The sequence below is a fragment of the Bidens hawaiensis genome, unplaced genomic scaffold (genome assembly GCF_021521415.1).
Source record: "Bidens hawaiensis isolate Kalapana, Puna unplaced genomic scaffold, B.hawaiensis_p1.1 tig00039060_1, whole genome shotgun sequence".
NCBI classification, from domain to species: Eukaryota; Viridiplantae; Streptophyta; class Magnoliopsida; order Asterales; family Asteraceae; genus Bidens; species Bidens hawaiensis.
The window spans coordinates 61,812-133,900 of record NW_027496868.1 but is presented as its reverse complement, the minus strand read 5'-3'; the positions used below and the strand labels follow the sequence as shown (position 1 = coordinate 133,900).

Here is a 72,089-nt window from a genome sequence, read left to right as displayed (position 1 = left end):
CTAGGAGGAAGTTGGGATGATCATATTCCTTTGATGGAATTCTCGTATAATAATAATTATCACACGAGTATTCAGGCCGCACCATTCGAAGCATTGTATGGACGAAGATGTAGAACGCCTGTATGCCTGGACCAGAAATAATCCAAGAAACAACATATATAATATTACAAATCCGTGAACGACTTAAAACGGCAAGAGATCGACAAAAGAATTATGCAGATTTTCGTCACAAGCCGTTAGAATTTCAAGTAGGAGACAAAGTTTATTGAAAATATCACCGTGGAAAGGTGTTGTATGATTCAGCAAGAAAGGAAAGTTAAGTCCTTGTTTTGTTGGACCATTTGATGTATTAGAACGAATCGGAACTGTAGCTTATCGCTTACGTTTGCCAGAAGAGATGAAAGGAATACATGATATATTTCATTTTCTAACTTACGCAAGTGTTTGGCTGATGAAACTTTAGCTATGCCTTTAAAGAATGTCGAAATCAATGAAAATCTAAAATTTGTAGAACAACCTCTACAAGTTGAAGATTTTCAAGTTAAGAAACTTAAACGACGAGAGCTAAAGTTAGTCAAAATAAGATGGAATTCCCGAAGAGGACCAGAATTTACTTGGGAAATAGAATCGGAAATGAGAAAGAAATATCCACATCTGTTCTAGCAAATCTCGAGGATGAGATTCATTTCAATGTGGGGAGGATGTAACATCCTCAAAGTTTTGGTCTAAATTTGACAAATTTATAAAGATAAAGGACCAAAAATATTCATGAATAAGTAATGAGAAAAATAAGATAAAGAGATGAAAGAATTTTTATGTTAAGGAAATAAGTGAAGAAACTTCATCCCACATAGAAAGAAGGAAAGAAATTGAAGCACTTTATAAGGAAGGGAATTTCCATGGTAATGTTCTTATGTGGCTAACCACTCTCACTAGTCCTAGCGGAGAATGCGAAGCACCTGACGCGCATGGGCACAGGCTCGGGCAATGTGGCGCATTGATGGCGCACTTTGCACTTCGCACATTCGTATCGCTGCAAGCCGCTTGAGATCCGCATTAGTATTTTCGAAATGTGGAAGATAGATCGACACATGACAAGCTACCAAAGACCAGAGACTAAAAATGAAAATTTTGAGATTTAAGTTCCTTCGCGCGACGCGAAGGAAATGAGTAAGAAAAATCAGCGCTACGCGAAGTAGCCATGAAGTAACCTTGTCAGATGCTGACACGTGTCACCACGTGGCAGATCAAGTAGTCAACTCATCAAACCTATCTTTGTCCTTCGTGCGACACGAACGGCTATAGAATCAACTTCGCGCTACGCGAAAGAACAAAATAATAAAGGCGCCTAAGTTTGTCCTTCGCGCTACGCGAACGGCTAAATTGAAATTCTTCGCGCGGCGCGAAGAAGCACAATTCAGCCTATAAATTAGGTGGTATTAGAGTGGGAAACACATCATCACCACACACTCACTTTACATTGAAATACGTGCCGTGATCCCGACGTTCCGACGCGTTCGTTGTCTAGAAGTACGTGCAAGTAAAAGTGCTGCCCACGTTAAGTTTAAGCATTTCGTATAGACAATCCCTATAAGGTAGGGGTTATGCTCGATTATTTTATTATATATGGCTTAGACCCTAGTCGGGGGTATAGTCTGTACCTTAATTAGATAAATAAGTGAAATGTAGCTTTCATAAGATAAGATTATAGATGAAATATTGTTCTTTATTTTATATAAAGATATTTCTTATGAAAGAAGAAATTTGATATACACGTTTCTTCATGAAGAAGAAACATAGCATATAAATGTTAAACATATGTTTTATAAAAGAAATGAATATCAAGATAAATGTTATGCAAATAAACTAAAGGTCTAAAGCTAGACTATCTCTTGTTCCATTCATCGTTTGGGTAAGTTGTCTTATATTTTTTTGTGTATTTTCATCCACTTAACAAAATCCCTCAATCAAATCCAGTGATTGAGGGAGTTTCGGTGGTCAATTGCTTTATGACCCGTTTAAGGGCATATTGGTCAATAACTTTGACCAATCGATTTTTAACACTTCTGGTCGGAACCGACTTTCGGTCCAGAAGACTTTTTTTTTTTTGAGATTTCAAGTCTATTGACCAAAACCCGACTTCCGACTCGCTGTTCGGATTCTGGTCAATACCAGCTCGCTTATTTACTGAAAACCTCATAACCGGAGTTCTATACATTCGTTTGGATTGATTCCAGCGACTATGTTGTCAGTTTTGACTCTATTTTATTTATATAAGTCTCAGGCCTGGTTGGATCAGAAAACTTGTCATGTTAACTTTGCTCATTTATTCTATCTCTCGGTTTATTTGCTTAATCGTCAAGGTGAGATACCATTCCCCGTTTTATTTTACTGTTTTTAAACGTTTTGGGGACATATGCGTACTAATACTTCCTTTTATATTACATACATACACAAAACTAGCAAACGAATGATTGTGTATATTCAGGCAAATGTTATTTGTTACTTGCTTATGTGCTTACATTCTATCATATTCGGAGAAGTCCATCATAATCACATTATAGTATGATCATATACCGTCTTAGTAGCCAAAGCCCGTTCGCATGGCGATGGTTAACCGAAAATCACATTTATATGCTATTCTTAGTAGCCAAAGCCCGTTCGCATGGCGATGGTCAACCGACAATCACATTTGTATGCTAGTCATAGTCCAATGCCTAATTTAACGGTTAACTGAAACATTATTTGCTTACGGTTTAATTGATTATTACCAACAGTATTTTGTTTGTGCGGTTATTATTTATCATTTAATACATATTATTATTAGTGTCAAAACTGATGATCGTCTCACTCAACATGTGTTGTTGACAAATCTCTGTTTATTTTCTATGCATATGCAGGTTATCAATTGATTTGAAGCTAAGGTGAAAAACACATAGAAAGACCTTAGATAATAAAATAAAGAATAGTTATATTTTACTTTGTTTTGGTAATTTGTTAAACTTTGTGTACTTGTGAGCTGTGAACCATGGTTCGCACCCAGGCATTTCCGTCTTAGGTTGGGGTGTGACACTAATACCGGAATCTTACACAACATCTGTTTTAGTCATAGGAAAAACAACATTATTAAAATTACCAGTATCGGGAATCCTAATTGGGGATCCCGGGATAATACCGAATTCCCGAGTGGGAGTAGCCCTGGTGGCCTGGATGGGATCACTCGTTCTGACTACGGATTGCATGGGAATGAAGTCATCATAACGATTTCCTTGGGATCCTGACACATCAAAGTCCAGGTTCCTAGGCCGCAATGGAGTGAAGGATTCCTTCGCTGGCTTTCTCCACTGTGTCGGATATCTCGGAGCTCCCACATGACAGAGTTGTTGGTTTGCTTCTAAGTTTCCATGTGCTCCTTCATCTACATTAAGACATCAAAAATATAATCGTTAGACATAAGGATGGGCCTCGCATCAAAAAAAGATCTTTGGACTGGCACGCCGACAGAAGGCCTTGTTGGAGGAGGAAGCATGCGGCTTGATCCTCCGGCTCCTGAGGTGTTAATGCCGACGTTGGTCGTTTTCCTCTGGATAGCAAGTGGAGGAGGAATTGGTTGAGCGGCTCCGAAAACTACGGACAACATGGATGGAGATGCAGCTTTTGATTGAGAGGCCATTTTTCAGTATAGCTTTGTAAGGTAATGGTTTAGGATGAAAGTGAATATGGATTTAAGAATGAAAAACACCACTTGCCCCACGGTGGGCGCCAAAATATTTTAGTAAAAAATTACAGAGACAATAATTGAACAAATTCGTTAAGTGAGGTAGAGTGTTCTTCAACAATGAGGCAAGTAATTGCAGTAAATGTAAATGTGAACACAACGATATAGGGAGGAAAAAACCTTAGATCCCGGTAAGGATCCTCGGAAAACAACCTCGGGAGGGAAAAATTATCCCCTGCCTCAATTTATAAATATGAAAAGGTGATTACAACTCGAGAGCAAGTGATGATCGAAGCTACCAATTACAGAGAGTGTTTTGAGTGTGTGAGATATGTGTTTTCTATCGATCAATCAAGCCTCATTATATAGTACAAGCAAATAACATATTGTCCTACAAATTCGGAAACCCTAACTCAAGTGACCGTTAGGCAGACGCATTCTCACGTGCTCATCAAGTAGAACTCCGAACTTTCAGGTGGAATTAGTCATGTAGCCATTGTAGACTGCTATAGTTTTGAGTAACCTGCACGCATAACATAAGTATAATACACAGAGTCGGTTAGTTCAAGATCCTGGTATCAGCTAGGAATCCTAACTGCCAGAATACTCATCATCGGGATCATGCTCGAGATAAAATAACCCTAACACACTACTAGACATAGCTTAACCACACAAATGAAGAGCGTGCAATTGATTCAAATTTCATTACAGCTATCATTGATTAGTTTTGCTAACTTTTTATGTTTTGTTTATTTCGCTCATAGCTCGCTTGATGTTTCATATCAGATTATATTAGCTTAGAGTAGGATGTGATTGGACGAAATATATTGACTTTATTTCAGTGGTCTTGAATAAAATTATGTTAGGAATTTAGGATGCGTGGACACATATTAAACGTGTTATAAATTGGGTGATTAACTGATTATATTAACCGACTGAAGGCCCTAAAATATAAAGTATTGCTGAAGACCCAACTTGAGCAGTTTAGGTTCATTGTTTAGATGCCAGTTGCTTAAAATCAACGACAAAGAAAAGGTTGGTTTAAATTACTTTAATTAAAATTTTTGTAATCATTACAAAATAAATAAATATAATACAAACAAAACTAAACCAATAAGCTAGTTATAAAAAGAACATATATAAACTTTACACGATTAGTACAACACGTTTTATTATTTAAGCCAATTACAAGTCCATCACCATAAGTGCCTTTATCAAATTAAACCTCCCCCAAATCGAAGTTTGCGGCCGGTTTTTTATAATTTAAAATTGGCTAATTATTTTTAATTCTTGTGCGATCGTATTTTATATTTTTTTTAACGACTACTTTTTTTTCACTCGTAATTCACAGCTTAACCACCTTATCACCCCCATTAAAATGGAAATTACTAGTATTTATAATTTAATTTTAATTAATTATTTTAAATGCATTTGCGATTGGTTATGAACGAATCTAAACGATCTTTAATTTTTCAACCGTTTTACGATCGAATCACTCATAAAGACTAAATTTGACACATTTTATATCCGGCCACAAATATTGTTCGTTACTTAGTCTATGCTATGAAGTATGAACTACACTTCTTTTTCTTACACAAACTAAAATTATTGATTGTGGTAATACTAGTGTTGTCAGTGAACCAAATACAACGAAAGATTTATGAATACTAAACAAAGAAGTAACACCGATGAAGTTTTTTAATGACAATGTCATCTACAGGAATAATTCATGTTCCATCCTCACATTTCTCTAAGGGGGTGTTTGGTACAGAGAAGGAATTGTAGAGAAATGGAATAGAGAAATGGAATTGCAGAGAAAGGAAATTGGTCTGGAGAATGAGAATTGACTGTTCTGTTTGGTAGTACAGAGATTTCAGTAGAGAAATATAGCTGAGAATCATTTCTCTTGTTTGGTACACAGAAAATAAACAGAGAATTATATCAACTTTATCATTAGCACAAGTATTTTTTTCATAACAAATATTTATTAAAAAATAAAAAAACATATAAAAAGATGCATAAATTCCAACCAAAATATGCATTGATCAAACCAATTCACATACAAAACATAGTTTTTAAGCAAAAAACATTAACCATAGTTAAAACCAATTCACATACAAAACATACTTCAACCATACACAACATACTTCATAACAAATCTCTTTCCATCTCTTCACCGCCACCTTGTCTAAGTAATCTTAAACAAAGACATAAAAGTTATAGTCTTACATATAAAGCCAATGTTTTTTAGAACACAAGTCAACTTAGAACAATGCCAAATGTAGTTATTGCAGGACGCAAACAAACCAACCATTAAGGCTATGGCAGATTTGTTCAGTATACGTCACTTTGCTATTATCAACTTTCTTTCCCCGGTGACACTGCAAAGAAAACATAACAAAAATGTCAGTCGGATTGTGGTTCACGGCCGAACGTTTAATGTTTCTAAGAGCAACTAGAAGTAAAGATCTACGTGTTCATTCAGTAGGGATGACAATCTTCACAGGTTTACTTTTAACAGTTTGGGTTGGATTGCAGTCTAGAAAACATGATGTTTTAAAACTTTTTATTAAAATAATAGTACGGTGCGATATGGCTAACCTGAAAAGCTCCGGGCACCCAAAAGCAACTTAGAGATGCATAGTTTCTCCATTCGAACCGACATCCGTAGGAGTTTCAGCGGAATTATTTTGAGTATTTTTTCCTTTGAAAAAGTTTAAGTTAGTTCCATCATTATTTCTTTTTAAAGTTGGATCCAACCGTTCAAATATTCTAGCAACTCCAGCCATTCCTGCACTCATTTCTCTCTGAACTCCTTTGCTTAATTCTTTAACTGAACTGTTTTTAGCGAGATCAAAAGAACACAGGCATATCAATAATATTATTCTATTATAAACATCTTTAATAATTTCAATTTGCCTAATTAATATCCCATTTCTGCTTCATGTAATTAAAAAAACAATGAATTAATGATAATCACAGAAAGCCCTAAATTAGTATCCAATAATGAGCATAATCAGTAATAGCAGTCGATACATCAAACAATAACCACAAATTAAAGAGATCAGCCATCAAATTAGAAGAATATGAAAACAAAAACCTAATTCATAAGCTAATCAAACACATAATCATATGCTAGACGAAAGATAATAAATAGAAAGATGTTGAATTAGATCCCAAATAGTACCGGACCGACGATTAGGGTTTTGAACGAAGGACGCACGAGGGTTCAGAAATAGTACCCGACCGACGATCACGGGGCTTTACATCAGAAACCCTAACCAGGCCACCACACCACCGTCACCTAGGGTTCAGAAATTGAACCCGACAACAGTAGGCAGCTGGTGATAGAAGGAGGAAGCTGGTGATAGAAGTTGAATCATACCTTGTTTTGGGTTGTGGTGCTCTGAAGGAGGAAGCTGGTGATAGAAGTGAAAAGGAAGAGAATGGAAGTGAGAAATGAAACCCTAGAGAAATGATTTCTCCGCTTTTTTTAGAGAAAAGAAATCAGGGAAATGGAAATGGTTTATTTCCATTTCTCACCTCTTTCTTTCGTAAACAAACAAGAGAATTGTTTCCATTTCCATTTCTCACCCCCCAATTCTCTGTACCAAACACCCCCTAAGTTCTTTATACGTAAATACTTTTCCGTGGGTCATCTCTTGTTGGTACATTTAAACAATTCCTTTTGGTTTAAGCGTACCACCTTAACCTCATCCAAACTTCGAAGATGTATTATTAGCATATTAACATGTGTAACTACATACTATTTAAGGATTTTCTAACACATGCCCTAAAAAATATTAATTAGATAAATATTTTTGTTGAAACTACAATTTCATATTAATTGCATTTATGTCATAACTACCATATTTAACTTTTTATTGTTTCTTCTAAATCTTTCCTCCATTGATAACTACTAAAAAATTTTCATTAACTCTAAAATTACTATTTCATCTCTTTTAATTTCCCACCATCTTTTATAAGTATTCATTATTAAAAAAACACTTTTTATTACCTTTCTATTTGTTTTTTTAAGATCAAATAATATAAAGCATTACTATTATTCTGCAAATAGATGGACGTGCTCTTTTGGATTTGAATGAGCTTCCTATCGAAGAAGATACTATTGAAGAACAAAGTGGAAACAAGAAAACATTTTGTGAGGAACCATCGTTGGTTAATGTATTCTTTATGAAGAAAAGGCCGTTGATTTTTTTATCAAAATTATGCAAGAACGATTGGGTTTTCCGTTCGAAAAGAGAGGTTTGTGAACAAGAAGGGAGATAGGAAAAAACGTGATTTTGTTTTGTCATCGTGAATGAAAACCGGAGCCTAAAAAAGACTACACCAAAAAAAATCAAGAAACATAAGCTATGCAAAATTGAATGCAAGGCCCACATGCGTATAACATTGAGAAGAATAACAAAATTTTTCCAGAAGAATGGCAAGCCATTATAAATGTTAAAAATGCATATTCTTTTGTTATCATATAATAATGAAATTACTTCTTTTTTTGGTTTTTAAACTTTTATATTTTAATATTAAAAAAGTTAATGATAGTTTGGGTGTAAAACAAAACGTCATTTTCTTATTTGAATATTCTTTACATATAAATGAATAAAAATTTAATAATTTTAGAGGGAATTAGAAAAATTTTATTTAGTAATCAACAATGTAGGAAATATTTTGAAGGAAACAATATAATATTAAATATGATAGTTGCTAAAACATGAATGTAATTAATATAAGAAAAATTGTAAATAAATAATCCCACCTTTTGTGTATTGGCCGATAATAATCTCACCTTTAAAAATCACTAGCAATGGTTCCACCTTTTAACTATTTTTGTCTCACTGGTCCTCCGTTAAAAAATACTTAACGTTGTTATGTTTTTTCCCTAATTTCAAACCGATGTTTTAGGTCTTTTGATCGGAAGAACGATAAGAGTCGATTGATGTAAAACTTATTTCGAAACGGTGATTCAAATGACTTGATTTTTGTTAATTGGAAATTCAAGCACCCCGAATTGAAACATTGTTTCATCGTTTGGATCCCCATTTCGAGATAAATTTTACATTGGTCGACTCGTATCGTTCTTCCGATCAAAAGCCCTAAAACATCGGTTTGAAACTAGGGAAAAAGCATAACGTCGTTAAGTATTTTTTAATGGATGACCAGTGAGACAAATAAAAATAGTTAAAAGGTGGGACCATTGTTAGTGATTTTTAAATGTGCGATATTATCGGCCAATACATAAAAGGTGTGATTATTTATTTCCAATCTATATATATATATATATATTAAAAAAATACATTCTAGCCTCTTCCTATTGGTTCATTTTGTTATTTCCACAAATAACAAGCCTTTATAGAATTTTCTTATCAATAAAATAAATCAATAATAAAATAAATATTTAACATTAAATTTAATGCATTTTTAGTAATGTTTTAATTACATTTTTTACACCTACATTGAAATATGTTGTGTAACCCTAATTATTTTCAAGAAATGCTCATACTTGTACCTTTGTTGTTTTAAATTTTATATGTTTATCGGATGATTTCAATATTTCCACCCGTGACGGCCACGGCTCAATTTGACTCACTTTCAAAATTCATATTCTAGCCAAATTTTGCAAATCTAGATATTATCAAACAATGAAAGGTATCGAAATCAAAATGGATAACATTATGCCATATCCAACACATTTCATATTAACCTATTATCGATCAAATAAGTAATAATTTTTTATTCTATTTTTGAGTGTTTGCGTTTATTTGATTTTAACATAGTCTTAACAATAATGTATGTTTTTATATATTTTATATTTTTCTCACCATTCCGTCCATCCCAAACTTTCTATATATTCCAAGTCTTTATCCTCTTTACATCAAGGTTTGTAATTTCATATTTTATTACTTTTTAAGTTACCATCACTATAAGTTGTTTATAGCATGATCTGAATACTATTTATGCATGATCAACCTAACACACTTGTTATTATGAAGAATGGCCAAAAGTCAAATTAAGGTTAGCGGGTCCGCCAAACCTATTCTTCAAACGAATATAATATTCTAGCGTTTCTCGTGGTGTTGATTTTACTATGCTCTGTTGTGATTGTGAAACATTTTTGTAAAAGAAAGAATGATACAACAATTAGAGATGTACAAATGTAACTATATATGATCTTTCATGATAAAAAAACATTTTAATTTATGATTTTCTCTCTCTCTCTCTCTCTCTGTGTATATATATATATATATATATTATTATTTATTAATCATAATATATTATTTTACAGTTGAACAAATTTTTTAAGAACGTCACTCTTCATTTTAAGGCTATGTAATCCTAAGGTACTGCTAAATTGATGCATCAACTATCTGTTTTAGGTCAAGCAAGACATGGATTCATCAACATTGTCCATAAGGAAATATTTGGTGGTTTATGAAATTTATGATATAAAGTTTTAAATTTTGTTTATAAACATTCTACTATGTAACTTCATGTTTTGTGAGCTCATGTTTTGGAGTACTTTCTTTCTGTATAAATATCAATTGCAGTTTTATATTATAGTGACATCTCAAAAAACATATTAAAAAATATCTTGTCGTTTGAAATTATATGTGTGTACTTGACAATTTCTATATTTCCATCCATGTCGTACACGGGTCAATAACCTAGTTTTCCTTAATATAAAATTATAGTTTCAGCAAGAATATTCACTTAATTGATGTTTCTTACATGTGTCCTAAGGGTACATGTTAGAAAATCCCTATTATTTATTATTCTATATTTTTTTTATGAATATGGATGAATCATTCCATATATAAAAAAAAATGGCATGCATGCATGATTTTAATTTGATCTAGAAGTAACTATTTAAATTTGTCTAAATGACTCAGCAGCTAATTAAATATACTGTTATTAGTAAAGCAATTATAAAAATATGTCCTTCACAACTAAAAAAATAATGAATACTTGATTATATAAAAACTGATAAAATTAAAAGCAGGCTGAATCTATGGTTCTCCTTGCTAACAAACACCTAGTAAGCATCATACATTAATACATATAACTAGGATAATAACCCGTGTTACACACGGGAGGAAAACATATTAACAAACAATATAAAACGTAAAAAATATATTCAATCAACACAAATATTTGACTTAAGTTTTTTACCAGCAGATATTACAAAATATGTTAAACTATGTCTATAACATAAAAAAAAATACTTTATAAATAATCAATTCTATAAATAAGAAATAATATAACATAAATGAACCATTATACCTAAAAAAACAAAAAAACAAACACATTAGTAACAGATTTTGTAATATTATTTGAAAACTAATCTTAACTGTGGATGGAGATGTTTTGAGAACATCAATTTCATCCAACATTGTAAACCTTTGAACCTCTATTGTAATCTGTTTTAAATCAAACGATAAAAGACTTTACCGAATTAATTCATTTAAATATAAAATTCATAACTAACAGTTGAAGAACTTACTTTGTAAAAGCTTCAAAGGCAGAAGATTGTTTTAATGTGGAGAATGCATCTATGAGCGGATGTTATATACTACATATGGAGATGTTTATTTTTGTTAAACACCGTAAGTTTAAAAACCGTTTTAATTAAATAACAAATACAATAAATCGAATTCAATATAATGCAATATACATCCTACAAATAAAACCCTATAAATAAACCTATAAATGCAGCATATAATTTTTAATAAAAATCCAGGGCTTGATTTTTGGAACTACCAAAAATTAGGCATCTAACTATAATAATAACCCAATTTGACATGTTGACTAATTTAAGAAGATTTGTTAAGGTCAAAGATCATAAAACATGGCGAGAATTGAGTTGCTTTACTATATTGATTAGATTAGACGTTGTTCGTCACAAAAATCATTAAACACTAAAATATAAATCATACCTGATAATTGCAAATGATGAACATATTTGATGTTGTTTGGATTATGAAACCGACAAATCATGAAGAACCGGTTATAGATAAGGCAAAAATTCTGGTTACAAACGATTGGGAGCGTTATGATTTTTGAACGAAGCATGCACCTTTTAAAGAATAAACGATGAACAATTTAAACCTAGTAATTTAATAAGTTTTTTACTTCTAATAATAATTAGAATAATTAATATCATAATCACATTAATAAGTTACAAAATATAAAAGTTAATATCATTGATTAATATTTTGTTGTGAATATGTGGAAATTAGATTTATGGAATGTTGATGACATGGAAGGCTATGTGGACAACCTAGGTGAATGACATGTGAATAAAATTGTGTTACTTTAATATATTAGTTAGATTTGATTTTATTATATCATCGTCAACTAACAATCAATGGCGGATTCTGGATATGTCATCATTGGGGTTATCCTTGTTATTTACATGCTTTGACGTTCTTGGTCCTCCAAACTTTATTTTGTTAATTAACATCAAGACATCGAGAAGATTAATAAGTTTTCTCACAAAGTTTCCTTGGTGCTTTTATTTAATACAGTTATTACCAAATCTAAGATATGTTTGCTCCATATAATTCAAGCTACAATTGATTAAAAATAAACAAATAGTTACATGGTCGAGTATGAACTTGGAGCCAATTGAAGATCCAAATCTTTGTAGGTTTGCTTTGAATCATCGTCTGATGACGAGCAAAACATCCTTCTTGAGCTTCGGGGATGCTTACTGTATGTATCCTTAAAAGATATTAGATCTTCATCATACAAACCAAAAGTAATGCCAACTGGTTGATCACTGAATTCACCACTACAATAACCATGAAAACTTACGTTGTTCATATGATTATCATTAATACTCTCATCGTAGGCTTGAAGGTAATGATCAATGATCGCTTTTCTAGCTTGTAATAATGCCCTTTTCTTCTTCATTCGTTCTCTTTTATGTGCGTTTTGATGACCACCTAACGCTTGCGAGTTTACAAAGCTTTTCAAACAATATTTGCACTCAAGCTTCTTTGTTTCTTTGGTGGGAGGCTTTTCTTTCTTAGTGGATGATGGATACAAGCTTTCTTCGGGTCCTCCTAATGGTTTGAGTGTTGATCCGTTTTTTTGAGGATCAATCTCGAACCCGAATAATTTGATCTTTTTGTCGGATGTTTTCAATGAATCTATATGATTTCTATGATCGGTTGATGAAGTAAAGGTAGACACAACCTTTGCCATCTCTCTATCTTGAGAATGTTTATGAGTGACGCAACAAATGGAGAACACCCATCTTGCCTTTTATAGCCACTCAATTATAGCTTTTAAGAATAAGATAACAATTTTTTTTTTCATCATGAGATATATGCATATATATTTGGGAGAATTTTATATATACACACATATTTTATATATACATACACACATACATCTAGAATTTCTTAAATATGAGATATATATATAGAAATATATATATAATCTATTTAAGGTTTTTAAACGCTATGTGTAGTATTTTAAACTAGATTTGAGTAAAACTGTTTTTAAAATATTGATTGTTTAAACCTATTGAGTTTGAATCTTGATTTAGAATGCTCATGGTTTTCATTTACATTTATATTCATACTAGCTTTTGAACATGTACATTACACAGGATTTATCAAATAATAAATATAAATAAGATTCGTTAATTGAAATAACGACACAAAATTAAAGGTAAAAAATAAATGAAATAGAAAATATCATAACATTTAGATTGTTACGTTAAGATAAATTATGCAACAACAAATAAAATGAAGTTCAAAAATAACTAAGTTATTTTATTCATAAATATATGTTTTTGTTTTTTTTTTTTACTTTTGAAAAGCATATACTTATGTGTATATAATAAACTATTACAATAGTTTCTTAATATCGTTTTAATTATAAATGTTCAATCGTTTACCTAAATAAATGCAAATGTGCGTATGTGATACATATAGATACACTAAGCATAATGTTATTTGTATATAATCGGAATTATGTATGTCACCATTAAGTTTAGCTATCTCATAGTTGCTTTAACATAAATTAGATATTTGTTATTATTATATTTCAACAATTAGAAGATACTTTCAATTCAACATCTCTTTTCCAAACCAATCTTAATAATATTTATTCATAATCATGATGCAATTATAATTACCAAAAGGAGTGAACAATTAATAGATCTAATTGGGACCTATATTGTACACACGACTAACATACAATTATACAAGTATTCAAGTGAGTGCATAAAGAAACAAATGAAAGTCATTTTACAATCTAAAAACGTAGTAAGCAACGTTTTAGTCAAATATATAAGCATTCAATAACAAACAGGTTCTTATAAATCATGTCACCAAATATGAAATTTTGAATCAGTTTCTAGACCATAAACATTCATATGAAAAACATAAAAACAGATTAAATATTGCTATGAGTTCAAATAAACAGTAAAAATGAATTCACACCAATAAAACCAAAAAATTAGAAGTACATAGAATGATTTGGTATATGCCATATGAAAGTAACTGCCAGGAAAAAAACATACTAACCTTAAAAGTCATTGTATAATAGTGATTGTTGTGAGCTCCGAAGAAGATTTAGAATGTCAAACTTATAAGTGTTTCAACATTGTACCAATGTTTTTACATTTTGCAAAAATTATCTAAATCCATATTAAAGTAAAAAAATACGATTAAACCTATGTTCCTATGTTTTGTAGCTTAAGTTGTTTTTGTATATAATCTTATTTCTTTATTGAAATTGATTATATGATAAATGTTTTAGAGCATTCCCAGTGGATTCTCCAAATTATGTGAGGGGGTTCTCCATTTTTTAGAGATGGTTAAAAATGGTTGTGAGAGAAGGAGAGAGAAAATGTTACTGTTCATGATTAAATTTGGAGAAGCGCACTATTCATCTCTATATTTTTTTAATGTTTTTGAAAGTGGTTGTGAGTGAATGATAGAGAAAAGGTAATGATAAAAGTATAAAAAGTATTATTTAATTGAAAATGGGAGAGAAAAGATAGTGTTTTTAGTGTAATTATAGAGATGAAGATGGAGAATCGAATGAGAATACTCTTATGAAAGAATTGACGGTTTTAAAAAGAAACAAAAAATTTGAATTTAGCAAAAAACCTGAATCTTAGGACTCTAATGTTTTTAGGCATAATTAATCATTACTTTAATGTTTAAAAGTTATTTTTTAGAATGATTATGTTTAGAAAATTAAATTTAAGATACAAAATTAAATAATCATATTAATAAAAATGGATGAAAGTGTAACTCATGGGTCAAACAATTTTCACCCATGACCAATAGATTAAGAAGAAGAGAGATTAGAAGATTATGAGAGAATTTTAATCTAAAATTAAATGTGGTTAAGGCATCTAAGTATCATTATTTTTGTTTATTAGTAAAGTAAGATAAGATAAGAATGAAACTCTTGAAAATACATAATCGTGTAAGGCAAAAACACACACACACATATATATATATATATATAGTATTTATCAAACTAATTAAATGGTTAAATTGAAACAATGACATTCGTAAGTAAATTAAAGTCAATAACTGATATGAGGGATAAAAGAGGAAATCTGTCCCTTATGCAGAAATTATTCTAATAAAATTTTTATAAACTTATTTTATGTTTTTTTTAAACAACTAACAAACAGAGAATTGTCTAGATACTCCGTATGAGGTGACCCAATGACAAAAGACCACTGCAAAACTATGGATGAGCAAATTCGGTATTGGTACCGATTTGCATCGGTACCGAACCGGTACAGTTACCAAAATCGGTACCAAAGTTTTGAGTTTTCGGTACCGGTACGGTTGCGGCTTTTCCCGAATTTTACCTTAAATACCGGTACCGAAATGCTCAGTTCGGTACCGGTACTAAAAATTTACGATTTTCAGGATCGGGATTTTCAGTACCGATACGGTACCAATCTCATCCCTACCACAAACTGACCCAACTTATGTTAAGTTAAAAGTTTGTATATATTTCATTGCTTTTAAAACTATTATCATGATATCTAGTATTTTATTTCTTTAATATGGATGTAATATTGTCATTTTTATAAATAGTGTTTTTCAAAAGCTGTAATATGTTATGCAATATACTAGTAATTGCATTGTGCATGTGTGTCATTTTTAATTGAGAATCAAATAAAAATTAAATGAGTATTAACGTTGTTGGAATGAGTTTAATCGACCTTTATTTTGAGCCAGTTTCGATCCTAAACAAAACTTCTAGTCGGCTACTTGGCCAAAATAGAAATTTTAGGGGATCCTTCCCCTACTATTTGCATGGTGCAATTGTCTTACTTTACAATGAGGACAATGTGTCAATATATGAAATCGGTTTGATTATGTTATATGATGCGGTTAAGCCAGAGACAATGTGAATGTGTTAGAAACTTATGTTAATAAAAGGATGCAAATAACCCCGCCTATAAAAATCCACACGTACCGCCTTCTTATTGTTTTCTACGCGTTGAATAATGTTTTTTCATTCAAAAAGAATCTGAGTTAAATCAGAGAAGTTATGAAAACTTAGAATAAAAAAAAGAGGAATAGCATTCATCCATTATGGTGTAGTGGTAGGGAGCTTGGCTTTTTCAATGGAGACTCAAGTTTAATTCTCACTTACAATACTTTGGGGGGTATGGGTGGCTCTATGAAGAAAGACTGAGATCTTTGTGATTTTCAATTCGATCCTGAGGGTATCCGGGTTTTACCATCAGTGGGCCTTCAGGTGGTGGGTTTTTCCCGGAACTGGAGATAACTTGAAGGCGCTTAAGGGCTCCGTACTGTTGTTATTGGGTCACTCCGTACGAAGTACCTAAGCATTTTATGTTGGTTTGCCATTAAAAAAAAAGGAATAACGAAAGAGTTTGTAAAGAATAAAAGCAATATTTGTTGGAAGATCTTCTCCACATTAATTGTGGCTTAGAGGGATTAATTGTGCATTTAATAATCTTTTAAACTATTTAAAATATTTAAAACATTCAGCTATTGCCTCTCTTTACCAATAAAATAAAGGAATATGTATGTTCTGTGCTTAAAGTAGGGAACATGTCACTATTATAAGACAAACACAAGTCAAAGAAAGACGAGGATTAGAATAACTACACAAAATCTGGCACTATGCTTCTTCTTCTTTTTTTTATTATTATAATACTTCTTTTTTTTTTTTTAAATGTTTAAGTTTGCCTCCTACTATTTACAATAAACCGCCATTGTCAGGGATCGAACCCTGAACCTCTCACCCAAAGGCCTAAGCCTTTACCATCCCACCAAAGTGGAGATGGCATAATACTTTGCTTGACCATCATTTGAAGGATTGATTCATTGTGTATATAATCAGTCAAATTGTTCATTCACTTTGTGAACTTCAAAATCACATAATAATCTGTCTCTGCTACTGTTTTCGTATAGCAATTATCTTATTACTATATTCTTTTATAAGCTTTTACAAAGTTTATAATTTTATTTCCAAATTGATGATAGTTATTAGTATGATTGTCTACTTATACTATTTAAGCATGTTTTTATTGAACGCTTGCCCCCTATTTAAGGTGTCCAGCACCACGTAAACTATCTTCATTGCTGGCTCTTGGGTGGTGCAACCCGGACAACCGTCCAGGGCACTTACTTTTCGAGGACACAAAAAATTTTATATATATATATATAGGGTAATGTTAAAATAAAAACCCATTTGAGTTGTGAAAACCCGCGAAAACCCTATGTAACATCGTTTTTTTTTTGTTACATGTAATATATGTTGTAACATTAATATAAAACATCAAAACATCAAAAAAAAATGTTTTGCTATTTTTTAATATTTTTTTACTAATTTTTAAATATGTTTTCAGGAGAGAGAAAAAGTTATATTTATATTTACATTTTTTATTCATTTTAATTGTGGACCACAGGATTTAAATATTAATTAAACACATATGGTTGAGAATGAGTTTCTAGAGTTTTCACAACTCAAGTGGGTTTTTATTTTATACTTAGCCTATATATATATATATATATATATTAAATTTCTTTATAGAATAGGAATAAATCTTATTCCCGTTATTACATATTGGGACCAATTTTTGTGTTACCATAATCCATTTGTGGTATTGAGCCCAAACTAATTAAAAAAATGATAATAACTAATAAACCGATTGATTGACTTCTTCAAGGATTTTAGAGAAAATGGTTTTTCAAAAGCGATAGATGACGCTGAGAAGATTGCTTTTGAAATGGGCATTGACCCGATATTTGCACAAAAACGTGTAATTAAAAGGAAAAAACAAAGTGATGAGTGTTTAAGTAGCCAAGAAGCTTCATTTACTCCTTAAGAGAATTTTAGAGTAAATTATTTTTATATATTATTTATCAAGCTATTACTTCTCTTGAGACAAGATTTGATTAATTCAAAAATTAAGAGAAATTATTTGGATTTGTATTTCCACAAAACTTGAGGAAAATTGAAGATAAAGATCTTAAGTTATCTTGTAATTTTCTTGAAAATGCAGTTAAGTTTGAAGAAAGATCCGGATATTGATGGCAAGGAGCTTTATATAGAGTTAAGCTCATTAGACACATTATATACCAAGGAAATTTAGTAGCCCTATTGAAGTTTTGAAGCATTTGAACGAGACCCAATAAAATTTCCCAAATGCAAGGATTGCATATAGAATATTGTTAACTATTTCAGTCACGGTGGCATCCGCATAAATAAGCTTTTCAAAGTTGAAGTTATTAAAATCTTATTTACAATCCACAATGTCCTAAGAAAGACTTAATGGATCGGCGATGATAGCCATCGAGAGCGAAATCTTAGATAGTATAAACTGCGAAGAGATGATCAAACAATTTGCTGTCAAGAATGCTAAGAGAGCTTCACGAATCATCGGTTAGACGTTAGCTATTATTGTATTTGAGTTTATTACTATAATTTTGCTATTTTTATTGTTATAACGTTAATGTCATTTAAAAAAATATCTTATATATTTCATTACTCGTTAGGGCCTACGAGCCTTTTTTTTATGCTCGTCCTAGGTATTTAAATTCTCGGAGACGGCCCTGACTATCTTCCTTATTTATCCATAATTACATACAATAAATTAATTAACAATTTAATTTATTTAATAGACTATTTTTGAATTAAATATATTCCAAAACAATCAAATTTATTTTGACAGAATAATAAGGGAAATTATGTTGTCGGTGTTGGTGAAAAGTGAACTCACAACTTTTAATCTAGGTAAATTCGCCTTATATAATCCAAACCATGTCCGATTGGTAATATAAGTCCCAACTATTAAAATGGAAAATATAATCCCAACTAAGCATGTGGGTGCAAAATTAATGGAAACTTAACCGACCGTTAATTTTGTGTGACGTGGCAGCTGAGTTGTCTCTTAAATAGAAAAAAAACTTTTATTTTAAATGAGATGAATAATGACATGGCTTTTAATAACCTATCCCTCACGTCCAACCTAAACCTGGAACCCGAACCCATTTACACCTCCGCCAAATCCTTCGCTCCGGCCACCTTAGCCAAACTTGGACCGGGTTTGACTTCCTGGGTTGCGCCGTTGACGGCGAACCTGATTGAATCGATTGAACCAATTCGTAATGTGGCTTCAACGACGATCCCGATTGGACCGAACCCTAAACCAGACATGAAACCCTAACCAAAGGCCAAAAGCCTCAGAACCTCCTCACTCCTGGCAACCGGCTGCCGCCTCTTCCACCGGAGAATCAACATGGTCACCGGCACCACCACCACCACCACAACAATAACCGGAAACCAAAACAGAAACCCCCTAGCGCACTTTGACCACGCATTTACACAAATTAATAACACATCCAGTAAAACAACGGTAAAACCCTAATTTGACAGCAACAATCATATGTGATTAGATCAGATGAAGCCGTCGTAAGGATCGAAGACGTATTGCCGCAGAATTGATGCTTGTGATGTGGATTCCGAATCATATACGAGGCTTGATGATTATGATTATGATTATGATTGTGTGGTTGGTTTGTAATTTGGGGATTTAGGGTGTGAGTTTGAGAATGGAGGAATATATTTTGCCACAACAAAAGAAACGAATAGGAGTAGAATAGCATCAAGAGACGTGACTTCATTATATTCCTCCACTTCCTGGGTTGCGCCGTCAGCGTCCCCGTCAACAGGTCAAGAGACAAATCAGCTGCTATGTCACATAAAACTAGCGGTCGGTTAAGTTTCTGTTAATTTTTCACCCACATGCTTAATTGGGATTATATTTTGCAATTTCAATAGTTGGGACTTATATTTGCCAATCGGCATAGTTTGGATTATATGAGGGTAATTGGATTTTAATAATCCCAACTTTCTGTTATTTGCCGATAATAATCCCAACTTTGTTTATTCCCACCAGTGGTCCCAAATTTAAAAAGTTGGCTCTCAATGGTCCCCCGTTAAAAAAAACCTAACGGCGTTAAGTTTTTTATGAATTTCAAACTGGATTTTTAGGGCTTTTGATCGGAAGGAGGATACGAGTCGATTAACGTAAAATTTAGCTCGAAATGATGCTTTAGATGGCTTGATTAGTGCTTCAAATTGGGTGTTTGAACTTCAAATTGACAAAAATTAAGCTGTTTAGAGTATCGTTTCGAGTTAAGTTTTATATCAATCAACTCATATCCTTCTTCCGATCAAAAGCTCTAAAAATCAGTTTAAAATTCAGAAAAAACTTAACGTTGTTAGGTTTTTTTTAACTAGGGACCACTGAGAGCCAACTTTTTAAAATTTGGGACTACTGGTGGAATAAACAAAGTTAGGATTATTATCGGCCAATAACAGAAAGTTGGGATTATTAAAATCCAATTTTCCTAATTTAAAATGTATGTAGCTTACCAACTCAACTATGATGAATTGATGTTAACCTCTTTTTTTTTTTAATATGTGTAGATTAATTTAATCATGGAACTCAAGGTGTATATCATTAACTATTACAAGTTTATTTTTCTCTCTTTTTTTATACTTATTAAACATACAAATAATTTTTTTTCATAACTGTTAAACATCGAACTAGTTTTATAATTAAAAACCACTATTTTTAAAAATGTTAAAACATGCACGTGCACGCGCACACACATATATTATTTATTATGATGACCCTTGGTTCTTAAATCCGATCTGACTTGTAGCCTAACAACACAGCCAATTTGATGTCCAACCCCGGGTATGAAAACATACAAAAAAGCAAAAAAAATTAAAAAAATAATAAAAAATCATAACTAAAATGAAAATAGAAACGGAAAAAATTTAAAAAACTAAAATGTTTCTCATGTCATTCCCGTTAAAAAAATGCCGAAAAGACACAATGCTGAAAAAAAGGCACAATGACGAAAGTGAACGAAAGACACAATTATAATTAAAAAGACACAAGAAATTGCAAATTATAACACAATGCCGAACAAAACATAACACAATGTTCAGGAATGTAACACAAAATCAAGAAAAAAAGACACAATGCCAAGGAAAAAAACACAATCAATGACGAAAATGAACACAAAATACAATGATAAACAAAAAGACAAAATGATCTTTTTCCCTCAACATTATTTTTTTTAGAACGAGGAAGACGGTGGAAACATTTTTGTGTTTTTATTTTTTTGTTATTTATTAAATTTGAGTTATGATTTTTTATTTTTTTGAGAGGTTTTTTTTGTACAAATCCTTCTCATTCTCTTATTTTTGTCCCAATTTGTAGAATAACTTGACCCTATAATAATTACAACATTAGTTATTTTTTTTTAATTATAACTTTAATTAAATTGGTTTTTATAAAGTGTGAAGGATATACTTATACAAATAAACAAATATAATGCTTTTAATTTAAAAAAAATCTATAGTTTTTTAATATTATTATAAAAACCATAGTAATATAACAATTAGTAATTACTAATTTAATCTAACATGCTTTCAATAATTTTGGAATGTTTTTAGTTCAAATTTCTATCATTTATGGTTTTTTTCCTTTGACCAAAATTAAAACTATATATATATATATATATATATATATATATATATATATAAACAAAACCTTTAAAAGCTCTCTGGTTGTTTCCTATATTATCTCAAGCTACCAGATTACTTTATTTGTAAATCGAGGCTTCTTATGCATTTGACCCGAATTCCCGGGTATGGTTCTCACCAAGCCCAGATAGCCCTTAAACAGGTTATAACAACTCATTAAAATAAAAATTAGTCTCACCAAATATTTGATATGAAAATCCTATAAAATAAGGATATACTAAAAATTAATATCCGATTTTTTCTAAAAAATATTATTTATAATTAAGAAACTGTTTTATAGTAAAAAAAAGTAGGTCATGGGTCTTATCAAACCACATAGCTTTTAAACCGAGTCGTAATATCTTATTTATTTGTGAAACTCTTTCATCATCAAACCCTAAGTATATTATTAACTTCTTTACAATAAATAAAATTAAAGTTATAAAAAATATATAAATATTAGAAATGAATAATGTAAAACAACCCCCGTAATACAGGGGATAAAATCTAGTGTGTGTGTATAGATAGATAATGCACGAATTTTAAATATTTAACAACAATTTTATACTATATATTCATGTATTGCAAACAGATACAAAACTTGAATTCCGATTTCCCTTACAAAGATTTGGGGTGTTCAAAATCTGATTTGAGTTCGAAACGTTTGAAAATTGATTTGAATTTGATTATTAAGATTCGAATTCGATTCGACTAGTATTCGAGTGTAGTAATCAAATACGAATTTATGATTTTTTTTATTTGATTCGAAATTCAAAATATATATATATAGGGTCAGGTTAAATAAAAACCCACTTAAGTTGTGAAAACTCTAGAAACCCATTCTCAACCACATGTTTTTAATTAAAGTTTAAATATTGTGGTCCACAATTAAAGTTAATAAAATATAAATATAAATATAATTTTTTCTCTCTCCTGAAAACATATATAAAAATTAGTAAAAAATGTTAAAAAATAGCAAAACAAATTTTTTTTATTTTTCGATGTTTTGTATTAAATGTTACAGCATATATTACGTGTGCAAAAAAACAAAAAAAAAACGATGTTACATAGAGTTTTTCACGGGTTTTCACAACTCAAGTGATTTTTCATTATATACTGTCCCTCTCTCTCTCTCTCTATATATATATATATATATATAAGGGAAGTATCATGCGAGAAGTGATATTATAGCAAGTGCGAGAAATGAATCTGAACCATTAATTGTTTTAACCAATGGTCTAGAATGAATATGACAAATTCGTAATTAAAAACATACATTTACATTTATGACATATATTTAATTAAAAATGGTAGATATGTCTATTGTGTTGTAGATCTCATTAAACCACACTTTAATGTGTTCAGCGGTTACTTTTAATGACTAATCAATGCTCATTAGATAGTTAATGTGGTTTTATTTTTTTTTCATTAAAATTATATATATTATGGATTTGACCCTTTTCATATTGTTATATACATTATATTTAGTTAAGTCTACATTTCATTTGTTTTGCCTACACTATATAGTATAATCAAACTGATTCCTACACAACATTAGTTTTAGTTACGACTGCACAATATTTGAAAGTATGCTTACACTACATTAGTTGTGTCTACACCACATTAGATATGTCTAAACTACATTAGTTATGACTACGCAATATTTGAAAGTGTGTGTCTACACTTTATTATTTTTCCTACACTATATTAGATTTGTCTACACTACATTAGTTATGACCACACAACATTTAAAAATATTCCTACACTAAATTATGTATGTATGTCCTACATTAGTTATGACTACACAACATTTGAAACTAATTCCTACACAACATTACGCAGCTACGTTACTAAGATAATCCTACACTATATTAGTTGCTTAAATGAAAATAAAACATTGTCTAGGCCGTTAAAAAAATTATATAAATATATATTGGTTGTGTAGTGAAATATATTTTATTAAAATATATTTTAAATTTTCCTGAAAATGTGATACTCAAATTTGAGATCGAATTATCTACTGAATAATGACAAGTGATTTAATAATAAAAAAGAAAGAAAGTCTATACAATTTATATGAAATATAACAATTTAAATAAATATTTGTAACTTTCTCATGAAAAATGGCTTACCCATATATAAGGAAAACATCTTTTTACTATTAACCCATGTCATTAAATAAATAATAAAATAAAAGATAATTTGTGATTGGTCGAATTCATTTATCGCACTAAGAAACACTTCTGAAATGAACCTAATCCTATATATATACACACACACACACACACACACACACTAGATTTTATCTCCCGTATTATGGAGGTTGTTTTACATTGTTCGTTTTTAATATATATATATATATATATATATATATATATTTGGATTTTAATTTTATTTATTGTAAGAAAGTTAATAATTAATATACTTGAGGTTTGATGATAATAGTTTCACAAATAAATGATATTTTATAATCCGGTTTAAAAGCTATATGGGTTTGGTGATACCCATTACTTGTTTATTTTCTTTATTATAAAATTGTTTCTTAATTATAAATAATATCATTTTTTAAATAAAATAGGATATTAATTTTTAGTATATCTCTATTTTATAGGATTTTTATATCAAATATTTGATGAGATTAATTTTTAATATAATGAGATGTTATAACCCGTTTAAGAGCTATTTGAGTTTGGTGAGACCTTTACATGTGAATTCGGGTCAAATGCGTGAGACGTCTTCATTTACAAACAAAGCAATCCGATGGCTTGAGAGAATGGTTGTTTTAAAATTTTCTTTTCTTAATATTTATTTTTTGGATTTTAATTTACTTTATTGTAAGAAAGTTAATAATATACTTAGGGTTTGATGATGAAAGGGTTTCATAAATAAATGATATGTTATAACCTGTTTAAAAGTTATCTGGATTTGGTAACCCATGACCCGCTCATGTTTTTTACTATAAAATTGTTTATTAATTATAAATAATATCTTTTTCTTTTTAAACTGGATATTAAATTTTAGAATATCTCTATTTTATAGGATTTTCATATCAAATAATTGGTAAGATTAATTTTTAATTTAATAAGATGTTATAACCCGTTTAAGAGCTATCTGGTTTTAGTAAGATCCATACCCATAAATTTGGGTTAAATCAATGAGAGACCTCCATTTAAAAATTAAGCAATCCGGTGGCGTCCATAAAAGGAGGGAGCGACCACATCGCGACACGTAGGACTTTAGGTGTTTCATTTATATATATATATATATATATATATATATATAAATATATAGGAGAAGTATAGAATGAAAACCCATTTGAGTTGTGAAAACCCGTGAAAAACCTATGTAACATCGGTTTTTTTTTGTATTTTTTTGCACACGTAATATATGTTGTAACATTTAATACAAAACATCGAAACATAAAAAAAATTGTTTTGTTATTTTTTAACATTTTTTATATGTTTTCAGGAAAGAGAAAATTTTATATTTATGTTTACATTTTTTATTAACTTTAATTACGGACTACATGATTCAAACTTTAATTAAAAACACGTGGTTAAGAATGAGTTTATAGAGTTTTCACAACTCAAATGGATTTTTATTTTAACCTATCATATATATATATATATATATATATATATATATATAGGAGAGGGATATTTTGAGAACCATGTTGAGTTTTAAGAACTTAAGAACTCAATTCTTGGCCACACATTTGATTAAATGGATTTGAATATGTGGTTGAGATTAAATCTGACCAAAAAGTCAAAGTAAGAGAGAGAATATAGATGTAAGTGGTTACACTAACTTTTACGTCTGTTACACATGTGTAAAAAGTTGGCTCGGTGCGTAAAAAATTCTGTAATTTTTTTACGTATATGTAACCTACATATATTACGCATGTGTAAAAAAAATTCGGAAAAAAAAATCGTTACACTGAGTTCTTTCGAGTTCTTAAAACTCAAAGGGGTTCTCATTTGAAATCTCCTATATATATATATATATATATATATATATATAGGATACATATACGTAATATATATATACACGTGTGTAATATATGTAAGTTACATATACGTAAAAAAATTACAGAATTTTTTACGCACCGAGTCGACTTTTTACACATGTGTAACGGACGTAAAAGTTAGTGTAACCACTTACATCTTTATTCTCTCTCATACTTTGACTTTTTTGCTAGATTTAATCTCAACCACATATTCCAATCCACCTAATTAAATGTGTGGTCTAGAATAGAGTTCTTAAGTTCTTACAGCTCAACATGGTTCTCAAAAGATCCCTCCCTATATATATATATATATATATATATATATATTCTTTATTTAAAATGCCAGACGTCACAATAGTCAAAAACAATGAACCTAGATTAAGCAACTTTAAAGCACAAGGGCCCCACGAAATTTAGCATTCGGATTTTCTATGATTATGCTTTTTCTTATTATAATACAAAGATCATGTGTTGTTTTATTTCGTCATCTCAACTCATAGCATGTAATTTAAAAATGCCAATATATTTGTGACCAAATTCAGATTCTTTCTCCTATTTACATTTAAAAAAAAGGACCTTATTCCAGTTATTTTCAATTAAACATTTCCATGTAGACATGTTTTACTTATTCCATCTAGCCAAATTAATAAATAAATAATTTATTACTTGAGTATTATTCTAAATTAATAAATATTCAAATGATTTAATTTAAGGGTGGAATATTAATACCACTAGAAGGAAATAGCTTAAAATATGTATATTTTTGATACTCGTGTTTACTATATTTAATTTAATACTTCAAAGTATAGATTTACTGTTGATTTTATATTAGAAAACAAAAGAGTAACAACCCGTTCAGAATTGGAATTCAAAAACCAAAATCTTAAAACATTGTCCCTCAACGTGATAAGAGGGTCACATGGGATTTCAATCCTCTAGATTTTAATTAAAAAGGTAAATTGGATTTTAAATAAAAACATATAATAACATACTGATCGGTAATAATCCACATTTTAACCAATGATATTTCTTACTCTTGTTTTCGTTGTCAAGCTCAATATGATTTGCATAATCATCATAGACTTACACTTGACTTAACAAGTTTCGAGACAAATATACAAATGTAACCTTAGTTTTATTATACCTATGGGAGATTGTTCAAACTCGCATACGCTATTTTTAAATATTAACCACAATAACTGCCGTTCAGAAAAAATGATAAATATATAAAACATAACTAAATGAAAATTTTGAACTTTGTCCAGGTATAATGTTGCATGCATCGCCAATCAAATAATGCCTAGTTGCTTATGATTATTATCCTAAACCAGTTAACTAATTGCTATAATATTAACTACCTGGTTATAAGCAGGGAGCCGAGACAGATAAACCGTTATTAGTTTAATAACAGTTCGGGTTCATGTCAACCTACCTGACTCAATTATAATCTACTGGCCCGTTTAAAACTATAGCTCAGAGCCTCAGATATTATGTTCGTGATTTATGTATAACTTTGGAGGCCTCTATATAAGGCACAAAATAGCTGGCCCCTTTCTAAAACCTTAATTTCCTGTATCCAAAGCAATGTACATGTTACTTTTGTATACAAAAGTATCCTACCAGGAAAAGGGAGCGAGCCCGAAGAAAGCAAAATAGTACACATCAAGTTCACTAATTGTAACGGTCAATAACAACATCTAAAGAAGAAAACAAAAGTCGTCAACAAAAGGCCTCTTCATAGGATGGCCATTTTCGAGTATTGCTTTTATTGTGCTTGCCTCCTGTTGCGAGCAAGGAGAGCCTGCAGAATCTTTTTTCTCGGTCCCTGTGAAAAGGATAATAATTGTGACCAATGTGCAAAACTGGACAACCTATTCTTTTCTATATGAACATAAGATATATTATCAAGGTTTAAAAAAAGTACCATAGGTATGTTCATCTCTTTAAGATCTTGTTCTCCCATCTGGCTCAAACTAGTCATGTCAACCTGTAATTAAATTTTAGAAATACATAAAAATTACACAGTCACCAGCACATCGGGGTCAAACAGGCAACAAATAAGAACACATACTATAAAAACCAACATGCTTTCTGTTTTTCTCGTAAAAGTCCCTTAACAATATTGTGCACACAATGAACCAACGTACTTTCTGTTTTTCGTAAAAGTCCCTTACAAATATTTTGCATATAAAAGTTCCTTAACATGTTAGATTTGACCAAATTGTTATATACTTTAAATTTTTAATACATGAGAAAAGAACTGACATGAGTTAATGTTATATATGTCACGCTGCAAGACAAAGTCTGTCCAATGTTTGCCTTTTCTTTTCCATAATTTAATTCAATAAGTTAATGATAACAAATAATCTTTCAAAAACAATATAACAAAAATACATGAGCATGGACGACATAACTCAAAATAAAATAAAAAACTAAAAACATATAAAATGGTTTGTATAGATTAAAAATCATTAGAAAGTTATAAACAAATGACTTTTACCGCTACTCTAATGTAATTTGTCAAATAATGTTTTCATGATTTCATCCAATCATAATTAAGAGATACTTTTCTTCTTTTCAAATATAATATGTTAAGGGACTTTTATGATTAAAAGAAACAGAAAGAGTGTTGGTTCTTTTATGATATTTGCCCTAAAAATAATTTTAAAAAACGAGTCAAATGGATAAAAAAATAACTAATAACTAAATTGTATAACGTTCCTTTAATCTCCGTTTTTGTAATATGGCACATTAGTAACTCTTACCACAAAATAATATAAAAACCACAAAAGTCAGAACTTAGAACTGCTTTTTACCTCCTCAACCTTGAATGAAATCAAATACTTGTCCAATCCCAATGAGTGCAAAAATCCCTCCACAGTATGATAATCAACCTAGAAAACATAATGACCAAAAGAAGTAACAGATTAGATCTATTACATCAATTAGCAATCAGACATATTTTCATTTTTACCCTGCAAAACTACAAGTACAAACTGTAAACAAAAAGGTTAGTAACTTAACTGGATATGGATTTGGTGGCACAATCCTCCCCATTGGCAGTTGGGGGGCTACCAACGGTCCCACAGATTTTGTTAGTCCATCAGAAATAGGCGGTTTTATGGGAAAAGATGGGGTAGCATATGACACTGGTCTGGAATCATTAAGCGGTCTTCTTATCGGCTCTTCAGTCGGCGGTGGTGGTAAACTGGCATAATTATCCAGCACTCTATGCTGTGATGGGCGGTCCAAGGTCTTAAAAGCGAAAGAAGTCTTTGATAAGTCCATCTGAGATAGAGTTCTTGAAGTTCTTGTTGAGGTAAATCTGTTTGGGATGTTACCACCTGTTGGATCTAGATTTGGTTGTCTGTCACTATATAGCTTGTGCACAGGTGGGGGTGGCCCAATCTCAGCTGGGGCCCGCATTAGCTGTCTATCATCTCTTGGTTCAACGTCAGCTGGATCCCGTACGAACCGTCTATCAGTTTGTCCAGCCTCAACAGAGTCCCATATGAGCCGTTTATCATCTCTTGGCCCAACTTCAAGTGGGTCCCGCATTAGCCGTCTATCATCTCTTTGTCTAACCTCAACTAGGCCCCACTGACCATCTTTTGGCTGAGGTATGATCTCAGGTGTCATCTGTCTACTGTTTCTTGGCTCATGCAACCGTTGGTGATTTTTGTGATTAGTTGATGAGGGACGAGCTTTTTGTGATAACATGTCACGAAGGTCCACATTCTTCTGCTGATTTTTCTTAATGATTTTGAACCGCAGATCATGTTTACTAAGATGAGTATCTATAGGTATAGAAAAGAGAAAAATTCTGACTCAGTAGAATTTTAATCAAGCATTATAACTACTATAAAGAATAAGCCAATTACCATCTACACCATTACTAGCTTTGGAACTCAATCTATTATCAACTCCACGCTGCCTGAAAGAATTGAATAGACATATAAATATCAAACATAAAGAAAAAATGATTTTATTTGCTAGTCAAAGATTCCGTTGGTATCATGTATCTAAATAACTTGAAACAGTACATTTGGCAATCATGACCGAATAATCTATCAGAAGAGCAGTAACATATCACTACAAAGTTGTTGATAAAAGTACTCAACAAACAAAACTGTAATTATGGCAAACCAATCGATATTAAGCAGAAGCTAATTTCAATGTGAATGAACAACATTAACCAATAATAAGCTGCAACAAGAACAGAATGAGAGTAAGAAAAACAACCGTTTGTTGTCATGATGTACCGCATCCACATTGCTTCCTAACCTATCTCTAACTGATCGCTTAATCCCAGCAACCGGAACCGAGCCAGGAAAATCACCATCCTCCACATCCCCTGCTCTCTTCACCACCTAAACAAATTAATTTCCATTGCTTAAAAATACTCCCCAAAGAAAACCACAAAAAACAAATCCTTCCTACATGCAATGTCATATTCAGATTCTCAACACAACACATAATCATATTACTTAATGCTTACAAAACTAAAGACGAGCATTTTATACCTAATACCAGTACTCATTTTTCATGTTTTCAGCACCGGCACCTTACGCTTTCGGTATTTTTCAGTATTTTCAATGGCGCCGAGACCAATCGTTACCGAAACGAAAAGAATCGGTATATTGTTTCACTCGTTTCCGATATCCCTATTACAAACTTTAAACCACAGATAAGTAAATCCTTCCAATCTACAACAGTTTATTAAAACACCTAAACTTAAAACACTCATATCAGTGGTTAATTAATCACACAAAATGATGCTATTTACTTAAAAAAGAAAATCGAAAATTATGATACGCATTGGTGTTGATGGTTTATATATATATATATATATATATACCTGACCGCTGCGACCTAAGGTGATTGTAACTCTTGGCCGCGATGTATCCGCCATTATTATAACTACAAACTTCAATTGATGAAACCCTAGATGTTGCTGAAGTGCAAATTGGTGGTAGGTACTAGTAATCGGTGTGGCTAATTAACTTGATGTTCAAATGAATGATGAAAAGGGGTTTTGTTGAAAAGAAAAGGGGGAAACAACGGAGGTCAGAGGATCTCGATATTTGTTTTTGACAATAGCTAATTGGGTTTGAAATTACAATGGGTTTTTAACCATCTCGAGTTTAAAAAATAAAATAAGTTTGCTGGAAAAATAGTTATCGAGGGCCAAGGATCTTTCAATCTTTCCTCGGGTCAAGTGATCATTGACCAGAGAATCTTTACTCAAATCTGGCGATCCTCTTCTGCAGTCGCACCAACCGAGCCCAGGATCTTTAAACTGTGTTGGTTGTTTAATGCATAAGAACCGAGACGAGTTCAAGCTTGAAAAACTACTTAGGAGCCGAGCTCGAGTTTTAAAAGTAGAGCTTGAATCGAGGTGAACTCGAGCTTGGCGCAGCTTGTTTACACCTCTAGTAGCAAATAAATGTTTGTTAAATATTCTACTTAACTAGTTTTTACTTTCATTAAAGAAAGAATAAAGAAATTAAATATTTCAAGATAAAACTATTAGAGGATATATAAAAAAAAATATATATTCAAGATATGAAAAGATTATTAGTATTTGGTTTTTGTATATATCCTCTAATAAAAACAACTTACGAACAAATAAAATTCTGAGAGTGAAAGATCAAACAACTTTTATACTTTTTGTGTGGAGTTTAAACCAAGGGGGTATACTCATCCCCTGTCCCTAGCAAGTCTGAGTTGGTCGATCGGTGTCAAGGAGCACATACCCTCATTCATTATGGCATTGTCGGAGGAGGAAGAGGATTACATATTTTCTTGTTTTTATTTATTTTTCAAGTTAATGATGCAACTATTCTTTTGCATAAAAGTGTGTAGATTTGCAACAAAAATATCATGAATTGAGGTGAGTAATGTGTCAACTCCAGCGCGGCTCGGCCTGAGAAAAAGACCGAATTGAATGAGAAATGAGGATCAATGACCAGACCATATGGGATGTGCAGGCCTGATGTTTTTTTGGGTCAGTCAGGCTGATTGGAATTGGAAGCAGGATTAGGGGTCTGGTCAAAAACGGTTTGGGCCGTGCAACTTCGATTGGGCTGCTGAGCATAGGCTAGGTGGTTTTTGTTGGGCTGGCCAATTAACGTACAAATTATGAATCATAAAAGTCCAATATATTTAATCAAACTTATGAATTACGATTAGTGCTGCTCCAATAATCCAATTTAGTGATGCCGTGTATAACACTATGGTTTAATAGAAAACTAGTGATTTTCCCGCACGTCGCGCTGGGAAATTAGTTGGTAAAACCCAAACGTTGCAGCGGCGAGTTAATGTGAGTTTGGTCGATATTGGCAGCCTTTGTTTGTTATGGTACCAGAATTAAACCTAAAAAACAAATTCTTAAAATAAGAAACAAAAAAAAGTAGCGAAAAAATAAGATATTTATTCGGCCAGTAAAAACCCCAGCCTTACGACGGTGATTCGACGCAAACTCGATCAGCATCACTTACGTTGGTTACGCTATAAGCAACGTTAGTAAAAACCCAAGTGTTAAAACCCAAAAAAAAACTATTTGGTCTACATCTCGGCATTATGTCATCTAACTGACACGAATTCGGTTGATATCGATGGTACCGATACTAAATCATAAACATGATTTAGTAAGTAGAAAAAACACATACTTTTCTAAAGAAAAAAATTCAAATTTTAAACAAAATAAAATCAGTAAAAAAATGCATTATCTTCTTTAAGTATCCACGACAAAACAAAGAAGAAACCATTATTACACATTGAATCCGGTTACAACAGGACTCGAGCATGCGCTGTAGTCGAAGAAGAATCTTAGCAATCAGTTCAATAACCATTAGACCATGACAATTAGTTGGTATTGATCTACTCAAATGATTTATCTTATAGCTTAACAAAGGCTATAAAAACCATGTGACAGCAACCACCACTTTTATATATATATATGGTTAGGTTATTTTAAAAACCCTCTTTAGTTAAGAAAAATTTGGAAACTCTTTGTGAGCCTTTGATTGTTTAATCGAATGGCTGAGATTCACGCTGAGATTCACCCAATTCAAAATAGGTTAAGGAGAGTAGTTTTAAATGTCATCATATTATGTTGTAGTACAATTAGGGGCAAAGTATGTATTTTTATTGTTTTGTTTTTCTCTCACCTACATCAAAAGGTGAACAACAAATCTACTTTTCTATTTTATTCTAATTTGGGATTAAATCCCTAATTTTTTATTAGAATCTAATTTGCTTTTGCCTTTTAATGTAATCAGTTTTGGAATTACATATTTACATATTTTTGTTTTTTCACATATTTTTTTACACATTTACATATTTGCATATATATTTACATAATTCTATTCACATATTATTTTTACACATTTACATATTTACATATTTTTTTTACAAATTTGTAGATTATATTGTTTTTACATATTTACAAATTTACATATTAGTTTTTATATTTTTACATATTTTTTTATAGATTCACATATTAGTTTTATATATTTACATATTTTTATTTTTAGATTTACATATTTATTTTGTATATGAAAATTTACAAATTTACATATTTTTTTTATTTTTACGAATTTACATATTTAAATATTTACATATTGTTTTTACATATTTATAAATTTAAAAATTAATGTTTAAAATTATTAAGGTATATTAATAGCCATCAACAAATTATATTATATACATACAAATTAATTCAATGACATAAATGCTCCTTCTAGATGAAAACTGAAGAAGAAGAACATGGATGATGTGAAAGATTGTGGACCACAAGTAGAGTTTTCAAGGGTTTTTATAAGCGAAGTGGATTTTCAAATTACATAGTTGGCATATATATATATATATATATATATATATATATATATACATATGATTGAGTTCATTTAAGAAGTATTCTTAATGCGAGAAGTCATTACAACCAATCATAATTTTTCTTTTTATTTTATCTTTAAATTATGTATAAGGGCATATTGGTAATCTCTATATATATTTTATTTTGGTAACTATTAATTGAAGGGGGCTTCAAATAATATTATTTCTTTTTATTCCCTAACTTTACTAATTCATTATCAAACCAAAAATTCAATATTTCAAGGATTTTTATATTGTTAGGTTAATTAAATTTCTAAAATCGATTTAGATATTCGCCAATTTGGTGTTACGTAATTTTCACCGCATTATAATTTAGTGAATTAAACTCTCCTATACAAATATATAATGTGGTAAACATGTTCCATTTTATTATTTTCTATCTTTGTTTGACTATAACAATTTAGATATTACTCGCAATACATTTAAGTTGATTATTATACACTATTATCATATTTTAGTCATTTAGTGTTAATTATATTAATTTTCATATAGATCTCAAATGATGATCATACTATTTAGATATCAGAATATGTGATGTATTTTTTCTTAAAAGATCATATTCATTAAATTTTAGATGTATGTGTGTTCTACGTATGTACGTATGCTTGCATGCATGTATATACGTACCTATATATGTTTGTACGTATGTATATGGGTATGTTTGTACATGTGTATGTAGGTACGTATGTATGCAGGTATGTGTGTGGGCATGTAGGTACGTACATATGTATGTATGCCCGTAGGTATATGTATGTACATACGTGTATATGTATGTATGTAACTACGCATGTATATATTTATGTATTATGTACGTACGTACATATGTATGTATGTATTATGTACGTACGTACGTGTGTCTGCTCATCAATTATTAGCAACTATACACTAGAACCAGATGCATATAGTAAAAAAAGTTGAAACATGCAATCAATCGGATACAGTGGAATCAACCACCTTACACACATGCAATTTTTGAAGAATCAAACCTCCACTATATATATTATTAACAATACAATTTGATGTATAAAATATTTGGGGAAAAAAACGTTTTACCTAGTGTCAAAGTATGAAAACTTAAACACTTGATTGAACCAAAAAAAAAATCCTTCTTTTTTTGGAATAGTAGGGGAGTAAAAAGAGGGACTCATGACGTTACAACTTTTATTTATAAACAATTAGCCTATTTTACCATTTAAGCATTAAACATTAGATGTCATTCTCAAAATAATTACAACAATACCATCCTTTATTTGAAACCATTGATCTATGTAATCAATGGATAAGATTTACTTATCGCACTTCTTGCTGTAATATCATTTCTCGCATGACCCATCCTCTATATATATATATATATATGTATAGGCTAAGTATAAAATGAAAACCCATTTGAGTTGTGAAAACTCTAAAAACTCATTCTCAACCAAATGTTTTTAATTAATGTTTAAATTTTGTGGTCCACAATTAAAGTGAATAAAAAATGTAAATATAAATATAACTTTTTCTCTCTCCTAAAAACATATATAAAAATTAGTAAAAAATGATAAAAATAGCAAAATATTTTTTTTTATGTTTCGATGTTTTGTATTAAATGTTACAACATATATTACATGTAACAAAAAAAATAAATAAATAAAACGATGTTACATAGGGTTTTCACGGGTTTTCACAACTTAAGTGAGTTTTCATTTTAACCTTACCCTATATATATATATGGGTCGTAAAATCCAAACAAAACTCTTTACACTTTAACATAAAATATAAAGTAAGTCATTCAAGGGTTGACTTATTCTACAAAGACCAAAAAAAAGTGTGAGGAGTCATAATTAATTGGCATGTGTCAAATGGGGATCAAAGAAAAAATAATATAAAAGTAATAGTACATATTTTCTCTTTTCACATGCAAGTCACATGCCAATTTCCTAATGATTTTATAACGTCTATAGCTTTTTCATATGATATTTTTATTTTAAAAAAATCACCATAATAACAAGTGTTTATTTTATCTTTAATATGAGTATGACTTGTTATATAAAAACTAAAACAAAATTTACGTCATTGTGTCTTTTTGTTTGTCATTGTTTCTTTTTTCGTCATTGTGTCTTTCTGCTTGTAATTGTGTTTTTTTCGTCATTGTGTCTTTCTGCTTGTCATTGTGTTTTTTTTCATTATGTCTTTCAAATCATCATTATGTTTTTTTAATGTTAATAATACCGTTATGTAATAATAATAATAATAATAAATAAATAAATAAAATGATAAAGTAACAACAAATTATTTAATATGAATACATATTACACAATAACCTGAAATGTAAAACACAATGATAAATACATATAACACAATGATCTAAAACATAAAACACAATGATTAATACATATATCACAATGATCTGAAACGAAAACACAATGGAAACTATACATTACACAATGACATGAACGTAACACAACGAGCGTATTGTTTTTTTTCTTCAAATTAGGTGAATGTCGCATGTTAATCCTGAACAAAAGACAATGAACATATTAAATAATGACTAAAACACAATGTTAAATAGAAAAACAAATCATGAGCATAAAGACATGGTGACAAACAAAAAGACACGATGATGTAATCTTTGTTTTAATTTTTATCTTTAATATGAGTACCAATTGATAATAATACAATGACAAAAATCTATAACATAAAGCATAGAAAAACACAATGAACAACCATGTAGGGATAAGCAAATTCGGTATTAGTACCGATTGGTACCGGTACCGAAATCGGTACCGATCTGGTAGCGTCGGTACTAAATCGGTACCAAAGTTTTGAGTTCGGGATCGATACGGTATCGGTATTTCCAGAATTTTTACCTTTAATACCGGTACCGACACCAAGATTTTATGATTTTCAGGATAGGTATTTTCGGTACCGGTACAATACCGAGCTCATCCCTAGTGCATTGCCTGTGAAAAGAGAAATTCAACAAAAGTAGGTTATTTATTACCATATGTCATTCACATCCATTTTTTCTCTTAAATTAATATCCACCATTAAAATATAAGACCAATGGATTAGATTTCTTCTCATCCTTCTCATTGTTGTTGTCCTTTGTATTTTAACTTTATCATTCATTCAGTTCATTCAAACTAATTCACTAGCATATTCAACGTTAAATTTGATATAATGCTTAATATATATAAATCCCTTGTCTATTTTAATTAATATTTTATTAGTTTTTGTTCGGTTTTATTAGAATTTGTATATTACTAACATATTTGAATAATGTAGGTTCCGGGACTTGTTCATGGTTAAAAAGGGCGAAAAAAGAGCTAAAACAAGCCAAACCGGTGAACCGAAGCATCAGAATTAAATCGGACCGCATCAGGAAACAAACCAGACCGGTCAGTCCCCCTCATCCGGAGCACCGCGCGATCGGGAGGCCAAATCCCGTCGCGTGGCGCTCTGGGCAACCAGTTTCTCGAATTTTCTTCGTTTTTTATCAGTTTTGGGCCTAGGAAACCTATATAAACACCCCTAAACTTAATCCTGAGCATACCCTGTGAACCAGAGCCGAATTTGGAGTTTTCTAGAGCTTAGGATTGCAATATTTGGCGGGTTTGAAGGCAAGGAATCAGCCGGTGAAGTGCCAATCGATCAAGAACGAAGACTACGGGTTTTATCACCTATTTTCTTCCGTTTACATTATTTTTCACCATGATTTCATTTAAGTTTGTTTTGTTTTATTTTATGATGCTAGGCTAAACATTATAGACTGCCTAGGCTTATGACGAACCTACTTTGACGTTGTATTTTGATTTGGGATTTATTTATCGCTATGGTTTTGTGATTTAGTAAAAGGTTTAATTATATTAAATTGATGCGTATGGATATTTAGGATTGTTTGATTAATTGTTATTATTCCAAAGTTGCCTTGATTATTGTTTGTCATTATGATAGGTTGCTATTAGGTCATCTACTTTGTGTTTTTGAGTATTTTATGGTCGATTCACGATTAGATCCTAGGAATTGTAACACCCGTTAATTTCCGGTTTAAAAGAATTAAAGCCTGTAAAGTATGTATAATTCTCGGGGTTTAACCGACCTTTCTCAGAAGCCCTCTCACCATCCCGGTACGTTATAACATTTAACTTTTCAACCAAAATGTTAATTCTTTATAATTGGAAGGACTAGATGTGAAAAATGTTTATAACATAAACAAATCTAACCCTAACCCCTTTCATAGTCCGATCGGCAGCTCCAGCCCCCCCCCCCTGCGATTTTCCTTTTTCCGGCCAAGGCGTGAGCGTAAAACATCAATTAAAGGTTAGTCTAACGTCCATGCAAGTCTTTTTCACCATTTAACCCGTTATTGAACACGTTAGGGTTGAGTTTTGATGATAACAGTTTGTTGACAGATTCGTATACGTTTATTGTAGGGTCTGTAACGCGATGATAATCCATTGTTTTTGATCGATTATTGATTCCATGATGTTCTACTTTGAGTCTAGTTTCCAGAAAGGTATAATATGTAATTTTTGGACAAGATTTGAATGGGTTTTATGAATTTATAAAATTGAGTGTCAAAGCTGATGCGGGATGACGGACTCTGGTCTGTCTTCCCGACATCATAACTCTTTTTCAACAAGTCCAAATTAGTTGGTTCTACTTCTGGAACTTAATATTTTGAGTTAAGAATCAAAACCAATTGGAATCGTTTAATTTGGTTCAGTAATGAATATTATAAAAATAAAACCATTTTGTTGCGCACTGAAATAGCTGCACGTATCTTGCTGTGTTGGAGGAATTTTTATAATTTTTGTGTCCACTAGAAAAATATAATAAAAATATTTTTATAAATCTAAGACATTTATTAAAGTCTGGTAAAAATTTAATAATTTATTTCAAAGGTTATCCTATGTAATTAAATGCATCTTCGCATGCTAAAATCTGCACGTTTTACTTGTTATTGATTGATAGGTTCGTTTTAGGCTTAACCAGTGGGTGTTCAATTGTGTTCTTTTCGAGGCTGTTTGAAGTGAGTTTTTGCACCACAATCTTCCTAGGTATGTCCCGTATATCATACCTAAAAATCATGTTCATTGGTGTTCGTTAGATTGGTCAACTAGTTGTAGCTTGATTGTTAGTGTTCGGTTGACTAGAATTGTAGTTTGTTGCGTTTAACGCGAGGGTGGAAGTGATTAACGACCAATTCAGCTCAGGGGAACTTGGTTTGATGTATGGACTGTTGAAAAATCATTTTAATAAGTTATGGGGCTGAATTGATTGTCGGTTACTCCAACGGGTCAGTACAACGCACAATTGCGTTTATTGAGTATATGGTGCGTTGTACTTGCGAGTTACCGACCCATTTGACTCGTGTAGCGTCGTGTGGACTTGTTGGCTGTGATTTTATCATAATGGGTCCACACGGGGCTGAGTTGGATGTTAACGGCCTAAACAACTCTTAAACGCGCGTATGGGTATCACTTAGTGCTTCCGGGGGTAATTTGGGAATTCTTTATTCCCGGGAGTATCTAAGGGTCGTATTGGTGAATGTGAGGCCTCGGGGGCTGTTGTGATTTAGTTTGATGAGGTCGAGGCTTTAGGTGACCCGAACCCCGTTAGAACGTCTCATAGGATAAACGAGTCATCTTGATGTCATTAGTATTGATTGAATGTAAACCGGCAGGTGTTTGAGTCTTGGGATTACTTAGGGATTCTCTAGCTCGTGGTGAATCCGTGTCTCGTGTCAGGTGAGTTCATGATGCCCCTTTTAACTCTTTTAAGTTTTGGGCTAGCATGCATACCTAAATGGTTTTTCTTGATGAAACGTTTAAACTATTTTATATAGGCTTGCTAGTATATAGTTGGCCTTTGGATGTATAGTATGTATATATATATTATTGTATGGCCAATATTTGGCGATGTTGTAGTCGTTATCGACTACGGATGTTACGTATGCCTACTTTGTGTTTGCATACGTTGATGAGATGTTACGTGTTTGGGTTGTACGTTTGCTCGACCCTGATATTATTACTTGGATGTTATATATATATATATATTTGTATATATAGGGATGCACTTATAAAGATGTTTATATGTATGTATGTATATGTATATATACATAAGGATGATTATTTATCGAAGATGATGGCCTAACTGATGTATCCCTTTTATAGTTTAAAACCTTTGGAATGACTATTATGATTATTAATATTGATATTATTTATTTAAACTTGAACTCACTCAGCTCAAGCTGACTTTGTGTGCATGTTAGTGTGAGTTTTAGGTTAGGAGGTGGATGCATTGCCGCTTGGACGTGCACGAAGCTACTTGGACGGTGGAGAGCATACTTAGTAAGATGTTTCAATAATAATAAACGTTTTCTTTTTAACATTTATTTAAATACATTTAAATCGGTTTTGGGAACTTATTTTATTATTTATGTTTTCCGCTGAGTTATAATCTGAAATGGTTTTCAAAATGAAATGAATTATTTTGGGTTTAAGAATTTTGTAAGTTTCGTTTATGATTCCCAACTATAGGATTCTCGGGATTCGGGGTCTTACAGGAATAACAATTATTAATTAAATAAACCTAAGTGTACTGCTGACTTAAATCTGTAAAGTGCTAGGTTATTGATAGATCTTTATTATTTAATCTTGCTAGATTTAGTTCTTCGTAAGGAGTCCGTCTAGGTTTGATTATTTATTATTGTCTATTGAATCAATTAAATATATTAAACTGCCTTTGATTTCCGCGCTGTAAGGTAGGATTTCATATAAAGGAACTAAGTAATAAATAATTAGGTGACCGTAAGGAAACTTGATTTTTAATACTGGCGTGCGTTAAAACTTATTAGAAACCCATAGGTGTCTCTTGGGAAGGGTCAGGGGTCCTGTTCGGGTTTTCTCTTATGTGTCTATTTTACGATCCCAGTCCATAACTAAATATTTTCCCGATTAATTAACAACTGAAATTTAGGGGATTCTAGCCTAGGTAGTTATCTCATCATCATCTGAATTAAGTCCAAGTTCTAAGTTTAGTCGTCTTTAGTTTTCTTAATTAGTTTATTAGTAAAACCCCCTTACACAAATAATAAATAAATAGTCGTGTCTGTAGTTGAGTCTAATTTAGCTAATATACGTAATTAAAGAGTCTCGTGGGTTTGATATCCGGACTTACTTAGCTATACTAGAGTCGACCGGTTCACTTGCCGGTTAGTAGTTTAGTTAAGTTTAAGTGTCTTGAATTTATTACTTAGTGTCTAGATTAGCGTAATTTTAGTTAATAATATTAAACTACTTTAAGCACATCAAGTTTTTGGCGCCGTTGCCGGGGACTTTTGGCGATTGCGTTTTTAGCTTTGATTAGATTTGTCTGCTACATACGTGCTACTTGTTTTGTTTTGTTTTGTCTTTGAGTTGTAGGAGTCTAATTTATTTTAGTTTAATTTTAAGGCTATTTTGTTTTATTTATTCTTAGTTTTATTTTTGTATTTACATAGAGTTTACTCAGGTGGTGTGGTGTGCTTTTCAGGTTTATGCCACATCTTTATTCGCAAGGACCACCTCCGCTAAAGTCAGAAGCCAGTTCATCATCACCAATCACCATAGATTCTTCACCGAAGTCATCACCACACAGTTCACTGTCGTCGAGTCCCAGAACTATTCCCGATATTCACATAGCCGACAACCGAACCGTTTACCAACAAGCCTTCGAGGGTTTCACCGGAGACCACTCGCCCATCATCACCCCCATAATCGATAACCCTAATTCCTGGCAGATTCCCTCTTACGTCATAGCCAATCTCACCCAGACTAATCTATTCCATGGCCGTGGCGATGAAGACGCACCAGCGCACATCAACCGTCTTACCCGTGTGCTCAGAACGTTCAATTTACAAGGTGCTAATGAAGATGCCATTTTCCTCCATTTGTTCCCGTTTTCACTTACGGGTCATGCCGCCACTTGGCTCGGATTCACAACCTGCTGGAGCATTCACTACTTGGGAGGCGTTGCGTACCACTTTCTTGAAGAAATACTTCCCACCTGCCAAAGCATCTCGTCTCCGTGATCAGATTCATTCTTTCCACATGGAGCCGGATGAGCCGTACTATTAAGCATGGGAGCGTTTCCAAAACTTATTGTCCCGTTGTTCACAACATGGTCTTACTCCGCGGGCCCTTGTTGAGAAGTTGTACAATGGGATGACATATGAGACTCAGGCTCGATTCGACACTGCTGCTGGAGGTAATTTAATGGATAAGAAAATTGTAGTTGAGTGTAATGAATTGTTTGAATGTTTTGCACAGTCAGAGTTTGCTAAAAAGCCACGTAACGGGAATTCAAAATCCCGTCACTAGTACACCCTCATCCGTCCAAGGTGTGCACCAGGTTAATCTGGATACTAATGTGACGACTGCCTTAGAGAGTCTAGCCAGTGAGATTAAAAAACTTTAGGCTAAGGTAGATAAGTGCGAGTTGTGTAGAGGGGGGCATGGGACTTTAGATTGTCCGTTGATAGGTCAGGAGCAGGTTGAATTCATAAGAGGGCAAAATAGGGTTCCTAATGCGATTAATGGTAATAATAATTCAAACTGGAACAACTATAAAAAATAATAATTATAATTCTAATTGGCGTTCTTCCGGTACACCCCCTAGTTTCCAATCAAATTCAAATCTTAACTCGGGGCAGGCTCATTCGTTTAGTGTGGATCAAGAAGTCAAGGTGGGAGTAATGGGCAGGATTTGAGTAGTGGTATTGGTAGGTTAGGGGAGATGATGAAGCAAATACTAATTAGAGATCAGGAATCTCAGAAAAAATTTGTCGATCATGATTTGATTTTGAGGAATCACCAGTCCGCACTTTTAGATCTTCAGAGAACCATGGGTGATATAGCCCGACGTTTAGATGAGAGACCCCAGGTCAGTTTTTAGGTTCCACTCAGCAAAATCCAGCAGCTCAGTTAAATGCGTAGTGGTAGGGTTTTAGGTCCGGAGAGAGAGATTGAGGTAGAGGAGAGAGATGAGTTAGTTAATGAGGAGATAGTGATGGAGACTCCTGGGAGGGTGCAACCTAGGCTAGGCCTAGCAAGTACCGCACCTACCAGAGAGCCCATAGTTAGAGGGAGTGAGGAGAAGAAACCGAGAGAGGTTAGGCCATCACCACTTATAGATCATGCTCGTATCCCGTACCCAGCCCGTGTTAAGAATCAGAACTTTACTAGAGAGTACGGGAACTTCTTAGATATGTTTAGGCAACTTAGGATTAATCTTCTGTTTATCGAGGCCCTCTAGCATATGCCGAAATATGCCAAGTTTTTGAAAGATCTTCTTAAACGAAAGGAAAGTCTGGAGGAGCTTTCAACCGTTCCACTGAACGGAGAGTGTTCGGCAGTAGTACTCAATAAGGTTCCGGAAAAGTTACCCGATCCCGGTGTTTTCACTGTTCCATGTTTGTTCGGTAGGGATACCTCGTGCCAAGCATTGGCCAACCTATGAGCTAGCATAAACTTAATGTCGTATTCGTTGTATGAGAGGCTAGACCTAGGAGAACTCACCCCCACCCGTATGTCATTGTTTTTAGCCAACCATTCAGTGAAGTATCCTAGGGGGATCATTGAAAACTTGCTCGTGAAAGTAAATAATTTAGTTTTCCCCGTAGATTTTGTGGTTTTAGATATGGAGGCCGATGAGAGAGTTCCTATTATTTTAGGTCTTCCATTCTTGCATACTGCTAGGGCACTCGTTGATGTTTTTGATGGTAAGATCACTCTTAGAGCCGGCGACAATAGTGCCACTTATGTTGCCAAATCCATGAGACACCCGAGTGGTCAAGACTGTCTCATTGATCCATGTCATCCCGTTTATGCAATTGAGTCTTTTATTCCGGGCATGAATCCACGTCTTGAGCACCCCTGTTCCGTCAGAGTTTGGTTAGAGAAGGAGAGAGAGGCCGCGAGTTCTCGAGAGTCGATGGAGTTTGATAGAGAGAGAGAGGTGGTGGTCTGCAAAAGTTTGCGGAGTTTGGAAAAGTTGGAGATGAGAGGAATATGATTGGTAATTGGTCGTATCGTGATGCAGTTTCTTGGGGGACCATGGAGTTTGACCGAGGTGGAGGAAGCTCCACTTGGACAGCAGAGTAGTTTACACAGTAGAGTGTCTTGAGTGAAAACTCAAGTGTAGAGTTTGTATAGTTAGTCCATTTTTATTTTTGAGTCTTGTCGTGTTACTAACGTAGTTTTTTGTAGTTCTTCTTTGTTTTTGTTTTCAAGTTTTGCAGGTGTTGAACTAGAAAAATGACCCCCATGAAGTATAATGCAAAAATTCAAGTGTAGGGATGGAGTAGCGGAGCGGTATACTTTTTGTTTATTTATTTGTTGTTATTTACGTTTTATATATTGGGTAGGTTGGTTGGTATGGTGAAACACTTTAACTGTTTAAATCTATCAAGTTGATAAGATATGTTTTAGATATTGTTTGTTGTGTTTGCCATTTCCGTTCGTGTGTGAGAGAATGAGATACCGTTTATTGAGCACGTTCAGAGTTGGTGGGCATTTATGGAAGAAGACTTTAGCATCAATTCTCATGCGCATATTACCAGCTAAGTCTTTTCCATTATCTATCTTGCTTGTTTATTTTTATTTTTATGTTTTGTTTTTGGTTTTTTTGTATTCCGATTTTATTTTTATTTTTCGTCCTTATCCTTGCATTGAGGACAATGCAAAATTTAAATGTGGGGATATGACATTTGAGTCATGGTTTTTATGAAAAAAAAAGGTTTTGAAAAATGTCCCTTGATTTTGTCTCTTTTTGCACATAAATGGGAGATGAGGATATTTACAGGGAATCGATTTTTCAAACTACTAATAATAAGATATAATTAAAGAAAGCGTACCTAGCTTGGGATGTGTCGGTAGGCCCAACTAGTCTTGAAAGGTTTTCCATTGCATATTCTTAATAAACCTAATTAAATCATAGATTTTGTGGGTTATCATCCTAGGGGGGACAGTGAAGCTGAAATTCGATAAGGTATAGGGAGTATTACCATGAGCTGATTACCCTAAGTTGGTGAGAATTAAATGCACTTTAAAATTAGCATGCCACTCCGTTTTATGAAAATAAATAAAGAGTGGTGGCGCCCCACAAATGTCCAATTTTTTACGAGCTTTAGTCTTTAGTTATATATTTTTAGGTTAAAGATGCCTAAGTGCACAATAAAAAAAATAAAAATAAAAATAAATAAATAAATAAATAAATTTAAAAAAAAGAAAAGAAAAAGTGAGAAAAGTTATGTGATGACAAATGGCAAAGAAGCATTCTCAAAAAAATAGAAAAAGAGGCCAAAGTGCACATACCAGACGAGACTGAGAGTTTACGTGTTACCAAGGGGATGGCGACTCTGAGGATACACTATTAGGGCTCGAAAGTTTCTATTCAATAAATATTTTCTTAGGCATATATAGGAAAAAGTCCAATCATATTTAGGGCATGCTCGTACGACCTCACTTGACCTATCATCCATAATTCCATCTAAGTGCATTTTTTTCTTACCATTAAGGGGTTGTTATCTTATGGTGATATGTTGAACCAGTTTGCTTCAACTCGATTATTTTTAATTGTATTTACTATGCTTGAGTGGGTGTAGGTGGATCTTAACTCCAAAGGTGTGAGACCCATAGGTTTTTGATATCACATGAATTTAAATGCTTAATGTGCTTGGGGGCTTGATAGGCCGGTGACGGGTGGATCATAGAGCCACCCTTAAGTGTAGTAATTCTAACTAAATCGCATGCGTTTATGTTTAATTTTAAGGAATTGGAATACTAAATTATATTGTGTGATTGCAGGCTTGAAAAGCTAGAGATTGGCGTTACAAGAACATAGGCGAAAATAGTGAAGAAAATGGAGCTAGAATGAGAGAGATACGCAGAAAACAAGAGACGGAAGCAAGCTCCACCGTGGCCTATGGTCAAGACCGTGGACCACGGTCCACCTGAAGTAACTTTGGCAGAACCCACCGTACCGTGGGTTATATGGGAACCGTGGAAGGAACCGTAGTCCACGGTCTGTCCATGTCGTAACAGCAATTGTTTTGTGACTTTAAATGGCCGTTTTGGCTAATCTTTTCATCAAGAAACATCGAGGGACGATTTTTGGAGTGCAAGACATTGTTTTTGGGGTTTGTAATCATTGGATTATGTTCTTGATTTTTATAAACAAGAGAATTGAAGTGATGATTCATCAAACCATGTGTGGCTAATTCCCTTGGTGATCATCTTGGATGTAAGGTTTAATTGATACACTTGATATGCTTTGATTTTTAGAATAATAACTTTGCAATGCTTGTCTAGTTATTATGGTGTTTTATTGATTGATTGTAACTTGTTGCTTGTATTTGATCATAACCTAAACCATACGTTCTTGGTGCCAATGGCAATCGAGATATCATGGGAGGAATTAGGGTTGAATATTAGTTAATTGATTATCGGGTAACAACCTTACGTTTTATTAATCCAAGTACTTAGTTCCCTTTTATCACAAACAAGTAATCAAACATGAACTATGTCAATGTGGTTCTTTCTAGTAAGCATAAACATTAGTGTTGATTTAAACCTGAAATCTAAGATGATCGCTTTTGTTTAATCAGTTTACAAATCTAAATACAAGTGTCCTATTTTATTTTAGTTAATCTAAAAACCAAACAATCAAATCTGAATTTTCTTTTATATAATTTTAGTGTAATTTTGCTTTCTGTTATAGCTACTGGTAAACACGCATTCCACAAACTCCTCGTGTTCGATACCCATTTACCGCTATCTATTTAGTTGTAATTGGTTTATTTTTGCGCGTCTTCGACCTCGTGTCAAATTTTGGCCCCGTTGCCGGGGAGTAGTGCACAACATGTGTTATTTTTGTAGTTTTTATTTAAATTGTTATTGTCAGTTTTACGCGGTTTGTGCTAGTGTGCAGGTACTTACAGGTATATGCATACAAGACGCTCTCGGTCTTCATCACCGTTAGTGTTTGATCCTGAAATCGAGAGAACCTTTCGTCAGAACCGGATTCTACAAGGGAAAACAAAGTTATTGGGTCGCCAAGGACAAAAAGTCGAACAACTAACACCACAATCATGGCTTCGGAACAAACCGTACCGCCGATGCCACCACCCATTAATTCACCAAACCCACCATCTACTGTACCCATTACCACCACCAATTCCACAGAACCTACTACAGCTGCGTTTAGCTTTCAGCCACCAGTTAACCTCCCACCCTTGACAAATTTCATGCCTATTCAAGGACAATCATCAAACTCACCAGACAATCATCCTTCCAATCTCAAAAAAATCCACCTTATCAACAACCATACACATTTACCCAAGACCCACCTATAATTCATACTTCATCGGGTCAAAGATCGGGCCCGCATTTGTTTGGTGCACCACGGTATGGTGATGGCAATGAAGGATATGAAGATTTTGAAGAAGGATATTCAAGCGGGGTTGGTGGGAATCAGTTGAGGATTCATGGGCAGTTTGGGTATGGATCCAACTTTCAACCGCAACAACAAGTGCAAAAATGGAGTGGACCACATGTCAATCAAATACAACAACCACAACCATTGCAACAAGTTCCACAAAAACCGCAATTTCAACAACCTCAATTTCAACAACCAAATCCCCAACCGCAAGTTCAACAAAATGTGCAACAAAGGCCCGTTTACTGACAAATGGGTCAACCAAGAGTACCATTGGGGGTATCAAGAAGACATGCAAGGGAAATGGTTAGGGGAATAAAGGCTCATTTTCGACCGATCATCACCAATAACCCATCTCCGGTGGTTATTCCTCAAAACCACCAAGGAAGAACATTTGAGGTGAGAACCAATGCGCTCCAAAGTTTACCAAAGTACAAGGGTTTGGCAACGGAAGAACCCTATTTTCATTTGGAGGCGTATGAATCTATTTGCAACACGATTGGGGGTCAAGCTTTTACACCGGATGAGGTGAAATTGGTTTTATTTCAATTTTCGTTTGAGGATAAGGCGAAGAGATGGTTTTACACATTGCCGTCCGCATCGATTTATACTTGGGCCGAGATACAACAAAGGTTCTTAGAAGAGTTTTACACGGCCCAAAAGACTAATGATGCGAGACGAAGTTTGAGGTCTTTCCAACAACAATCGGGTGAAATGTTTCATGAAGCATTCGAGAGGTTCAACATGATGATCAAGAATTGTCCTCATCATGGTATAGTTCTTTGGGAGTTTTTGAATGCTTTTCATGAAGGGTTGAATGCGTAAGATGAAAGGGATTTGATGTCAATCACAAATGGTACTTTCGGTACCAATTATGAACAAGATGATTGGGCATTCTTGGAATAAATGTCGGTCACATAGGAGAGAAAGGCTCAAACTGCAAGAAGAGCAAGACCGGCAATTGGAAGACCGCAAGTTCATGCCGTGGAAGATGTGGGGGTACAAACTACTAATCAAAGAATTGATGTTTGTACCAATTGTAATGAGTTGGGTCATGAGGCTGATGTGTGTACGGTAGGCCAAGTACAAGTTGAAGAGGTAAATGCACTTCAAGGTCAAGGGGGTGGTAATCAGAATTTCAACATGAACTCAAACACTTACCACCCCGGGTTGAGAAATCATCCAAATTTCCGTTATGGAAATCAAGCAACTCAACTCAATCCGAATTTCCAAGGGACTTCTCAAACCACCTTTATCGCTCGTCAACAATACTTCAACCAAGGAAATAAAAGTCAATTTCAAGGAATGGGTGGTAATCAAGGTGGGTCTTCGGGCCAAAGTTCATCAAGTGGGAATGAAGTGATGGACTTGCTTAAGATGATGCAGCAAGAGATGCAAAAGAGGAATCAGTTGGATGAAGCTCGTGTACAAAAGGATGAAATTTGTGATAAGGCCATTCAATCATTGACAACTCAAATGGGCCAACTTGCAACCGAGGTATCTAACTTGAAGAAGAACAAAGGTCAACTCCCGAGTAACACCAAGGTGAACCCTACTCACACTACTTCTCACAATGTACCGATTAATCAGGTAAGTGTTTTAAGAAGTGGTAAGGAATTTAAAATCAATACCACACCGGAATTAGTTGAAGGTGTGGTAGAGGATGTGACGGGGGTAGAAAGTGAAGATGCACAAGTTTCACCCATTCAACCCCCTAAACCATCAACGTTTTCAAACAAAGATTCGGGTCAAAATGAACTATTAAACGATAAAAGCAAGGAAGTGGGAGAGGTTCCAATTCCATTTCCTTCAACTTTGATCGATCCGGGTAATTAAAACATGATTTTAAAACGGGGTCCTCAAAAGGAGGAGATGTTGGAGGTATTTAAACAGGTTAAGTGAATTTACCTTTACTTGAAGCAATAAAACAAGTAACCGCTTATGCAAAATTTTTAAAAGAATTATGCACTCAAAAGAGGCAACAAAAAGTGCCTTAATGGGTAGATTTAACCGAGCGGGTAAGTGCGGTTTTAAAAGGAGACCTCCCTCCTAAGCTTCAAGATCAGGGAACACCCTTAATTAACATTCAAGTGGGTGATTTTCAAATGTCTAGGGCGTTATTGGATCTTGGGGCCGGAGTAAGTATTCTCCCAGGGGGTTTATATGACCAATACGACTTTGGTCCTTTGAAACGTGTGGAGACCACGGTTGTATTGGCCGATTTATCTCATAAACTTCCCCGTGGAATCGTACGGGATGTAATTGTGAAGGTAGAGGATTTTTATTATCCTGTGGATTTTTTGGTGTTGGATTATTCATCAGGTGACTGAAGTCAACAACAAAATGTTATCTTGGGTCGACCATTTTTTAACACGGCCCATGCAATCATTGATTGTAGATATGGTACCGTTGACATGGCTTTTGGCAACCGGAAAATGCGTTTAAATGTTTTACTAATCTTGCTAATTCTTTGAGTGGTGAAGAATGTTTTTTGGCAGATGTGGTGGATCATTGCAATCCTCATGAATTTGATGAGGATTGTGTAGAGGCTTGTCTTTGTGATGATTCTGAACAGGTACACGTTTGTGCTTTACGGATGGAGGAACAAAAACAGAATGTGCTAGCTCTACAAGAGGGAAGACCACTATGGACACAACAATGGGAGAGTTTGCCAAAGGAAATCAATTCGGATACCAAACCATCTTTGGAGTGTCCACCAAAAGTGGAGTTGAAGGAGCTCCCGAGTCACTTGAAGTATGTGTTTTTAGGGGAGAATGAAACCCTCCCAGCTATCATTGCTTCGAATTTGGAGTAAGAGCAAGAGCGGGCATTAGTGAAGGTGTTGGAAGCATATAAGCAGCTATTGGATGGACGCTTGCAGATTTAAAAGGTATTAGTCCTTCTATTGTTATGCATAAAACAATTACAGATGAGGAGGCAAAACCAACAAGGGAGACTTAAAGGAGATTGAACCCGAATTGCGGGAAGTGGTGAAAAAAGAGGTAATCAAGTGGTTGGATGCAGGGATTATTTATCACATTTCAGACAGCTCATGGGTGAGCCCGACACAGGTAGTGCCCAAGAAAGCCGGCATCCAGGTAATAAAAGATGATAAAGGTGACCAAATCGCCACCCGACCGGTAACCGGGTGGCGAGTGTGCATTGATTATAGAAAATTAAATACCGCAACCTCAAAAGACCATTTTCCATTACCATTCATTGATCAAATAATTGAAAAACTTTCGGGTCAAAAATATTATTGTTTTTTGGATGGGTATTCGGGTTATAATCAAATTGCAATTCATCCCGATGACCAACACAAAACCACTTTTACTTGTCCATATGGTACCTTTGCTAGAAGGATGCCATTTGGATTGTGTAATGCCCCTGCTACTTTTCATAGATTCATGATGAGCATATTTTCAGACATGGTCAGGGATTCACTTGAAGTTTTTATGGATGACTTTTCTATTTTTGGTTCAACTTTTGAGTCTTGTCTCAATGATTTAGAAAAAGTGTTAAAACGTTGTGTTGAGACAAACTTGGTGTTAAGTTGGGAGAAAAGTCATTTCATGGTACAAGAAGGTATTGTGTTGGGTCATGTGGTTTCAAGTAGGGGGATGGAAGTTGATCAAGCAAAAATTAGAGTAATTTCATCTTTGCCACCCCCGAAAAATGTTAAAGGGGTGAGATCGTTTTTGGGACATGCTGGGTTCTATAGGAGATTTATTAAAGGTTTTAGTGCAATTTCAAAACCTTTATGTAATCTTCTATTGAAAGATACCCCCTTTGAGTTTACTAATGAGTGTTTGCAAGCGTTTGACAGTTTGAAGGAAAAGTTAGTACAAGCACCAATCCTACAATCACCGGATTGGTCAAAGCCGCTCGAGATTATGTGTGATGCTAGTGATAGCACGGTGGGAGCGGTTTTGGGTCAATGAGTGGACAAAAAGCCGGTGGTGATCTATTATGCGAGCAAAACTTTATCCGAGGCACAATTGAACTACACCACCACCGAAAAGGAGTTGCTTGCGGTGGTGTATGCCTTAGATAAGTTTCGCTCGTATATTTTGGGAAGTAAAGTTGTGGTGTACTCGGATCATAGTGCGGTACGTTATTTGATGGAAAAGAAAGATGCGAAGCCACGATTGATTCGATGGGTGTTATTATTACAAGAGTTCGATCTTGAAATTCGTGATAAGAAGGGTTGTGAGAATGTAGTTGCGGATCATTTGTCGCGAATTACCCTTGAGGGTGTTGATGATCCGAGGGAGATAAACGAGAAATTTCCGGATGAACAGTTGCTTGTTGTTTCAACTGCACCGTGGTATGCTCATTATGTCAATTATTTAGCCACTGGGGCAATTCCAGAATTTTGGTCAAAGAAGAGAAGGCAACAATTTGCGGCCCATGTTAAACAATACATTTGGGATGAACCGGATCTTTTCAAGATCGGAGCAGAACAAGTAGTGAGAAGATGTGTACCCGAGAATGAAGTACAAGAGATTTTGAAACATGCCCATTCATCGGCATGTGGTGGCCATTTTAGGGTTCTAAAATGGGGTACAAGGTACTTATGTGTGGGTTTTATTGTCCAACAATTTTTAAAGATGCCAATGAATATGCTAGGCATTGTTTAAATAGTCAAAGAATGGGGGGTATATCGAAGAGAAACGAAATGCCTCTACAACCTATTTTGGTTGTTGACATTTTTGATGTATGGGGCATAGACTTCATGGGCCCGTTTCCAAACTCATGTGGGTATCTCTATATTCTTGTTGCGGTTGACTATGTGTCAAAGTGGGTAGAAGCGGTTGCAACAAGAACTAATGATCATTCAGTGGTGTGCAATTTTATTCAATCCAACATCTTCTCAAGGTTTGGGATTCCCCGAATTATCAAAAGTGATGATGGATCACATTTCAAGAACTTTGCATTTGGCAAATTGTTGAAACGTTATGGTGTGAATCACCGAATTGCAACGCCTTACCATCCTCAAACAAGTGGCCAAGTTGAAGTTTCGAGTCGACAAATCAAAGAAATATTTAATGAAGACATTGCGGGTTGATAGAAAAGATTGGTCGATTAAGTTGGAGGATGCATTGTGGGCCTATCGCACGGCCTACAAGAAACCGATTGGTACCACTCCTTATCGGTTGGTGTATGGGAAGGGTTGTTATTTGCCAATGGAGTTGGCTCACCCAACATTATGGGCGATTAAAAATGTTAATTTGGATTACAAGGAAGCTGGTGAGTTAAGGAAGTTGAAATTGAACGTATTGGAAGAAATCCGGGATGAGGCATATGAATGTGCATCGAATTACAAGGAGAAATTGAAGAGGGTGCATGATGCCAAGATAAGGAAACGAACATTTGAGGTTGGGCAAAAAGTGTGGCTTTATAATTCAAGACTCAAACTCTTTCCCGTGAAGCTTAAAAGCAAATGGATGGGCCCATATGTGATCACAAGAGTCGGGAGGTTTGGTGATGTGGAGATTGAAGACAAGCAAAGTCAAGTTAAGCAAGTTGTGAACGGACATCGCCTCAAACCTTATTTGGAAGGAAAGGATTTGAACATGATTGACAAAGATAAGGTGAGTTTCCTTCTAAGCTTACCGGATGGCTCCATTTCGTAAAGGAAAGGCTCAGGTATGTTGTATAGTGTAAATAGTTTTTGTTAATTATTTATTTTTTTTAAAATTACCTTTCTCATGCGAGTGTGTTCGAACCAAGTGTGGGGAAGTTCTTAGGAATTTCTTTACCGTGTTGAGGACAACTTGGGTTTTTCCTAGGGGGGTAGGGTAATTTACATTTCTAATTGTTAGTGTGAGTTTGTTAATACGTTAAAAAAAAACTTTCAGGTTCAGCGTGGCCCACAGTCCAATTAACGTGGGTCACGGTCCAGATTATGATCACGGTACGGTGGCTTCTGTTCGTTTTGGTTCAACATCACCGTGGACCACGGTTCCCACCGTGGCCCATGGTCCGAGCTGCATATTCGTTGACCTTGGTCAACTGTGGACCACGATTCACACCGTGGCCCACGGTGCGCGTTCCTCTGCTGCAATTTGACGGGTTTTAAGGTACATAAACGAATTTTATTTTTTTACAACATATTTCAGCCACAAACTTCACCAACCATCTTCTCTACTTTCATACTTTATCTTTCAAACCCTAATTTCACCATCACTTCTTCCAATTAACCACCAAAACCTAAGTTGTTAACCACTTTGTGAGTGAATTTGTGAGAGGATTAACAATACAAACCTTATTCCCTTTCATTCGTAAGCTGTAACCTGATTGTGAGGGTTAGGGTTCCGAAAATTTCAAAGATTTTTGGGGTTTTCTTGTTTGCCTGTGACAAGTGCTTGTTTATCACCATAAACATCAAATCAAGGTATGTTCATTATCAATTCTTTGAATACATTGTAACAATTGTTAAGGTAGTGTTGATTTGTGTAAACCCACTTGCTTGTTGGCTATAATGGTTACAAATTATAGTTGTGGATAAGAGATAAATGCTTGAAATTAGTGATTTTTCATTGAAAAAATTGAAAATTTGAGTGTTTATTGAAGTTTTGTGATATTGAAAATATAATGAGTTGATTATCCACAACTATGGTAACAAGCAAGTGTGGGGAGAAACATATTGAATTGATTTGCTTGTTTTGGTGGTTTTTGTGTGTAGATGGGACGAACTTCGGATAAAGGTAAAGGAAAGGCAACATCTTCGAGTGGCCAGGCTGCGCAAGCTAAGCGACAACGGTTGAGAGAGGAGCAAGAGCATGTGCAAGTAGAAATCCAAAAACCCAACTGGAAGGGTGGGGTATTATCGAGTTATGCTTTAGAATGGAAACCTGAGTTGTTCAAGGATAAGATGAGTACCATAAGAGAAAGGTTGGAAGGGTTCATGTGTGAGAAGGATGTGACCGACTCAGGGTTTGAAGCATGTAGCTTGTTCGACAAATTCGAAGCATTAGGTTGGGAAGCTGCTTTCCAGTGTTACGATGGAGAGAGCACGGTGTTATATGATAGGGAGATTGAGGAGTGGGTATCTACCTGGAGGTGCCCACCGTTTAGGAAAGGTTCGGAGATGAAGTTGATCGGTACTGTGGGTGGAACGACGGTGGAGATGTCTTTCGAGACACTCATTCAAATTGCTAAGTTCGACAGCAAGCCATTCAATTCGTACGTCTATCTGTCGGTTAGAGATTTGTTTGACCATCTTGACAAAAGTCCTCAATGGTATAATATATTATCGTCCGTGTTGAAAGGGGGAAGAGGTACAGGCTCGAATTTTAAAAGAATAGAGTTGAGGATTGAGGCTCAATTGCTAATGACAATATGTCTATCCAATGTGGTGCCACGTCGGAGCGACATTTCAGTGGTAAGAAACAATGACATGCCTGTTTTGGCCGCATTGATGACTGGCAAGCCGCGAATTTCCTTTCGCTATTTAGCTATGTTAAACATATGGACGAGTAGAGAGAGCAACAAGAGAAAGTTAATCCCTCACTGCCGATTTATCATGGCGATACTGAAGTTGCATGGCGCCATTCCAGCTGGCGCAATTGGGTTGAAGAAGATATTTACGGAACACAAGTTGATGCGTTGGGGCCAGGTTGGATATATACCAAGAGTGAAAGATACCATTAGTTGAAGAACGGTAATGAGAAATTGAGAGTATTAAGGGAGGATGTTGAACAAGAAGCGGGTGAAGACCAGGAGGACATAATGGAGGAAGGAAGTGACGATGAAGACATGGAGGTGGTTGGTGGTGATGAGAATACAGGTGGTAGTGGATCCCAACAAAGGGGTTGGGACTATTCTTCGGGATATGCTTCATATGGAGACAATTGGGCCCACATGGGTTCGATAAATGAGGTGGTGGAGAGCATTGGCCCTCCACTTTCGATAATTGGATGGAGGAGGCCCGAGCCCTTTTCGACCACCAAACTATCATTGGGCTTATCATGAAATAGCCGAGAAAGAGAAGCATGACCGTAACGAGATGTGGAACCGTGCTCACAGCCTATGCGTGGGAGCACGAATCAAACATGCGGTATATGGATGACCGAAATAGGAGAATGCACGAACAATGGCATGCAGGTGAAGAGGTCGTTCCAGATCCACTAAGTGTGGATTACACATATTTGCCTCCATACGACGGCTCTGTGCGATACCCCGAGCCTCCATTGCGTCACTCCATGTGGGTGGATCCGATGCAGTCGATGGCACCCACCACCACCATCATCGGGAGAGGGCAGCAACGGCGGAAGTGGAGCTTTCAACTTTGGCGAATTTTTGGACTTTATGACCTCCATTTTCGGGCCGCCGCAACCGCCCTACTACAAATAGGACTTCATTGTACCAGGTGCTCTTTGTTTTGTATATTTTGTGTATATTGGTGTTTTTATGCTATGCTTTGTGTATTTGGGGGGTTGGGAGGAGAATGTTATGGTTATGAAAATTGGTGGTGTTTCGCGTGTTTTTAATTCTTTAAAACCATACATTGGGGACAATGTATCCCAAGTGTGGGGACGGGAAATTTTTCATAAATTTAAAAAAATTTAAAAATTAAAAAAAAAAGAGGGAATAATTGAAAGAAAAACACCGGAAAAGTGGTAAGATAGGAAGGGTAAAGGCTTGGTCCCGTATCATGGTCAGGTTCCTTTGTATGATTATGGCTTAGTTGTTGGGTATGAGTTCTGTTAAATTTCTAGCTAAAGGTGACATGTTTTGAGTTAGTTATCTCATGTAATAGGAGTAATTTGAGAATCGGGGTGCATACAGTAGTGAGATAGACAATGTGACCTTCCTTGTTAGAACTCGTGCAATGATTGCTTTCCGAGACCTTAGCTTGGTATGCGTGCAAAAAGGATAGAGGTAATTAGGACAAGCCTCGTTTGGGATGAGTGAGAGTGTGGGTCTTGGGGGTTGGGCCTCATACATTACAAATATGAGCGTGGGCAATGTGAGGGGTGGGGGTTTGGTCTTTAGATACCCAATTTTGAACCTAGTGCTTATTGATTATCGATTACCTTGACATATTTATTCGTGAAAAGATCCGGCCTAGTTAATAGGTATGATATGTAATTATTGATTTATTGAAGAAGTATGAAGAAATAGTAAGTTGTTAGTTTGCTTTTGTTTGCAATATTGAAAAAAAAATAAAAAAAAAAATAAACAATTCAGTATGTTAGTTAGAAAAGTTACAGCATTTTGTGAAGTTGTATGTAATAACGTGGCTGGATCTGATCGCATCTGCTACTTTCAAAATTCCCATTCCGCACCTAAACCTTTGGCCTCATTACAACCCGAGATAAGACCTCTTGATTTGCACAATTACTAAAGCAATTGTAAGTGGAGGTTTGACAGTTGCATGAGCTTATTATAGTAGGATTGCACATGTGTCCGAGTATTGATAATTGGGATTAAGGCACCGGATTGAGATATACTTGTGTATGGATATTGCATGAGATAAATTAAAGAAACATGTTAGGTTTGGCTAGAGATTTAATTATTTGACTGTGTTGAAATTGTGAAGTATGGCTATAGTTTATATGAGATACAAGGAATAGGGTATGATTAGGGACCTTGACCGAACTAGGCTTGTGGTATGTTTGGTGGTGTGTTTTGAAAGCAATTGTGGTTTCAAATGTTGCTTGAGGGCAAGCAACGTGTAAGTGTGGGGATGTGACGGGTGGATCATAGAGCCACCCTTAAGTGTAGTAATTCTAACTAAATCGCTTGCGTTTATGTTTAATTTCAAGGAATTGGAATACTACATTATATTGTGTGATAGCAGGCTTGAAAAGCTAGAGAATGGCGTTACAAGAACATAGGCGAAAACGGTGAAGAAAATGGAGCTAGAACGAGAGAGATACGCAGAAAACAAGAGACAGACGCAAGCTCCACCGTGGCCCACGGTCTAGACCGTGGACCACGGTCCACCTGAAGTAACTTTGGCAGAACCCACCGTACCATGGGTTATATAGGAACCGTGGAAGGAACCATGGCCCACGGTCCATGTCATAACAGCAATTGTTTTGTGACTTTAAATGGTCTTTTTGGCTAATCTTTTCATCAAGAAACATTGGGGGACGATTTTTGGAGTGCAAGACATTGTTTTTGGGGTTTGTAATCATTGGATTATGTTCTTGATTGTAATAAACAAGAGAATTGAAGTGATGATTCATCAAACCATGTGTGGCTAATTCCCTTGGTGATCATCTTGGATGTAAGGTTTAATTGATACACTTGATATGCTTTGATTTCTAGAATAATAACTTTGCAATGTTTGTCTAGTTATTATGGTGTTTGATAAATTGATTGTAACTTGTTTCTTGTATTTGATCATAACCTAAACCATATGTTCTTGGTGCCAATGGCAATCGAGATATCATGGGAGGAATTAGGGTTGAATATTAGTTAATTGATTATCGAGTAACAAACTTGCGTTTTATTAATCCAGGTACTTAGTTCCCTTTTATCACAAACAAGTAATTAAACATGTACTATGTATATGTGGTTCTTTCTAGTAAGCATAAACATTAGTGTTGATTTAAACCTGAAATCTAAGATGATCGCTTTTGTTTAATCAGTTTACAAATCTAAATAGTTGTTTTGCAAGTGTCCTATTTTATTTTAGTTAATCTAAAAACCAAACAATCAAATTTGAATTTACTTTTATATAATTTTAGTGTAATTTTGCTTTCTGTTATAGCTACTGGTAAACACACATTCCACAAACTCCTCGTGTTCGATACCCATTTACCGCTATCTATTTAGTTGTAATTGGTTTATTTTTGCGCGAGTCTTCGACCTCGTGTCCGCTGGTGGCTGCATTTAAGTGGATAACAATATCGGCAATCGCGATTTTTCCGTTTATCTGAACTTTAAGATAACATTATATGTTTGTAAGACTGTATTTCTCCGATTCTGATCCCATTGCAATTAGACTTTTTCAGGGACGAAAAAGAGATAAGTGTGGGGATATTTGATATAATGCTTAATATATATAAATCCCTTGTATATTTTAATTAATATTTTATTAGTTATTGTTTGGTTTTATTAAAATTTGTATATTACTAACATACTTGAATAATGTAGGTTCCGGAACTTGTTCATGGTTAAAAAGGGTAAAAAAAAAGAGCTAAAACAAGCCAAACCGGTGAACCGAAGCATCCGAATTAAACCGGACCGCATCAGGAAACAAACCAGACCGGTCAGTCCCCCTCATCTGGAGCACCGCGCGACCGGGAGGCCAAATCCCGTCGCGCGGCGCTCTAGGCAACCAGTTTCTCGAATTTTCTTCGTTTTTTTATCAGTTTTAGGCCTAGGAAACCTATATAAACACCCCTAAACTTAATCCTGAGCATACCCTGCGAACCAAGGCGGAATTTGGAGTTTTCTGGAGCTTAGGATTGCAATATTTGGCGGGTTTGAAGGCAAGAAATCAGCCGGTGAAGTGCCAATCGATCAAGAACGAAGACAACGGGTTTTATCACCTATTTTCTTCCGTTTACATTATTTTTCACCATGATTTCCTTTAAGTTTGTTTTGTTTTATTATATGATACTAGGCTAAACATTATAGACTGCCTAGGCTTATGACGAACCTACTTTGACGTTGTGTTTTGATTTGGGATTTATTTGTCGCTATGGTTTTGTGATTTAGTAAAAGGTTTAATTATATTAAATTGATGCGTATGGATATTTAGGATTGTTTGATTAATTGTTATTATTCCATAGTTGCCTTGATTATTGTTTGTCATTATGATAGGTTGCTATTAGGTCATCTACTTTGTGTTTTTGAGTATTTTATGGTTGATTCGCGATTAGATCATAGGAATAATAATTATTAATTAAATAAACCTAAGTGTACTGCTGACTTAAATCTATAAAGTGCTAGGTTATTGATAGATCTTTATTATTTAATCTTGCTAGATTTAGTTCTTCGTAAGGAGTCCGTCAAGGTTTGATTATTTATTATTGTCTATTAAATCAATTAAATATATTAAACTGTCTTTGATTTCCACGCTGTAAGGTAGGATTTCATATAAAGGAACTAAGTAATAAATAATTAGGTGACCGTAAGGAAACTTGATTTTTAATACTGGTGTGCGTTAAAACTTATTAGAAACCCATAGGTGTCTCTTCAGAAGGTCAGGGGTCCTGTTCGGGTTTTCTCTTAGGTGTCTATTTTACGATCCCAGTCCATAACTAAATATTTTCCCGATTAATTAACAACTGAAATTTAGGGGATTCTGGCCTATGTAGTTATCTCATCATCATCTGAATTAAGTCCAAGTTATAAGTTAAGTCGTCTTTAGTTTTCTTAATTAGTTTAAAATTAGTTTATTAGTAAAACCCCCCTTACACAAATAATAAATAAATAGTCGTGTCTCTAGTTGAGTCTAATTTAGCTAGTATACGTAATTAAAAGAGTCTCGTGGGTTCGATATCCGGACTTACTTAGTTGTACTAGAGTCGACCGGTTCACTTGCCGATTAGTAGTTTAGTTAAGTTTAAGAGTAGAATTTATTACTTAGTGTCTAGATTAGCGTAATTTTAGTTAATAATAGTAAACTACTTTAAGCGCATCAAGTTTTTTAAATTCCAACACAACTTTGTGATCTCCAGTTCAATCATGATGACGTCTGGGTTTTACCATCAGTGGTCATTCGGGCGGGTGGGTTTTCCTCGGAACTGAAGATAACTTCGAGGCACTTAAGGGACCCGAAGGGCCAGCAGGCTGTGACATTTTGCCATTAGGTCATTCCATACGAAATACCTAAGCAATTCTCTGTTCGTTAGTCGTTAAAAAAACTAATCTTCTTATAGTTGATTTTTATTTGATAAATTATGTATTTAATAAATGTAGTTTACATAAAAATTAATTTTTATCTGATAACTTAAGTTCATTAATTTTTTAAGGAAAAATAAACTAAAATACATAGTTGTGTTTTAATTTCTTTCTCGACATTTATGCGTATATTGCTAAAAACAAAGTTGTATTCAAACTAGAGGAAGGTGACGGACTCGATTTCGATTTGAAACATCAATATGGTATAGGTATTTTCAGTACTGGTATAAGTATTTGTTTTTTTTTATAGTTTTTGATTGATGTAAAACACATTCTGATATAATTTTGGGCATACCATGACTTAATTTTTTTGGGTATTCTGTTTAACTCATTTAATTTTCTTTCACTTTGATTTTTATCCGATAACTCATGTTCGTTAAGTTTATTTAAAAATAATAATACTTAATACGCACTTGTATTAAATTTTCTTCCTCGACAATTCGGTATATTTGTTGAGTACGAAGTTGTTCAGAATATAGCACCGTGACAAACCAAGTTTGATTTAACAACATCAATATCGATGTTGGTATTGGTATTATCGGAACTAGTACCGATATTGTTTTCATAGTTTTCGATTAATGTATAGTGCATACTGATATCTTTTTGGGCATGCTAATTATTTTTGGGAAAATTCTCAAAATATGTATTTATGAAAACAAAATTCTAGTTTTAGGTATGATTTTCAAACAATTCCAAAAATAGGTATTATAAACTAGTCGTGACGAGTAGATTATTTTAGTACACGAGTAGTTTGTATATCAAATCAAAACATGCCACGTGACCATAAACTAACCGTGACGGGTAAGTTCACTAACCATCTAATCGTCACGACTAAAGTAGCTGCATGCATCGTAATCTACAACCACCAGTACTGCATAAATGTTTTAGTCGTGACGAGTAGATTACAACTTTTAGAGACACGAGTAGTTTACTAAACTAACCATAACGAGTTGTTTTGTTTACCAAATTCATCTAACCGGTTAGTTTTACAAGAAACTAACTGGACCGGTTAGTTTGAAATCTCAAATAGTAACTAGGAGTAGTTCTTTCTTATACATTCCCAATACGAGTAGTTCTTCCGTAAACATATCAAATACTAGTAGTTTGTTACCAGTTAACCTGTCGCGACTACCTTGACCTTATAATCTACTCGTGGCTACTCATTTAGTGTCAATACAATTTAATTATAAAACATTCTAAAAGATTACTCGGCGCGGTGCAATTAATTGTAGTCATGTAATTACCGTTTTCAAATGCATGAACGGCGCGTCTAGTTTATCGGAACACACTTCATCAAGCTGCGGCGAGTAATCTTTTAGAATATTTTATAATTAAATTGGAGGGTTTTCTGATTTGAATCACCATACCACAAATCATTTTTACGAATAAAAAACACCATTAGGTGATAATCAACCGCTTAGAGTCTTTTATCTCCGAACTACACATCCGTACCGCGGCGAGTAGGATTTAATTAATTGCACCGTGGCTAGTAATCTTTTAAAATATTTTAAATTAGATCATATTAACGCTAAAATGAGTAGCCACAAGTAGACTATAAGGTCAAACTAGTCGCGATGGGTTAACTGGTAACACACTACTAGTTAGGGGTGAGCAACTTAACGCCATAACCATTAAACCAAACTATAACCGACATAATCGAACCGATTTTAACTGATATCTGACATAACCAGTGGGTCAGTTTAATGAAATTTTAAAAACCGTCAAATACGGGTCGGTTTTGGTTAAAGATAGTTCCAAAACCGCTATAACCGAACCGACCCATTTATTTAACTAACAATAGGTTTAATGTGTTTGGGGTTAACTTCCACCAAACATGTTGGATTATATCATTTTGATGTTTTTGGTTCAACTTTTGTTATTAAATTAAGTTGAACTTCATTATTGGATTATATAATGCCATTCTTTTTTGAATATTTGATATTAATATTATAAATCATATATCTTGTTAGATTATGTCATGTAGTTTTTTGTAATAATTGGTACCAAACTTAATGGCTCAATTACATTGTTTTGGTTACGGTTAACCGACCAATAACCGACTGACTATAATCTACAAAACTGATTTATCAAAACCGCCATAACGGGTTGGTTATGGTTATGCTTTTCCATTAACCGACATGTCGGTTATGGTTATGGGTTTGGCTTAAACCGTCCCAAACTGACCCATGCACACCCCTACTACTAGTATTGGATATGGTTATGGAAGAACTACTAATATTGGGAATGTATAAGGAAGAATTACTCGTAGTTACTAGTTGAGATTTCAAACTAACCGGTCAGTTAGTTTTTTATAAAACTAACCGGTTCGATGAATTTGGTAAACAAAACAACTCGTTAAAGTTAGTTTAGTAAACTACTCGTGTCCCGAAAAGTTGTAATATATTCGTCACGACTAAAACATCTATGCGGTACTCGTGGTTGTTGATTATGATGCATGCAACTACTTTAGTCGTGACGACTAGATGATTAGTGAACTTACTCATCACGGTTAGTTTATGGCCACGCTGCATGCTGTGATTGGATCTGCAAACGACTCATGTACTAAAATAATCTACTCGTCACAACTAGTTTATAATACCTATTTTTGGAATTATTTGAAAATCATACCTAAAACTAGAATTTTGTTTTCATAAATACCTATTTTGGGAATTTTCCCATTATTTTATGGTTTCTCTTTGATTTGGTATAACAAGTACCGCTATCGTAATAAATTGAACCGATACCGAATTTCCGTCACAACGGGCGGGGGATCCAGCTAGTTCATTTTAAAATAGCTTATATTTAAATTACAAGTAGGCTAGGGTGTGTGTACTGTGTAGGTCCAAGCCCGATAAGCTTTATTGAGGTTAAACAGACCCACAAAAGCATGAGTCGTGATATTTGCAACCAAACTAACGGCTTTAAATGTATAGCTCAATATAAATTTGTGTTTCTAAGTTTAATACATATATTTATACTCTATATAATTGTAATTGTAGTTGTCTATCAAAAAATCATAGGTGTCGCTCTCCAGTCACTCCCTCCCTGATGAGTGAACAAAACAATCGATTTTTAATGTTTAATAGCGTGTGTTTTAGTTATCTATTTATATCGAACACGATTAATTTGATTGGTTTTATGATTTCAGGTATTCGAAGCTTAAAGGAGTTAATTTGGAGTATTCAAGATGATAAAAAATCAAGTTATTGATGAAGGAAAGTAACCACCGGGGGGGGGGGGGGGGCTCGTGAGCATTAAAAAAACGAAAAATGAGTGTTTGAGTACTGGGCAGGCCGTAGCTTACGGCCTTGTAGAGGTGTAGATGGTGCCTAAGCTAGAGGTGGACAACAAAACCGGTTCTTGGAACCGGTTCGGTGGAACCGAACCGGAACCGAACCGGTTCCTACCCGTTTTTCGTAGGAACCGGTTCGGTTCCGTTTCAACCAGACGATCCGGGACCGGTTTGACATGTTTGGAGGTGGACCGGGTAGGAACCGGAACCGAACCGGAACCGGTTCTGGAACCGGTTCGACCGGAACCGGTTCGGAACCGGTTATAGCCGTTGGAGTGGTTCTAGCCGTTGGGAAACGGTTTTATGGCCGTTTTTTGACCGTTGGGGTCAAAAATGGCCGTTTTTTGGCTCCCCAAACACCCCACTACTAGTATAAATAGGTATTTGGTGTAATGGGTTCATCACAACACTCAAAACGCAAACCCGAACGCAAAAAAATACAAAAAAACGCTATTACAACGTTCTGAGTTCTCTAATCTCTTGTTTTCTCTTCTTCTATATTCATATTTGTTGTTATGGCTGCCTCACAATCATCGGTTGGTCAAGGTTCCACCGCCGGACCAAGTTTCGTTCGTATTGTACCTCATAATCGTAATCAAGAGATTTGGTGCAATTGGGATTTGGTTGAATTTAGTGACCATTCATTGAAGGCTCGGTGCAAGTTTTGTGGGATTTATTTAAACCCACTTTCGAATTCAAATTTGAAGAAACACATCGAAAGACCGTATTGCAGGGCGTTGAAACAGAACGTCGAGTCGCAACAAACGCAAATGGATAGTGAAGGCGGAATATTTACATACCAAATTGATCGAGTTCAAGATCGTATGGCGAAGTTTGTGATTCAAGAAGCTTTGCCGTTTAGCCACTTCGACAACCCTCGCTTAACCGCCATGATTCGAGATACGCTTCAACCACAATACACTCACGTAAGTCGTCATACTCTTAAACGTTATTGTTTAAAATTGTGGAAGAAGGCCAAAGAGGTACTAATTGCATATTTTGAAAATATAAATACGGGAATAAACTTAACTACTGATGTTTGGTCGGCTCCACATGGTCTACCCGAATCTTATCTTTGTGTCACCGCTCATTGGGTAGACCCGTCATCGTGGGAAATGATAAAACGCACCATTGCTTTCGAACTCTTTGAGTATCCACATACGGGAGATAATTTGTTTGAAATTTTAGATTATGTTATAAAAACTTATAAACTAGAAAATAAAATATTTTCAATTGCATTTGATAACGCGTCGAATAATACATCGGCGGTTGATAAATTAAAATTAAAATATACGCCGATTTGCAATGGTGTATTTTTTCACTCAAGGTGTGTTGCACATATCATTAATTTAATCGTGCAAGACGGACTTGCTTCGGATGAGGTTACATCGGTTATAAACGATTTTAGAGTAATGCTACATGAAGTTTTTAAGAAAAGTAAAAAAAGACAAATGGATTATAGAAAATTTTGTAAAGATACGGGAAGAAAAGCTTTGGGAGCTAATTGGGATGTACCACATCGATGGAATTCCACTTGCATAATGTTTCAAAGTGCTTTGAAACAAAGAGACACTTTACAAATGTTTCATTCTAGTCTTGCCGAGAATGATTTGGCAATCCCCTTTTCAAATGAGAAATGGGAAATTATCAATGACTTATCGACTTTTCTTGAAGTTTTTAAAACATCAACTACGAAACTATCGGGAACGTATTATCCGACAAGTCCCTTGGTTCTTTCGGAGTTATTTTTAATCGTTAACAATCTTAAAGAATTTGAAAATAAAAGTCCAATGTTTTCAAACATCATATTACCAATGAAGTTTAAATTAAAAAAAATACTTTCTTGAATTGCCACCGATTTTTACTTGCGCCGCCGCTTTAAACCCAATGTTAAATGTTACGGGGGTTGAATGTGTGATAGACGAAATTTTTTCAGCCTTAGATATGCATGAAGTTGACCCAAACTTTTCAACAGAGGCACAAAATGATTTTAACTTGAATTTTAAATTTATGTATGACTTTATATAAATAAATATGCGTCAAACATACACATGCCTACGCCGGGGGGGTCTTCATCAAGTTCAAGTGCTCCTAGAGTACGAGACCCCATGATTAGCCTTATAAACACCGTTCGCAACGTAACGGCTAAAAAACAAAGGGGTAACACCCCTTCAAGCGAACTAGGAAGGTATAGTGCATATGATTTCTCTACCGGTTTATCCGAAGAGGAATATGGCACTTTTGATGTTTTGGCTTGGTGGAAGGTAAAGGAAACCGAGTTTCCGATTCTTGCCACCATGGCCCGTGATTTACTAACCGCCCAAGCTTCTACGGTAGCTTCGGAATCTGCTTTTTCTCTTAGTGGCAGGGTAATATCGGTGAGAAGAACAAGACTGAATTCGGAGTCGGTGGAGATGTGCATTTGCTTGAAGGATCACTTGGACTCAATCGATCGTGTTCAACACGTAACCACTCTGGAAGACGAAACACCACTTGATGTTCGAGTGCACGACGAACAAGAAGGCGTTTCTACAAGTAATTCTGATGAATAAGTCGCCACTCAATAATTACGACGAACAAGAAGGCTTTTCTAGAAATAATATGTCACAACTTTATATTTATAAGTTTAATGTTTTGTTAGTTTGTTTTTGAATATTTTAAAACATGTAACCTTTTTTTTTTGAACTTCTTAAAGTAAATAAAATGAATTTTATGTTAATTGTTTTTTTTATTTAACATGTTATACAAATACGAATCGTATAACACCGCTCTTGATTATAATTCAGCATTTGACTTGCGTAAGCCAAAAGACTATAATACATAGCAAACTCAACAAATGTAACACGATACAGATTTAAGTTCACCATTACACGATACACGATACAGACTAATCAATTCAAACACGCTGACACTCATAGCATTAAGTTCAATATGTTGTTTACCATTGCTCTGTGGGTGAACAACAAAAGTAGCATGAGCCTCTTCAGAAATCAGAAGAACACAAATCATCACCTACACAAGCAGCGGAAACGAAAAACGAAAAAAAAAATAATATTTTACACTGTAACCGGTTGGAACCGGTTACAGTGTAAGAACCGGTTTAGGAACCGGTCAGAACCGGTTCCACCGGTTCCGGGTCCGAGGGTTGGGGAACCGGTTCGGTTCCCTAACCGGTTCGACCATGGAACCGGTTTAAACAGTGATGTTGACTAATGGAACCGGTTCTGAACCGGTTCCGGTTCCTTTGACCAACCCGATTTGATCACCTATAGCCTAAGCCAAAGATTGAATGTTGTAAGAGGATTGTGACCACCGTAAAGCGTGGTGTCATCATAGCTTACAACCACTTAGACACGTGAAATTGGTTATTTACGATTTTATTCCATATTTAAGGCCCGGTTTCACCCTAGGTCCAAACAATGAGTCCAACACAATTGTTTATGGTCAACCTGCCACAATTTTTAATTTTCATAAACCTAAATAATAATAATAATAATAATAATAATAATAATAATAATATAAAAACAAAAAGAAAATAACAAAACCCATGTCAAAATGAGAAGAATATAACATAGTCAAAACCTTAACACCACTCGACATTGACCATGAAAAAAAAACAATTACTGGGTAATGTATTGATGATAGGTCAACAACAGCGTACAAATAAAACTTCCAAATCATAAGTCTAACCAGCCTATAATCCTAAACCATCTTTTTTTAAATAATTGTTGAAAAAAAAAACAGAAATAACAAACAAACAAGAAAATAAACATTAAACATGTTAAAAGTATTACATACTACATAATTCTTAGAGGATAACAACAGCATACTTAAACTTCAACCTAACTATAAACCATGTAAGTCCAAAGCAAGCCCGCTAACAATAAGCTCATACAAACATATAAACAACCCACAAATTAAACTTAAGCTCCATATATACTCATCTCAATCAAAGATCCCAATTATAAACTTCAACTCCAATCAACTATAAACATATTAACCTCAACTGAAACAACCCGAATGTTAGTAATATATAATTAACGTAACAAACAAATATATACATATTAAATCAAAATAAAACTCGGTTGAAAAATAAAGCATTTAATTAGAAAATATAATTTCAAAACGATTAAAAAATAAAAGGGATTTTCTAATATATGCCCTTAAGGACACATGAAAGAAACATTTATTATATGGAATATTCTTATTAAAACTACAATTTCACATTAATTGCATTAATCTTGTAATAACTAAGATATTTAACATTTTTATTATTCCCTCCTAAATCTTCCCGCCGTTCAAGACTACTAATTATTTTTTCCAATTCCATATAAAATTACACTTTCATCACTTCTAATTTCTCACCAATTGTCTATAAGTATTTACTATTAAACAACCACTTTCAATATCTTTTTATCTGCTTTTTTAAGATTAAATGATATAAAGCATTACTATAATTCTGCAAATGGATGGACGTGCTCTTTTGGATCTGAATGAGCTTCGTGTTGAAGAAGACGCTGTTGAAGAACAAAGTGAAAACAAGAAAACAATTTATGATGAACCATTCGTTGGTCAATATTTTCTAAGTGAAGAAGAAACTCTTGTTTTGTTTTGTTTTTATCAAAATATGTAATAAAGAATAGGTTTTCCGTTCGAAAAAGGAGGTTCATGAATAAGAAAGGAGAAAGGAAAAGATGTGAAAAAAAAAATCACTTTCGTATTTGAATATTCTTTGCATATAGATAAATAGAAAAATTAGAAGTGAACAAAGAGTAATTTTAGAGGGAATTAAAATTTTTTAATTAGTAGTCATGAATGGAAGAAAGATTTAGGAGGTAATAATAAAAGGTTAAATATGATAGTTATTATAAGATTAATGTGAAACGATATTTTCAATAAGAATATTTTATATAAAAAGGTTTCTTACATGTACCCTTAGGCGGTTCGCTATGGGCGGGGTTGGGGCGGCTTTAAGTTTGAACACCGCCGAGGAGCGCAAACTTACGGGCAGGGGGGGTCACTAAGACCTGCGCTATGGGGTGAATATGTAGGCCCTCCTCCATATTCAACGACCATATGACCGTTTTAAATAATAAAAAAAAATCTCCAAAATTATACATACATACATGCATGCATGCATACATACATACACATGTATATATATATATCCCTCATTCACTCAATTTCTATAAACATTTCATTTTCTTTTTTAAACTTATAATTTTTTCTCCAAAATTATGTCTTCAGACTCACCTTCGACACCCGACTATTACCCTGATCCCGGCGTTATTTTGGATTTAGAGGATGACGCAATATCATCGAGGTGATCACGATGGCCCAACAATTATGCTTGAGGCGGTCGCATAATTTGATCTTTGGATATGGCATGCTTTTTTTGGGATGCCCGGTGCAAACAATGATATAGCTGTGATACATTTGTCCCCTATTTTTGACCACATCATACACGGAGTTGCACCTGACACCTCATTTTCTACAAATGATGTCAACTACGAATACGAATATTATCTTTTTTTTTTAATGGCAGACAAAGAAAAGTTTATTAAACCACCAAAATGGTATAGCAAGATACTAACCGGGTCAGGTACACTCTACTTCCCGAAAGAAAAAAAAACACCAAGAAACAAAAACAAACACCACAAAAACACCTCCTTACAAGTTAAAAGACCTCTAATTCTCCCACGCTATATCCACTATTTTCGATTTATTCTGCACTCATAAAAAGCCCAAAGGTTTTATATTTCCACTACAACACTTACTTGAGCCGATTTCCCATTAAAAATCATGTCGTTCTGGGTCTTCCAAAGACACCAAATTGTCGTAAGGCAAATAGCTTGGAATCTTTAGCCTTCCGCTTTTGGAATCGAGCATATTTATGCATTTCCAAAATATCACGAGTACCGAAAGCAAAAAAGGGCGGGGCCTTACACCATTGGGAGATCACTTGCCATGTTGCTTGGGCGAAGGGACATGAAACCATAATGTGCTCTGTCGATTCTTCGGTTACGCAAATCGGACAAACAACCGTTGAGACCGCTATGTTTCATTTTACAAGCAACGGGAGGGAAGGAATTTTCTTCATTTCGACACGCCACGGAATACGGATATTATCTATTCGACATTATTTATCCGGAGTGGCCCATGCTGGTTCTTAGCTTTATGTGCCCGAATGATGATAAACGTCAATATTTTAAGAAAAAGCATGAGTCCACAAGAAAGGGCATCGAAAGGGTATTCGGGGTATTAAAGAAGCGTTGGTCTATCATTAGACAAACGACTCACTTCACCAAATGGATAAGTTAAGAAACCTAATGTGCACTTGTATTATCTTTGCATAATATGATATTGGAGGACTCAAGTAGAGCAATTTGTTAAGGTGAGTACAACGATGAGCCAGAGCCGATCTCAACACTAAACGATGATGAGAAACTTGCTAATTTATTAAGAACACAAAGAAGGGAAACGAATCAGTCTTTGATCGAATTTGATTGAACATCTTTGGAGGAACAAGAAAAATGTACACTTATATCATCTTGCATAATATGTTTAGAGGAACAAGCAAAACGTTGGTTGAACATCTTTGGAGGAACAAGCAAAACGTTGGTATATCATTTGACAAACAGCTCGTTTTTACCAAATGGATAAGTTAAGAAACATAAGGTGCACTTGTATTATCTTGCATAATATGATATTGGATGGCTCAGGTAGAGCAATTTGTCAAGGCGAATACAACGATAAGCTAGAGCCGATCTCAACACTAAACGATGATGATAAGCCTGCTAATTTATTAAGAACACGAAGAAGGGAAACGAATCAGTCTTCGATCGAATTTGGTTAAACATTTTTGGAGGAACAAGCAAAATGATGGCGGCGACTAAAAATAGTTTTAATTTTTTTATTTTTATTTATATGTTTTTAAATTTAATTTAGTTTGGTTTTTATTATTATTTTATTTTATTTTCTTGTGTTTGTTTTTTTGTTTTGTGAAAAAAAAAAAGTTTAAAGCCTCTCAGGACGTTAAACCATAGAGGGACATTATAGTTTGGAGCTTTAAACCTCCAGTGACTATGTGATGATGACGTGACATTGTGAAAGGCAAGCCCCTCACCATAGCGAATAATCTTAAAAGCAACATATTATAAAATCTCAAAATAAAAACCTAAATAACTCAAGTAACACATGAGGCGGGCTAAAAGCTAGTTATTAATATAAGAAATCGCCAAGTTTTTGAAGAATTCAAAGTTACATATTTGTCGGTTAACTCACTAAGTGATAGGACTTCACGTGGTTCCAATCCGTTGATATCAATCGATACCCTACCCATTTATGACTTGATCCCATTTATCATGTGAACTATAAAATAGTAAAATGTCTCCTTAATTATGTGTTGTATGATTGTATCATCATCCCATCAAAGCCCAAAGGTGCCCCATTTTTGTCTTTTATTAACAACTAGTTTTAGAGTCCGTGTCACACACGGGATAATTCAAATTATAAAATTATAAGTAAAACAAATAATTACATAGCGTATATGAAAAAAAAATGTATTACATCTATGCTTGTATTTATACAATGTGTACATAAATTGATTTTATTTATATCACAAAATTATTTTTTTAAATGAACTTAATAAAAAAATGCTCGTGCAAAAACGTACCCGAGAATATTTTTTTCTATTGAAAAATTCATTCTTGGTGTCATATATGTATAATTGAAAGACTTTTGGTTATGAACCGATTTCGAAAATAAAGCTTCTCATACGATAGTAGTTCTAACCACTCAGTCTAAATACAAAATGAGCGTTACCTTTATTGATATATTTATCAATTTACCACTCATTAAAGGAAAGTAGAACATTAAATTATAACAATGGATGTTCTTCAAGAGCTATGTTTTTCTGAGCTACGCCATAAAAAAGATTCTGATAAGTTTTAGAGGGCTTCTTGACTTTGTTATAATGACAACATAAAAAATAACATGTTAACTCATCCAATTTTGTGAACATTTTGTTTCATTTGAGCATAGTTTTCATGACATGCTTCCTATACAACGTTCTGATCACCATTGAAGGAAAAATTAATGTTAACATAAATATTTCAAAATTCATAAAAGTTAGAAGCATTAATAGGCATGGGGGTGGTATGTCGAAAGTGTTCGCAGTCTTTTCTTACATTTTAATAGTTGAGGGAAAAATAGTCAATTTACCAAATCCCGAATCTTTTGATTATTTTAAAAAATGTCCTTAAAAATAAATTTGAAACCCGAATCATGTTTAAAATTCTAACTTTCATACTTTTGACATTTCAAAGTCAACACTGTGAACCCATAACAAATTTGACGATAAATCTATTTTGCATTCTCAAACTTTTAAAAATACTCAAAATTTTCATTTTTGACCCGTAACAAATTTTGACCTAAATGTAGTTGACTTGTACAAAATAATCTATTTACCAACTTTTGACCCATAATATCAAATTTAAGTTCCACAAAAAAACCCAAAACAATTTTCATTTGAGAAACATGATTTGTTGTTGATTTCTGAAATTCACCAAGTATTTTGAAATATGTAGTAAAATAATATGTTAATATTTATATTTATAAATATATAGATATTATATAAATATAGTGTAAAAGGAAAGTGAATAATTATTGATTTATTACATATATTAGGGTAAATTAGTTTTGGAGGGAAAAAATTGTAAGAATTAACCAAAACATGACAAGTGTCCACATTTATTTTACTT

At 33.9% G+C, this 72,089-nt stretch overlaps 2 protein-coding genes, 1 non-coding gene and 1 pseudogene across 3 annotated transcripts; all 4 read right to left on the bottom strand.

The window, feature by feature from the left end:
- Positions 1 to 12,331: 12,331 nt before the first annotated feature.
- LOC143590923 (zinc finger protein 5-like) lies at positions 12,332 to 12,952 on the bottom strand. The gene has a single exon (XM_077071267.1). It carries the CDS (start codon positions 12,941 to 12,943, stop codon positions 12,332 to 12,334), a length of 612 nt encoding a protein of 203 aa, XP_076927382.1. The 5' UTR covers positions 12,944 to 12,952.
- Positions 12,953 to 27,357: 14,405 nt separating this feature from the next.
- LOC143590924 (uncharacterized) lies at positions 27,358 to 30,726 on the bottom strand. Its single transcript, XM_077071268.1, has 7 exons — positions 30,667 to 30,726; positions 30,051 to 30,178; positions 29,690 to 29,742; positions 28,833 to 29,605; positions 28,625 to 28,702; positions 27,733 to 27,795; positions 27,358 to 27,633 (listed from the first exon to the last, which is right to left on the bottom strand). The coding sequence occupies exons 1-7, from the start codon at positions 30,718 to 30,720 to the stop codon at positions 27,574 to 27,576; spliced, it is 1,209 nt and encodes a 402-aa protein (XP_076927383.1). The 5' UTR covers positions 30,721 to 30,726; the 3' UTR covers positions 27,358 to 27,573.
- An 11,026-nt stretch (positions 30,727 to 41,752) lies between these two features.
- On the bottom strand, positions 41,753 to 41,859 carry LOC143590927 (small nucleolar RNA R71). The gene has a single exon (XR_013145579.1). It is a non-coding gene; the product is annotated as a small nucleolar RNA R71 (small nucleolar RNA).
- Positions 41,860 to 47,843: 5,984 nt separating this feature from the next.
- LOC143590926 (small nucleolar RNA R71) lies at positions 47,844 to 47,944 on the bottom strand (annotated as a pseudogene).
- Between the last annotated feature and the right edge of the window lie 24,145 nt (positions 47,945 to 72,089).

What these genes read in the sequence shown, in the direction of transcription:
- LOC143590923 (XM_077071267.1), bottom strand. Translation starts at nt 12,943, where the DNA reads ATGGCAAAGGTTGTGTCTACCTTTACTTCATCAACCGATCATAGAAAT.
- LOC143590924 (XM_077071268.1), bottom strand. Translation starts at nt 30,720, where the DNA reads ATGGCGGATACATCGCGGCCAAGAGTTACAATCACCTTAGGTCGCAGC. An exon ending in AGCTAGTAATGGTGTAGATG is followed by an intron (nt 29,606 to 29,689) that starts GTAATTGGCTTA and finishes CTATACCTATAG; the next exon opens with ATACTCATCTTAGTAAACAT. An exon ending in AAGAGATGAACATACCTATG is followed by an intron (nt 27,634 to 27,732) that starts GTACTTTTTTTA and finishes TCCTTTTCACAG; the next exon opens with GGACCGAGAAAAAAGATTCT.